A 72,089-nucleotide genomic window follows, 5' to 3' on the forward strand; every position below is an offset into this window, starting at 1 on the left:
CGTGGCCTTTCCACAGCATTATTCCTAGCCAAGCTGCATTCCAGACTGGTCAGTTGGAGGTCTGGTCAGCTGGTGAGGTGTATGCTATTCCTGTGCTCTGCCAATAAACCTACTGCTTACCCTTGAAGAGGCTCCAGCATCATTCATCATTTAGCTTACATCAATTTAGCGACGATTTGAGAAGCTGACTGGACCACATATACTGAGCCTCTAGCAGAGCAGTCTGTTATGATCTTAGTTTCCATGATGTAGTAGGTCAGAATTAGAATGGTTGTGGGGTTCTGGGTTCAGGAGACAGGTTCGGGAGTACGGCAGTTAAGCTGAAGCTCTGGACCTGAAGGCTGTGATTTCTTATGCTGCGTGCTCTTACCAATAAAGCAAACCACAAGTCTACTCTCAACTTACCTACGTGTGGAGTATTATTTTGAAGACATAACAAGATTTGACGACGATCCGGATGGTTTTTAAGCACCTTGGCAGCATCGATTTTTATTGGATTTGAAGACGAAGTGCTGTGCTTACAGGAGACGCTTTATTTATTTGAAACGCTTGCTGGCAGGTTGTATGGATTTTCTTATATTTGGGAAGCTATCTGCTAAAATTTTTATCCCCGCTTTTCAAATTACCAACTGCTTTTGCCTTAAGCGTCAGCACGGGCTCCTGTGTGGAACTTTCACTCACCTCGCTCTCTTTGCGAACTCCTCTCTCCGGCATTTCTCAGCGCTCCTTGACGTTCAGGGTCACGCATACGTGACCTGATGTGCGGCCATTCTGGAAAAGGCTTTACTTTGCTTCAACTTTAGCGCGGTGATGCGCACACCTTCAAATGGATTGCTTAATTGATTGTACACTTTTAATTTAGCGCGGTGACGCGCACACCATTTACTTTCACTTGTTATTTATTTTTCGGCATTTTGAACATCTTTGTGTATTTCTCGGTGATGTGCACACCATATCAAGGTATCTAAAGTCTTCAATTCTCACTCATACTATTCTGGTAAAGACTATTTTTATACCTAGTAATATTTCAACATGCAAAACGTTACGTGCCCACCGCATTTTTTTCTTGAACCTGGTATTTCTAAAACAAAATGAAAACAAGGGTTTAAAGGTTTTGTAAGCTATATTATAGCTTTAGATGGAGCTACATTTGAACCAGTTAGGAAATGGGCCTTATTGTATAACAGTTTAGGTGCAGAAGGTCAACGTATTTTTGACCATTTACCTGTTTTATCTGCCCGAGTGATTCTGAATGGGATGTATATAAAGAAGCAGTCTCAAGACTCTCAAATTATTTTAAAGATGACACAAGTGTTGTGGAGGAAAGAAAAACATTTCACACTAGGCGTCAATTTGAATTTGAGTCAATTGATACATTTTAACAGAATTGAGAGTATTGATCGCTACCTGTGAATTTGATGGTAACATTGATTCTTATTTAAGGGATCAATTAGTTGTAAATTGCTTTAACAAAAAGGTACAAGAAAGGCTCCTTTGTTGCAGAAACCCTTCTTTGGAAGAAACTTTAGAGTTAGCAAGAGGAATTGAAAGATCAGCTCTTGCACAGAAAGAGTTGAACAGGAATAGAGTTGAAACTCCAGTTGAACATGTTAATGCTATGTATACTAAACCTAAATGTCAAGCACATAAACCTCAGGAGATTAAGAAGCAATATGCCAGCTTCAGGTGTGGTTCCTTAACACATTTGGCAAATGCTAAAAATTGTCCAGCCTTGGGGAAATTATGCACTAACTGCAACAAAGTTGGACATTTTTCACGTATGTGTAAGGTTCCTCGTAAAGTGTCTACTATTGAACATGTTGAAAATGTTCCTGAGGTTAATGTGGGTATTGTTAAAGGTGAAAAAAAATGGTACTTGCTATTGATTCGGATTTTGATGATGGTGGACCTTTGGGTGATGTCACCATTGGTGAGATTAAGTTACAGGTGACTGTAGATTCAGGTTCACCTGTGACTTTCATCACTGATGAATTATATTACAAGTATTGGCAACATGTTCCTCTTGAGCAACCTGACATAAGAACTATTGCGTTTGGGGGACACACTATTGAGTGATTGTTTTTTTCAATAGTGATGTAAAATTTGAGGATAGACCAATCTATACCAAAATATATGTAGCAAAGAAAGGTTACAATATTTTAGGATGGAGAGACCAAGGGAAATTTGGCATGGTCTTAAGACCTGGCACTGCTTGTCCTATTTCTTTAGTTGACATTCCCAGTTTTAACCCTGATCTCTAAAAACTTTTATTGAATCAGCACAAGCTCTTTGAAGAAAGACATAAAATCATTCTGAAAAAAGATGCTACACCAGTAATTCATAAAGTAAGGAACGTTCCTTTATCTATAAGAGATCAATTGAAGCAACATTTGGAGAATTTGTGTAAAGAGAAGGTGATTGAACCTATAAATTCATCTGAATGGATTTCGCCAATTGTCGTAGCCAAGAAAAAAGATACAGGTGACATTAAGCTTTGCATTGACCTGAGATCCCTTAACAAGAACATTTTAATTGACTGTTTTCCCCTTCCTAAAATTCAGGAGATGCTAGCTCGTTTAGGTGGTGCCAATTTTTTTCCGTGTATAGACTTGAGATCAGCTTACCATCAAGTGGAACTCAACATAGATTCTTGCCCACTTACGGCATTCAATACACCTTTTGGTGCTTTTCAATTTCTAAGGATGCCTTTCGGCTTGGCTTCAGCTGCTTCAGTCTTTCAAAAGTTGATGTATGAACTATTTGGCAACTTTAAAAATGTGTTTGCATATCAAGATGATATCTTGGTATTTTCTAACAGTACCGAAGAACATTTGAAAATTCTGACTGATGAGTTAAATGTCCTTGAAATTCAAGGTTTTACTGTTAAAAAAGAAAATTTTTAAATTTTTCTCAACAGTATTGATTATTTAGGGCATCAAATCTCAGGGTCTGGTATAAAACCTAAGTCTGACCTAGTCAAAGCTTTTATTGATAGTCCTGCGCCTGCTAACAAAGACCAGCTCAGGTCTTTTCTTGGGTTGTGCGAATATTATTCGCGGTTCATTGATAGCTTCTCTTTACAAGCTGAACCATTGAGAAAATTACTTAGAAAATGTGAAGCTTTCACATGGGAGGAAGTTCAATCAGTTGCTTTTTAAAATTTAAAAGATCTCATTTTAAAAGCTCCAGCTTTACGTTCCTTTAGGGAGGATGTTCAATCTATAGTTACTGTTGATGCCAGTGGAGTTGGTTTGGGGGCTGTCCTTACACAATTGGGGAAGGCACTGAACATACCATAGCTTTTGCTTCTGGATCACTTTCTCAAACTGAAAGAAACTATAGTACAATAGAAAGAGAGGCTTTAGCCTGTGCCTGGGCTAGCAAACATTTTGAGACCTTTCTCTGGGGAAGTAAGTTTATTTTGGTCACTGATCACAAACCCCTTGTATTTTTATTATCCAAGAGTGATCACGATAAAGTAAGCCCAAGACTTGTGAGGCTCTTATCCAAAATGTTTGAGTTCAATTTTACCATCAGGCACATTCCTGGAGGCAAAAATGCACGAGCTGATTATTTGTCTAGATGTCATTTATCTACCGAGAACAGTGAATCTATAATTGATGATACTGAGTGTATGGTATGTTTGGTTGATGGTTTAGTGGTTTTGGAAAGAGTCATTACTTATTCTGAATGGATCAAATTTTCTCTGGAAGATAAGCTACAAGGCACCATTAAGGAACACATAGCTAAAGGTTGGCCTGAGGAAAGGAATTTGAATGATGTTTTAAATGTTTATTGTAAAATTAAAGATGAACTTACCATGGAAGGCGACATTGTTCTTTGGGGCAAATTCTTAGTTCCTCCTAGTAAACTTAGATTGAGGCTCATTAATTTTGCTCCCCAGGGTCATCTTGGTATGACTGGTACAAAAAAACGTCTTAGATTTTTTTACTGGTGGCCTGGAATGGATGTGGAGGTTGAGAATGTTGTTGCTCGTTGTATGAGCTGTTCCATGTCTGACAAATCTTTGAAGGTGCGCAATACACTAAGCATGAGCGAATTTTGCGGATCTCGCGTTCGCGAATTTTGCGGATTTGCGGATTCGCAATCCGCAAAATCCGCGAATTCCCGCGAATTTGCGGATTTTTTTTTTTGTGTGTTCGCAATTGTTCCTGCCAGTTCGCGAGGATTTGGTACTAGTTCGCAATTGCGAACTTACTTGTCGGCTCGCAACGGTCGCGACTATGTTGTTTCTACGTCTGGTTCATCATCACAGCCTCCCAGCACCCTCTGTTTCACCACTGGCACCCTCTCTTTGACCCATGCCACCCTCTGTTACATCAATGCCACCCTCTGGTTCATCATCACTGTAGAAGATGGGGGGGAAAAGCAAGCCCACCTGCCCTGCTTGAACTGACATGAATTAATTTGGGGTTAGTTTATTAACAACACCTGCCCTGCCCCAACTGACAATAATGAATTAGGGGCTAATTAATGTGTCACTGAAAGAATTTAAAGTTCCAGCCTGGCACCTGCTTGTCTGCTCCTTTAGCTGTAAATCAGGACCTTTGTGGCATACAGTTAAGGTCAGAGCAGGGTCACACAAAATAGTTGCAAGCAGGCAACCGAATTCTGGAGGGCCCCCTCAGGAAGCACTACAAAGAATCGTTAGAAATCATGAGGTTGACCTTTTGCACCTGCTCATTGCTTTTGCTTTTGCTGAAATCGTTTTTCGGTTTTTTTCGTGCGAAACCGACCGCGGAAGCCGCCAATTCGTGCGAATGAGCATTTTATTTTTTTTGCGGCTTGTTGTTTCGCGAGTTTTTTTGCAGTATTCGCGAGCCGCTTGCAGCGCAACACGCGAATTTACCCCAAGGTCGAGTACGGGCGCGGCCATTTTGTTTCCGTGACGTATTTCCGTTTCCGCCCGCTATGTATAATCTCGCGCAGTAAGCGCATTGCGAGTAGAGGTTCGCACAAGATCGCGCGGGAAATCTACAGGTTCGCACGAGATCGCGAGGAAAATCTCGCGCGAACTTTCTTTCGCGCTCGTGAACGGGCGCCGGCCATCTTGTTTTTCATTCATTTCCTGTGTCTGGGCATGGTGTTTAATCCTCTTGGTATCTTTGCCATCCTTTGCTTGTTTTCAGTTTTTTTTTTACGATTTTGCTTCTTATCTATCCCTCTCTTTTCCTAGCTGTATATTTTTGTCTTTTCTGCTATTTTTCTTTACTTTTAAACTACTTTTTTAAACTCTTTTCTTTTCTTCTTCCCTATCCTATTCTTTCTTAATTTTCTACTTCTTCCTACCTTACCTGCCCAGACCATGGTCAAGCCAGGCGCCGTGAAGCTGCCCAGGCACTTGAGGGCCGCAGCGGCGGCGGGGAGTAGTGCTGGACCCAGTGGCAGGACAGCATGCGGGAGATTGAGGGGGGAGCAGGTGACGCGACGGGAGATATTCAGCCCGGAGGAAGTGGGCGCGCTGGTCTACTTCGTCCAGCGCCGCCTGCCCAGGACCATCGCGGGAGGCGGCAGGATCACGGCCGGCGGCTACAACATGCGGGAGCGCCGGAAGCGGTGGGAGAAGGTGTGCTGGGCCATATCCCACCTCTACGGGGTCCAGCGCACCTACAGCCAGGTCACCCATCGCTGGACGGACCTCCTGGACCGCGAGCGCGACCTGCTGGACCAGCTCGGCTTGGAGATCCCCGGGCTTGGTGAGTAGTAGTAGCCATTTAATCACTCACTACTATGATGTTTTCTCCTGCTCTGTGTTGTTGTATTGCAAATATTTGTTTTTTACATGGAGCAAGCCAATAATGCCGCTGATGACGATTACATTGTAGTTAAATTATATTTCAAAATCTTCTGTGCATTTCAGGTGCACTGCTCTCCTTCTCAGTGGCGTTGCTACTATGCTTATTTGTTTTCTATTTCGTGGTCTCATTGGCCTGAGTAACTATTATGTATGAGTGTACTTTACAGAACTGCGTAATGCTAGACACTAGGGGGCAGATTACATTTACAAGCCCCTTGCGCCACGTTTACGTTGCCTTGCGTGACGCAACAGCGGCGTAAACGTGCCGCATCCCTGCGAGTCATTTACAGCATGACGCATCTAGGGAGATGCGTCACGTTATAAAGCCATGGGCCTGCACCACAATGGGTGCGTTCCTAGTACGCAGGGTGGGCGGTCCAGCGGCTGTGCGCCTCGCAAAATTGCCTGCGTGAAATGTACAAGATTTAACGCAGGCACTTCTGCGACGCTGCTACGTCAATTCAATTCCTTATGTCTGCTCGAAGCAGGCGAAAGGACTGACACAGCATGTTAAGTATTGGGTGGCCCTGAGCATTACTGGAGTTGCATTGCGTTGGCGACGTGACTCCAGCGATGCGCCGCTCTTACGTGACGAGATGCGTCACGCAAGTGCCTACCCTTGCGCCAGGGCGCGCCGCATTGTAAATGAGGCACATCTGCCGTGTCGCAAGGGTAGTTTTGCTTGACGCATTTGATCTGGCGCATATCTGGAGATGCGCCAGAACGCGTAAGTAAGTATGCCCCTAAGGGGCAGAATTGCAATTACCGTCGCATCCCTGCAAAGTAGCAGGGATGCGCCATTAATTGTGCGGCCCGCTACCACCACCAAACATGGTGCGCCGTATTTGCAATGCGGCGCACCATGGGCCCAAAACGTCACCGAAGCTTTACTGCTGGAGTTGCGTCGCAACGATGGCGCAGCTCCATCAATGCTCTGGGGTACCCTATCTCCCCAATGCTGGGTCAAGCCGTACGTCTGCTTCAAGCAGGTGCAGGGTTTGTGTGACGCATCATTGTCCTAAAGGTGACTGATTGATATTTTGTAGATTTCCCTCAGCCACTATTAGGATGTGTTCCAGCGCAGGAATGCCCTCCCTTGCGCCGGAACGCCCCCTGATGGCGCAGGGCTTTATAACGGGATGCATCTCCCAAATGCGTCACGTTGTTATAATATTATACACCGCACCATGGCGCCCTTTTTTGTTTAGCTGCTGCGTCACAAAAGTCACGCAAGAACGGCGCAAAAGAGCCGCAAGGGCTTAAATCTGCCCCTTCCTTTGTAACCCTGACAATAAGAAAAATAGTGGCGGTGGATTGATAGTTTGACTATTTAAATGACTGGTAATGTAGCAGGCAACTGTTAGTGTTGTCACTGATCTGACTGAAATCACAATGGAGTTTGTCTGTCACTTTGCGTCTTGCCTGCGGACTGCTGCCTGCCAGTCCTAGGTGAACGTTTCAGTACTTTGTTTAGTGAGTTACGTGACTTTCGAAGTCACAGGTCCGCAAATAAATGAAAAGTAACCATAATCAATATAATTTCGCGGAAATATTTTGTTATTGTTCTTTTGAAATGTTTGATTTGGTTGACATTGACAAGCAACAATCATCCATGTTTTCTGTTCTTTCTTTCATGTTGTACGTCAGCTCCCCCCAGGGGCGAGAGGAGGACACAGGAGCAGCAGGCGGCGGATGCTGTTCAACAGGGCCAGGATCGGGCAGGCGAGGGCTCCTCTGCTGGCCCCAGTAAGTTTTCATTTTAGACTAGTACCTATTTTTCCTAGCGTTCCTCATTTGACTTTTTTCAAAATTGTCTTTGCTCTTCTTGTAGACTGTATCTAAATTCTTATCCTGCCTCTACTATGACTCCCTGTGGTATTACTAGATTATTCTTATTAGTCTGTCTGTGTAGCTAACTAAGATTGCACGGTTGGCGAAACTCCCATGATTCTAGTCAGCAATAGCTCTATCAACTTAGTGCAGTCCTCTGGGATTGTCCATAATGTCTTTTGAAGTGTTCTATCTGGACTCATGCTTGCAAAAATTGCAAAACCTTTCGCTCAGTCACTCTAGTCTGGACCAAAAAACACAAATTGTATTTAAGTTTAAAAGCTTTATTAAAAGTAAACACATTTATTAAAATGAAGTCATAATAAAACTAAACGTTTAACTGATAATGGAAAAGTGGTTAGTGCTGACGATTAATTGAAGACATTTCTTGTGGTCGAGCCGAGCTCTCACCTGGTTTCAACTTGATCTTGTTGTTAGAAGTCCATCTTCTGTCTGTGTGGAGAAAAATGGTGCGTGTTAAAAAAACAGCCTTCATCAGTTGTGCCAAAAAGTGCAGCAAGACAACCTTCCCTGGAAAAAGGGACATTTTTTTTAACTTTAACGTAGACAGTCACAAATTACATTGTTTTCACATGTCTTCATTCCTAGACCAAATACTAGTGACTAGTGAGTGCTTTATTCTAACATTCTTAAATGTACTTTGTAGGTGGAACATCTGGTGGCGGGGCCAGTGTGGAGGTGGTGGTGCTCGACACGGAGGCGGAGGGCGATTCTTCAGGGGAGGAGGCGGCGGCGGCGGCTGTGAGAGTTGAGACGGTGGTGGTGGCGGCCAGAGGTAAGCTCTTATATATTCCTTACTTATTGAGATTGAAGACTAGCTGGGAAGGCAAGAATATGAGATGCATGGCTGGGTGAATGATGAAGCAATGATGGGTGGAAGGACAACAGCCTGGGTGGGTGACACAGAAACTGTATGTGTCCATATACCTGGATCATGCTACTATCTGACTCTTAGATAGCATATGTGTATCTAGAGCAGGGGTACTCCTAGTACGGCCCGCGGGCCGGTGGTGGCCCGGCAAGCCTTCCTTGGCGGTGCGCAGACCTTGCAGACAATCACTGCTCCCCCGGCCCCCACAGAGCAGAGGCTTTTTTGTATTTCACCTGTTAGCGCCCCTGCATCTCCACTCTGACAATCACTGCTCCCCCGGCCCCCACAGAGCAGAGTGGAGATGCAAGGCCACAAAGAGGTGAAATAGAACAAAGCCTTTGCTCTGTGGGGCCGGGCAAGCAGTGATTGTCAGGGTGGAGAAGCAGGGGCGCTAAAACAAACAAAGCCTCAATAATATGTTAATGGTCTTTTAAAGACCTGTTAAGTACTTTGGTGTTGTTGTCTGTGTGTGCGCGTTGAGGAAGCGGTCTCAACCCGGGCTGAAGGCTGACACAGATAGACACACACACAGTGAGATGACAGAGGGGGAGGGAGAGGGAGGGCAGGAGGGAGAGAGAGATGGAGGGAGGGCAGGAGGGAGAGCAGGAGGGAGAGAGATGTATATAAATGCTGGGTCTGGTGGCTCAGTGGATGAGGGCATCTGCTGCAGGGACCTGTGTGCAACCTCATGGTCACAAGTTATCGTTTTGCTTTAGCCCCGCCCCCTCTGACTCCGCCCCCACCAGTGCAGCCCTCGGCCCCAAACTACACTGTAAATGTAGCCCCTGAGAGAAAGTTTGTGAGTACCCATGATCTAGAGAGAGTAGACGGTCAGTGGATGAACTAAGTGTAACTTTGAAGAGCATGTAACACTGCACCCGCACGTCCGTTCCAGTGTAGGAAAGGCAAGGAAAAGAACTTTTAATTTTGTCCAAATACTACCATAAATAGTAGCAGTAGTTTGTATTGCAAGCACTGCATAGATCCGGTTATTATGGTGGCCACTCCCTACCTCTCTTAATAAGTTTAGTAGTACTCAGTCATTCATGTGTGGATGTATCAGTGGTCACTCAATAAAAAGCAAAGCACCTAAAGTCATCCCATATATAAGCAAAAACATCCCATGTGAAGTGATAGATAATCAGATTATTTATCTTCTTCAATTTTCCATTTCCAGTACTCATTTCCACTGTAGGGTGAAAGTTAAATTAATTAAGCAGTAGCCCTTGAGTTGTAACAGAGTATTCTCAGTGCCACCCGTAATAGAAAAGTAAGAGCTTCACCACCTGCATGTACTGGACGGGTACAGTAACGCAACGGCAACGCAAGTCTAGGTCACTCCTCATGGCGTGCGTCTCTTTTCCTCGGGTGCAAGTTTACTGCGCTGGCATTATGCCGGCATGCAGAAAATAACGTACCAATTTTCCAAAACAAGAGATAAGAAGAAGAATAAGACTGGTGTACTTTCATAGTCGACTCCAATGGAAGTCCACAGTGCTCGTAGAATTTGTTCCTTAAACTCCCACTAATGTTAGAGCAAGGATGAAGAAGTGTGAGGTTAGATAGATACTGGCCTCAATAGTTATGTAATGCGCTTGCAAGTTGCTAGTTGTACTGCAACACAAATTTCTGCTGAATGATTGAGTTAATCTTAAAGAGCATTGGTTACAGACTATGTCTTTCTTTCTTCATATAGGTTCTCCTTCCAAACGAACAAGGAGGAAGGAGCTGGCTAGAGCGGCCCGGCAACGGAGGATCGAGGCCACTGTTGCGGAATATCGGCGGCTGGTGGCCCTGGAGGACGTGGAAAGTGTGCAGTCGACAACTACAACAACATCGTCTGCATCGGCCTCCGTGGCCCCACGGGCTGCCACCCAGCACAGTGGTCCACCCAGACTGAGCCGGGCTGCCAAAGGCAAACGCCACCGCCGAGCAGCAAGGCCAACAGCTGCCTCTCACAGGCATTGCACCTGCAAGGCAGTGAAGGCACGCCTGCGCCGCACTACCCTGATGGTGTCCCGCCTTCAGCAGGAGCTCGCCTTGCTCCGCGAGGAGCATGATGCCCTGGCCCAAAAAGTTAACAGCATCCACCCATAGTGTCCCTTGCCCCTTTTTTAGAGACTTTTGGGGGGTGGGAATTGGGAGTTGGGTTTTTGGGGACTTTTGAAGGACAATCGTTGGGGTTAGGGAGGGTCTTGCGGGAGATTATTTTGTTAGGGATATAAATATACTTTTTCAAACTTTATCTGAGCATACCTGTTTTTTACTGCTTGCCTGGTGGGTGGGGGTTTAACGTTGACTGTTTTCCTGAAAGTTTAGTTCCATTTTCTTCCTTTAAGTGTAAATGCCCAAATGTTTTCAACACTAAGTGCCTCTCACAGACTAAGTGAAGTGAATCCAAGAGTCCTAGGACTTTAGTAGTACTACCTTCAGTCTCTCGTCTCTCGTACTAATAATCCATTATACCCCCAAACCACCAAACGCTTATCTTACCTGTAATTTGTGTTTGAAAGTAGGGCTAGACCCAGGGCTGGCTCCACGGGAAACACCGAATAACGTTGGCAATATTGGTCGGATAAAATTTCCTCATAGCGGTGGTACTAGTGGTGTGACACAGTGGCAGTTGCATGCCTATGAAAAAAAAGAAAATGAAATCTGGTTTGTCCTCCTGAGCAATTCAACGGTACAACTGAGAATATAGCAGGTGACAGAAGTACAGTAGAGCAGTGCCACATTGTAGCCTAACAAATGGTAAAGTATAACTACTAATTCGGTTGAAGTTCTTTCACATTAGCAATGGTTCTTTGTCAAGCAGAGTAAGAATATATCCTCGGATTTCTTCACCAGCCTGTTGCTATCACCTTATCCTCCCCACCCAGCAAGTGTGTGGATTTATTGCTGTAATAATAATTTAGTCACACATCAATCAAAACCACACAGCCCGGGGGAAGAGGGTTAGGGTTTGAAAAATGGATGGGTACGGGGGTTTTTGGGAAAGGTTTTGGGAGACAAGAAAAAATAGCACAGCATAGACAAACTATTGTGAACATAAACAAATCTTTGGGTACAAACCTATCCATCAATCTTTGAAAGTGCATGCACTACTGCATGCATGTCAGTGAAAAGTAAGTAGTACATTCGACAACTGTGGAAAGAAAGAATGCGACAGTACAGGGCCTGTGTGGAATTATTGATAACGATATTCAACATAAGGTCTCTGTAGCCAGATACCCGAGAGCCTTGCTGGTCACTATAAATCCATTCACAACAACACTCAATGGGGTTGGTCTGGAAGGTGTCAGGTTTACTCCCCGTGATCCAGTCGATGCAAATATGGTTCCACCTCCAAATGTCACCAACACCCAGAAGTGTAAACACAGGGTGTTCGAGCCATTAGGCGGGGGAGAAAAATAACAAACTAAAATAAAAAATGTGGGATGGGTAAAGGTAGGGTCAGCAGGGAAAGGATACCTGTAACAGAAGACAAGACAGGCATCAGTGAAGTGCTGTCCTAACATACAAGGGTACTCTCATATAGTCTCACTAAATAACCAAGGAAGTAGACAAGTACCTGAGCACCAAGAAAACATGACCTTGGATAGGAAATACTATAGCCCTTCTGCCACAATCTGTGAGGAAGGCCTAAGAAACACATAAACATATAGTTAACGAACACACTCCTGTCGCACCAAACACACTCGCGTTATACTAAGACATCAAACCCACTACTCACAACATACCACAAACTTGGTAGAGGACTCAATGTACAAAGGGGGTTCCAAATAGTCAAAGCAAAGATGTATGGTCCAACAAAAAGGAAGAGGGAAACGGTAGTGTGTAGGAAGCAAGAACTACAACACTGCGCTCTCTAAGTAATGACCCAGTAGAGAATCTTTGGTGAAGGTCAAACAGAAAACCGTAGTTGCGACCACCACTGAATTCTGCCAACAACACACCCCACGGTGCACTACACAAAGAGAACTGGGGTAGCCTGTAGTTACCTCACTACATGCCCAGTTATGGAGGTCCTTTGAAATACACAGTTATACAACGGAGACGCGTAGTTGTCCTTACTACTGCGCTCCGTTTTAATAGTACAAAAACGATCCCCGATGTGAACGCTAACACGTGGTATAGACCGCCACTGTGCTCCGCCACACACAATTCAACCAAACAGGAATTCATCAAAGGTAGAATTCTGTTAGAAAACAGTCACAGAACCTCCCTTAACAATCCGTTCAGGCAGTAATCAGCTGACCGCACGGGCGGCCGAAGAGTTTAGAGCGGCTTTACCTGAAGACGCGTGAAGTCCGTCTACCGCCAAGGACAGAACACGGAAGCGCTCCCCACTGAGCCTCAGGGGGGGGGGGGGGGGAGGTGATAGTCCACAGGAGACACGATAGAAAAGCATGCAGAGCGTCCGCTCTCATGCCGGTGCAGAACAGAAACCAGAATAACGCGCAACAGGAAGCGCGTCTGTTCCCCAGATAAACTTCCTGCAAGTCTCCCGCCTACTCATGGGAAATGTAGTTTCATAGTACGGTAGGCGCTTAGGGGCTGCGTAACCTGACAGAAGGTATAGTAGATAGAAAAGGAGAAATTGCTTTTTTTCTAGGTGTCCCCTCACTCACCAGGGTTGCCCATTGGTGACATGCTTCATCATTGGGGCCATACCAGTCCTCTACGGCCTGGGGCGTGCTGCGACTTGCGAATTACGTAGGAGTACTTACAAATGACTATGTGTGGTGCAGATGTGATAGTGGAGTGGACTAAGTGATGTGTTAAGGGATCAATTTAGAAGCCTAGAGAGAGCCAAGAAATGCAGTCACAGTCAGAGAAAAAGGCAAGGGATACTGTATCTATGTGGTTGTAGTGGTCCTGTTGGAAGTGGTAAGTAAGTTGCCTGCAGAAAAAAAATCCTCCTATTAGCGGCACTCCTCCATTGCAGCCGACGCTTCGTCCATCGATGTTGGTCACCAGAAGACACCCTGTAAAAAAAAGCACAGCATAGACAAACAATTGAACATAAACAATTCTTTGGGTACAAACCTATCCATCAATCTTTGAAAGTGCATGCACTACTGCATGCATGTCAGTGAAAAGTAAGTAGTACATTCGACAACTGTGGAAGAAAGAATGCAACAGTAAAGGGCCTATGTGTAAATTATTGATAACGATATTCAACATAAGGTCTCTGTAGCCAGATACCCGAGAACCTTGCTGGTCACTATAAATCCATTCACAACAACACTCAGTGGGGTTGGTCTGGAAGGTATAGTAGATAGAAAAGGAGAAATTGCTTTTTTTCTAGGTGTCCCCTCACTCACCAGGGTTGCCCCTTGGTTACATGCTTCATCATTGGGGCCATCCCAGTCCTCTACGGCCTGGGGCGTGCTGCGACTTGCGAATTACGTAGGAGCACTTACAAATGACTATGTGTGGTGCAGATGTGATAGTGGAGTGGACTAAGTGATGTGTTAAGGGATCAATGTAGAAGCCGAGAGAGAGCCAAGAAATGCAGTCACAGTCAGAGAAAAAGGCAAGGGATACTGTATCTATGTGGTTGTAGTGGTCCTGTTGGAAGTGGTAAGTAAGTTGCCTGCAGAAAAAAAATCCTCCTATTAGCGGCACTCCTCCATTGCAGCCGACGCTTCGTCCATCGATGTTGGTCACCAGAAGACACCCTGTCCACTGCCTGCCTGATGCTGAATTGTGGCTCGCTACTGTGAAGCCTGACTCCATCCTTTTTTCCCCATTGCAGAGACTGAAACCCGGCCTGTAATTATTCAACGAAAAACAGGAAGTGATATAATATTACAACACCACTGATAAATAAATATAAGGTATGTAGGCTGTGGAGTGCAAAAAGTCACAATTTGTTTTTCCTAGTAGACAGTACAATATTTTTGAAAGTGCGTACTCTGAGTCACCTTTTGAAGGATAAATAAGTATGGGCAAATTAATGTAGCGGATCTTGCCCCTCAAGCTAGGTGTACTGTAAACTGTGTTTTAGAACAAAATTAGATCTTCCTAGCAGTGCTCCCACCCAGACCCTTACTAAAGCCAGTCGCAAAAATGTAGAAGACCCCCAATCAAATCTCAAAAAACGAGGCCTAGCAGAAAACTGGTGACAAAACTTACTTTGAAAGTAAAAGTAGGCCGAAGTACCCCCTTCCTAATTACCCATTACCCACCGTGGATTGCATTCAAACCACTTGCAAGCAACCAAGCAAAAGTAGCCATAGCCAGCATCGCTCCAAGACTCGAAATCCCCCCCACTCAAACACATGCAATAGAAATACTGCTAACCCTAACGAACCCTAAGTTAAGAATAGTGGCAAAGGCTTTCTTTAACTATGCCAAATCCCCCCTTTCCCACCATGGATTTTCTTCAAATGACTTGCAACCAAAATTACACATTCTCACGAGTGCTCTAAGACCCCAGATCTCAGTTGGAAAAATCTAGAACACCCCGAAACACATGCAATCCTGCTGCTAGGGCTAACCCTAACGAACCCTAAGTTACAAAAAGTGCCAAAACTAAAGGCTTTTCCGCGCGGATTTTGTCCCAACCACTTCTACCCGGTATTAGACCTTCCCAGGAATGCCCCAAGACCCGGCAACCCACCCGCCAAGAAGCGTAACACCCCCAAACAGGCCAAAAGCAAAATCTCATACTTGCAATATTTCTGGGCCTTCGGTCCAAACGCGCTGCGTAGCTAGGCCATAAGTCGGGGTTGGCACGACGGATTTCCTGAAAAGCAAATGCAATCAAGATTAGAGTGTCCCAGCAGTGCTCCCAGACCACGAAACTCACCCACAAACACCAGGAAGCCCCCCAAACAGGCCCCCGAAAACGCTACATAGAGCAAAATGTCAGTAATAGCCAAAAAAAAATTGGCCTGGATTTTGTCCCAACCACTTCTACCCGGTATTAGACCTTCCCAGGAATGCCCCAAGACCCGTCAACCCACCCGCCAAGAAGCATAACACCCCCAAACAGGCCAAAAGCAAAATCTCATACTTGCAATATTTCTGGGCCTTCGGTCCAAACGCGCTGCGTAGCTAGGCCATAAGTCGGGGTTGGCACGACGGATTTCCTGAAAAGCAAATGCAATCAAGATTAGAGTGTCCCAGCAATGCTCCCAGACCACGAAACTCACCCACAAACAGACGGAACCCCCCCTAAGAGCACCTCAAAGGCAAGCAAGTCATCAAAAACACAAAAAATTTTCCGCCTCGGATTTGGTCCAAACCACTTTTAGTGCTTCCCAGCAATGGCCCCAGACCCGTCAACTCACCTGCAAAGAGGTAGAACAACACCCCCACAAGTGCTGAGTCTTTCTTCATTGGGCGTAAACCAGCCCTCTGCTTTGATGGAAATAGGAGTCTGGAGGAGAAGGATAGAGGAGCATGTTCTTCTGAACTTGTGAACCTGAGGAATGCAGACTGCGGCACCTTCAAATAAATTAGCAAACAAGTGAAGACAGTTCTGCTGATGGGCTTGTTTTTGTGATTATCTGATTAAAGTTTGAATTATATTAACTGTGCACAACAAAGAAAGACAGACACACAGGAATAAAAGTGAATAAGGATGAAAAAGAAAGTTATTGATTCGTTGTCTCATTTTCAGGGCTCGAAGTCGGTATCACGGTCCAGGAATAAGAATAAGGCTTCGTCATCATACTCTGCGAATTCAGACAGGGAGAGCTCAGTGTCACCTGACAGAGTAGAAATTCCCTCATCTATGTTGCTGGCCACCTCCTCTTCATCCGGCACGCTCTCTCGTACTCTGAAATCTGGTGGTATGAGGTGCTGATTCATCTTGATCATTGTTAACCTCTCCACATTTTTGGGCGAGAGGCGGCTCCGTTTGGGAGTTACAATCCCACCAGCCGCACTGAAAACCCGTTCAGAAGACAAGCTTGCGAGTGGGCAAGACAAGTAGTTTAAAGCCAGGTTGGTGAGCTGTGGCCACAATTCTTTTTTCCCATGCCAATACGCCAATGGGTCAGAATTAACATAGACCTCTGTTGAGTCATTCAGATAGTCCTTCACCATCGACTCAAGGTCCTCATCCAAGGTTCCTCCACTTTGCTTAGCTCTTGCTGTGCCTCTGACCTTTTGAGAACCAAACCCACGCAGAGCTAGCCAATCCTCTTCAGCCTCCAATGTTTCTGTTGTCTTTCGTGCAGATGATCCGGTTGCCGGTGTCTTTAACGGCTGAGAGGTCACTTGTGCCACAGCCACAGGTGCAGAAGTGGATTGTTTTGACTGGGGATGGCCTGCTGATGTACTGCCATTTCCTTCAATTTCCAGCCGTTCTGTTTCAAACTTCTTGGCTGACAAGGCTAGCCAACGTTTGTACTTTAGAACATGTTCATCATCAAAAGGAAAGAATGCTTGGTCTGCCAGCGCCTTTTTGTAGCGTGGATCCAGAATAGTAGCACAAATGTAATGCTGTTCTGAGTGGATCTTTTTAAGACGTTCATCACCTTGTAGGAGCTCTAATAATTGCTCGGCCAGAAGCAAAGAGTCTTGGTTTTTATCTTTTCTAAACACAGAACACACCTCCTTCAGTTGGTCCTCCAGCATGTACAACAATGGGATAGCTTTTCCCAAATTAGAGTCCTCCTTGCTGACTGCACGCGTGAAGAACTCAAAAGGACGAAGCATGCGTGTCAGGCTTTCAACTATGTTCCATTGCGGCCCACCCATCCTCAGCTCCTCTGCACCCTCTTTAAAGAAATATTGATCGAGTTCCGTATACTGCTCATACAGACGCTCAAGCATGTAGAAGGTTGAGTTCCAACGTGTTACCACCTCCTGGATGAGTGCTTTCACTGGCATTTGATGTTGATATAGCAGGCTCCTCAGCTGCTTCCGGGCCTTAAAAGAATGGCTGAAATGCTTGCACATTTTTCGGCAGGTGTCCAATACACCGTACGCTGCACTGCCTTTATTACCCAAGAATTTTTGGACAACCAGGTTTATACAGTGCGCCAAACACGGCACTCTGAAATAGTAACCGTCCCTCATGGCCTTAACTATATTGGAGCCATTGTCCGTGGAAACATAACCAACCTTGCGTTTTAGTGGGGACAGACAGTTAAGGACCTTTGTGTTAAAGACATCCAAAATGTTTTCTGCTGTGTGACGTTTCTCCAAACCAAACATGGCTAGTGTTGCATGTTTCCGAGCACCTTTAAAAACAATGTTAGTGTCAACACCTGAGTTTAGCTTTGCTTTAGCTCCTGAAAAAGAGACCCAGTGTGCAGTGATGCACATGTAATCAGCGCCTGCGCCACTGGTCCACATGTCTGTTGTCAGATGTATAGTGTGAACAGCACTCTTCTGCAAAGCTGCCCCAATCACCTTCAGAACATCTTCATGTAGTGCTGGAACCGCAACTCGTGCAAAATAGAACCGGCTAGGAACCTTCCATTTAGGGCAGAGCGCTGTCACTAATTCTAGAAAACCAACCCCTTCTACAAAAGAAAAAGGGAGAAGGTCCAGAGCTAGCATTTTAGCCAGCTTAGTGTTATACAGACGGGTCATTGGGTGGTTGGGTTCATATTGTGCTTCTGTAAACAACATCTTTTTAATGTTGCCCTGGACCAATGATTTACGGGATGATGATGATCTCTTCGACCCAGTTACGCTCGCTGATGAACTTTTCCGCATTGATGTCTCACTCTCTCCCACACTCTTAGTGTGGCTCCCATGGGGTGTGCTGCTGACATGGGAACTGGGTGTAAGTGAAGTGTTTGAATCGTCTTCTTCTACCTCATCGTCATCAGCAGATGAAAAATCAACGTTTTCATTACGTGCAATTCCGGCTTTCTTGACCGCCTCTAGGTGCGGAAACCATTGGACAGGGTGCCTTCTCTCAAGATGACCTCTCTGGCCTCCGGTACCATAGTTAGAACCAAGCTTACCACGACTAACTCGAAGCTTACAAAGGCTACAAATGGCTACGTTTTCCTTTTTTGGGCAAACACTAAAGAAGTCCCAAACTGGAGACTTGAAATGTCTTTGGGGCCGGAGGAGGCGGCGATACTGGTGGTGGTGGTCCTGCTGCTAATGCCAGATGAAGTGGAGGATGTGGATTGCCGAACTTCAGTACGTTTTGCACTTTCACCACCACGAATTGAGGTTGAGGACGAGGTGGGTACCTTCTTGCGAAGAAATATGGAAGCGGTAGGTTTTGGTGTACTACTTAACTCCAAATCTAATGATTCCATTTCCATTGCCTCCTCGCCGACATCATCATCACGCTCAGCAGCTTCTCGGGATAGGGTCAAAATGTCTCTTTGCTGCATGCCCGGTGGGGCTGCAGTGACCTTTGTGATGACTGGCTCGTCGTCATCGTGAGAGGCTTCATCACCAGCAGTATCTGTCACTTCTTGTTGAGCCTCATCACACTCCATAGGTTTGAGTTTTTGGACGACCTTCCTTTTACGCTTAGGTACCGGTGTCAGATCATGGTGTGCCTCACTGTCAGACCGCAGTTGTGGTTCCCAAGACGGATCACTTGCATCAGAAGGAGGTGGGCTTGAAGAAGATGTAGACACCCCCCTTGATCTTTTCCTTGCTAGGGATGTGGAAGACAATGAATGATCATCAGGAGGAGTGGCTTCCAATGATACCTCGGCTTCATTGTCGATTTCCTGATGTGCCCCTACTTCGGGAGGAACAACTATTGTGGGCACTTGTGAACCTCCATGCACCTTTGCTTGCGCATCTCCTTTTGCTGCCTCTCCTTCCACATGTACTTGGGCGTGTACTTGCACATGGTGTTGTTGTTGCGGCTGTGGTTGTTCAACACTTGTCAGATGAGTTACAACAACCTGTGTTGATTCAGGGACATTGCTGCTACTTTCTTGCGATGAGCCAACATCACTGGTCGATGGTGATTGGAGAAGTACACTGACTGCCTCTGAAGCACTCAAGGGCTTTGACTTAAGTTGGCGTGGTGGTGGAGGCACTGAACCCAATGGAGCAGGGGTGCTGCTCCCAGCTTGGTCCCCAGCAGATCCTGCTGCTGCAGGCGTACTTTTTTTTTTGCTCCCAAAAAAAGTGGCGGGTGGCACACCAGCCTCCTTGGTAACTTGCTTCTTCTGCTCCTTACTAGCAACTTTCTTGCTAGAGGAGCTACGGAGAACTTTCTTTGGGGGCGGGGCCATCTTCTTCAGAGCAGGTCAGACAGCAGGCCGCAGTTGCACGAATTGTAGAGTTGTCTGAGGCCAGACGTGACGTCGCGTGACGTTATGCTGCACACACACACCGCTGCAGGACTTCTTCCAGGCACTGGTGGTTCTCTTGAGTCTTGTGCACCTAAAAGAAATGGAAGACAGAGGAACATCAGTTCAGTTATAGAGCACAAAAAAATCGAAAAACACTGCAAAATCAGCACAATCCCAATCCATCCATGCCCTCCATAATGTTTAAATTCAAGACAACCCACAGAAAGACTAGGCCCATGCAAGACTCACTACCCCTGGGCATAAATAAAGGTTGAAAAGTAGGCAAAATGGTTGGAGGCCTAACAACAAAGCCTGCATTTAAAATGGCCACTTGACTGCCAGCACATGGCCAGTGCCTGTAGCTGCACTCAAAATGGCCACCAGCCACATGGCATGTCCCTCCCCATGAACACCCCCAAAAATCGAAAAACACTGCAAAATCAGCACAATCCCATTCAATCCATGGCCTCCATGATGTTTAAATTCAAGACAACCCACAGAAATACTAGGCCCATGCAAGACTCACTACCCCTGGGCATAAATAAAGGTTGAAAAGTAGGCAAAATGGTTGGAGGCCTAACAACAAAGCCTGCATTCAAAATGGCCACTTGCCTGCCAGCACATGGCCAGTCCTGTAGCTGCACTCAAAATGGCCACCAGCCACATGGCATGTCCCTCCCCATGAACACCCCCAAAAATCGAAAAACACTGCAAAATCAGCACAATCCCATTCCATCCATGGCCTCCATGATGTTTAAATTCAAGACAGCCCACAGAAAGACTAGGCCCATGCTAGACTCAAATACCCCTGGTGAAAAGGCCACAAGTACAGGCCCAAAAAACGAAAATCACTGAAAAATCTGCACAATCCCATTCCATCCATGGCCTCCATGATGTTTAAATTCAAGACAACCCACAGAAAGACTAGGCCCATGCAAGACTCACTACCCCTGGGCATAAATAAAGGTTGAAAAGTAGGCAAAATGGTTGGAGGCCTAACAACAAAGCCTGCATTTAAAATGGCCACTTGCCTGCCAGCACATGGCCAGTGCCTGTAGCTGCACTCAAAATGGCCACCAGCCACATGGCATGTCCCTCCCCATGAACACCCCCAAAAATCGAAAAACACTGCAAAATCAGCACAATCCCATTCAATCCATGGCCTGCATGATGTTTAAATTCAAGACAACCCACAGAAATACTAGGCCCATGCAAGACTCACTACCCCTGGGCATAAATAAAGGTTGAAAAGTAGGCAAAATGGTTGGAGGCCTAACAACAAAGCCTGCATTCAAAATGGCCACTTGCCTGCCAGCACATGGCCAGTGCCTGTAGCTGCACTCAAAATGGCCACCAGCCACATGGCATGTCCCTCCCCATGAACACCCCCAAAAATCGAAAAACACTGCAAAATCAGCACAATCCCATTCAATCCATGGCCTCCATGATGTTTAAATTCAAGACAACCCACAGAAATACTAGGCCCATGCAAGACTCACTACCCCTGGGCATAAATAAAGGTTGAAAAGTAGGCAAAATGGTTGGAGGCCTAACAACAAAGCCTGCATTCAAAATGGCCACTTGCCTGCCAGCACATGGCCAGTGCCTGTAGCTGCACTCAAAATGGCCACCAGCCACATGGCATGTCCCTCCCCATGAACACCCCCAAAAATCGAAAAACACTGCAAAATCAGCACAATCCCATTCCATCCATGCCCTCCATGATGTTTAAATTCAAGACAGCCCACAGAAAGACTAGGCCCATGCTAGACTCAAATACCCCTGGTGAAAAGGCCACAAGTACAGGCCCAAAAAACGAAAATCACTGAAAAATCTGCACAATCCCATTCCATCCATGCCCTCCATGATGTTTAAATTCAAGACAGCCCACAGAAAGACTAGGCCCATGCAAGACTCACTGCCCCTGGGCATAAATAAAGGTTGAAAAGTCGGCAAAATGGTTGGAGGCCTAACAACAAAGCCTGCATTCAAAATGGCCACTTGCCTGCCAGCACATGGCCAGTGCCTGTAGCTGCACTCAAAATGGCCACCAGCCACATGGCATGTCCCTCCCCATGAACACCCCCAAAAATCGAAAAACACTGCAAAATCAGCACAATCCCATTCCATCCATGCCCTCCATGATGTTTAAATTCAAGACAGCCCACAGAAAGACTAGGCCCATGCTAGACTCAAATACCCCTGGTGAAAAGGCCACAAGTACAGGCCCAAAAAACGAAAATCACTGAAAAATCTGCACAATCCCATTCCATCCATGCCCTCCATGATGTTTAAATTCAAGACAGCCCACAGAAAGACTAGGCCCATGCTAGACTCAAATACCCCTGGTGAAAAGGCCACAAGTACAGGCCCAAAAAACGAAAATCACTGAAAAATCTGTACAATCCCATTCCATCCATGCCCTCCATGATGTTTAAATTCAAGACAGCCCACAGAAAGACTAGGCCCATGCAAGACTCACTGCCCCTGGGCATAAATAAAGGTTGAAAAGTAGGCAAAATGGTTGGAGGCCTAACAACAAAGCCTGCATTCAAAATGGCCACTTGCCTGCCAGCACATGGCCAGTGCCTGTAGCTGCACTCAAAATGGCCACCAGCCACATGGCATGTCCCTCCCCATGAACACCCCCAAAAATCGAAAAACACTGCAAAATCAGCACAATCCCATTCCATCCATGCCCTCCATGATGTTTAAATTCAAGACAGCCCACAGAAAGACTAGGCCCATGCTAGACTCAAATACCCCTGGTGAAAAGGCCACAAGTACAGGCCCAAAAAACGAAAATCACTGAAAAATCTGCACAATCCCATTCCATCCATGCCCTCCATGATGTTTAAATTCAAGACAGCCCACAGAAAGACTAGGCCCATGCACCACTCACTACCCCTGGTCAAGGCCCCAACAACAGGTCAAAAATCGAAAAACACAGAAAAATCAGCACAATCCCAATTCATCTATGGCCTCCATGATGTTTAAGTTCAAGACAACCCACAGAAAGAATCAGTCCACCCACCACTGAGTACCCCTGGGCAAAAGGCCCCAAAACAGCCCAAAAATCGAAAATTCCAAAATTTTAGTTGCAGCAACTGTAATGCCCCAAACAAACTTACTTGTAAAATTTCTAATCCAACAGTGATCCAAAGAAAGTCAAAAAGGCCTCAAATCCAAAGATCCAGCAGCATCCACAAAAAGTAATCCTTCCAGCTCCAGATCCTAATGAAAAGTGACCAGGAGATGGACAAAGCACTGGGAGGAGCCTGCTGAACAGGAACAGGAAGTTGAAGACTGTGGGGCACTTCCTTCCTCCCACCCCCCTGCCCCCCTCCCCAAAATGGACTCCTCGCTAAAAAAGTGCAGGCAAATGTCAAACTAAGGAGTTATTCACATAAAAATCATCATTTCTAGAAGGTTTATGCTGCTTGCTGGTGGATTTCTTGTGCAGAATTGCAAATTTATATTTTCGCTCGCCGCATCTCAAATCTCGCAATTGCGAAGTACCGCGAGACGTGATCTCGCTGTACTCGCGTTGACAAACTATCGCTGGCAAGCCGCGATGACGTAATCGTGCTCGCCAATTCCCGCGGGATCACACAGCAAGATCCAAAATGGCGCAGCACTCGCAAACTATCGAAAAAAACAACTCGGCAAACGATGATAAACGCCGCGCGCCGCAAAAATTGTATCACCAACGCCGCGCGCCGCCAAAAAAATCCGCTGCGTGCGAATTTGCGGATTTTGCGGGAAATCCGCAAATCTCGCGGATTGCGGATTTCCCGAAAATCCGCAAAATCCGCGAGCGTAACGGATTTTCCGCCCATGCTTACAATACACCTCTTAATCCTGTTAGCTTTCATAATGGTCCTTGGGAGAAATTAGGTGTAGATTTCATTGGTCCTATGTATAATCTTCATTATAATTTCAGGTATGCATTGGTAGTAGTTGATTACTTCTCCAAGTGGATTGAGTGCAAATTTATTTCAGAACCTTCCACAGCTATTGTAGTGCAAATGCTTTGTGATCTTTTCAGGCGTGAAGGTATACCCAAAACATTAGTCTCCCGCAACGGAGTTCAATTTAAATCTTATTGTATCGAAACATTCTTACAAAACATGGGTGTAAAACATTTAACTGTTGCACTTTATAGTCCTCAGGGAAATGGTATGATAGAAAGGGTTAACAAAATTATTAAAGAGACTATTCAACAAGCTTCTTTACAGGGTGAATTAATTCAAGAAGCAGTTCAAAAGAAATTGGGGAGTTATCATAATAATAATAATAATAATAATAATAATAATAATACATTTTATAGAGCGCATGGTTACACTGGGAGCAGTGTGTCCCGGCGCTGGCCCTAACCAACAGACAAATCATCCCCACCCAGTTCTCTCCTACTAACCTCCTCATTCTCTAACCAGAGGAAAGAGGTAGGTTTTAAGTTGTTTCCGGAAGGTGCATTCCAAAGTCTCTGATCTCATTTCATGTGGGAGTTTATTCCAGTGTTGGGCAGCTTGTACTCGGAAGAAGCGTCCGCCCATCCGAGCTCTTCTGAACCTAGGAACCTTCACCAGCCCTTTCCCGGACGATCTCAAGTCACGGCCCGGGATATAAGGGTTCAATAGATCCAACAGATAGGATGGCCCCTTTCCCTGTATGATACGATGGCTGAGCAGTAAGGTCTTATAGAGCACCGGTTCTTTGATCGGAACCCAGTGGAGGGATTCCAGGGCTTTCTTAGATGATGCTTTTCTGGGTAGTTTCAAGATCATGCGGGCCGCCATATTCTGTATCCCCTGAAGCCTAGGGATACATCTGTTATTGGCTCCTAAATACAGGACGTTCCCATAGTCCAATCTCGAAGTAACAAGAGCATGGACTATGGTATTTCTGGCTGTTGTGGGGAGTAGGTCCAATGTTTTCCGCATATTTCTCAAAATGCCGAAACATTGTCCGGCCACCCGAGTGGTGTGTTGCTCAAAGGAGATCTTGTTGTCTATCCAAATACCCAGGTTCTTCACTTGTTCACTAATACTCCTCATTCTGTTACAGGTGTTCCACCTTTTATGTTACTTAAAGGACGTCATGGTTATGTTATGTTATGTTATACCTTCTTGTATAGCCCTCGACTCACCAAAGCTTAGTCCTATTTGGGTTCTTGAACATACTGATGCTGTCAATGACATTCCTAATTTAAGTCAGATACGGTCTTCTGTTGAAAATGCACAAAGGAAGATGAAATCATATTATGACTCTAAAAAAAAAGTAAAGGACATTTCATTGTCTGTCAAAGATTTAGTCAAAATTAAGAGACCAGTTGGCAAAAAAGGGCTAAGATCTAAATTTTTTCCACATACACGCATTGTCAAGGTTTCTAAATATTCTGTGTTAGTAGAGAATGGGAAGTGGTGGAACAAAAGAAATGTGGTTTTAATAAAAAATAAGGACTTTACTAATGCCATTCATGAAAATTCAGGTAATTAAGGGTTTTCAACTAATCTAAACTTGTCATTCCCTGATCAATCTCTTTCAACTACTCACAATAGTTGTGATGTTTCCAGTACACATGATATTATTAACAATGAATCTTTTGATATTTCTATCCCTTTGGAAGGAGGAGGAGGTTTGGATCTTTGTGATAATGTTGGGTCCGGAACAAGTGATAATTCTGTTATAATACCCAGAGCAAGCAGTAGAATTTCTCGTACTCCACATTTTCTCAAAGATTATGTTTTACAGTAATGACACCATTTCTTTTATTGTGTCTCTCACATTGTAGTTTTTCTATATATTGTTTTATTTTTATTTCTGTTTGTTTTAAGAGGGAAGATGTGTTATGATCTTAGTTTCCATGATGTAGTAGGTTAGAATTAGAATGGTTGTGGGGTTCTTGGTTCAGGAGACAGGTTCGGGAGTACGGCAGTTAAGCTGAATCTCCGGACCTGAAGGCTGTGATTTCTTATGCTGCGTGCTTTTACCATTAACCCCTTCGACGCTCATGACGAGCTCAGTTCGTCATTAGGTGCACCTCTCGTACACTCATAAATGTGGGTTTTTGCAATCTGCAGCGCACCGCGAAAATCTGCACCGCACGCAAGGCGTTAAAGCAGACCACAAGTCTGCTCTCAACTTACCTAAGTGTGGAGTATTATTTTAAAGACATAACACAGTCTCCTACCGTCAGCAGGTTAGCGACACCTCTCTGACAGCAACTCACATCCTGCAACGCGACAGGGGATGTCCTGAGGTGATCACTTTCTTTTTTCCTAAAAACAAGGGAGAAATGTTGAAGTCCCAGAGTGGCCCTGATGTCATCTTCCAAACCGTGAGTCAGGCTTGCATGGGTCCGCGCTCTGGTACAAGCGCCACCTCTACATGCGCTATGTGCTGCTAGGCAGCAACCTCCCTTAGGGACAGTGCATCCCAGCGGCATTGCGCAGCTACAGTGCAGTCCAGCTCTATCGTTCCGTCGAACCTTCGTCCATTTCCACGCATCCATGCGACGTGCTGATGTAGTCGCGCAACGTGAAGCAGACATTTTGTACTTTTATTGAAATGCTTTGCAATCAGCTGAGTTGCCAAGGTTACCGTCAGTAACGAACGTAACCTCTACACGGTGATATGCTCACCAACCCTGTCACTACCCGTGCCTCTTATCCTTTGGTTGCTGCTATAGTCTTTGCTATACCCTATATACCCTCAGCGCTGCACCAAGGCTCTGTTGCCACAACTCACGTGCTTGCCACTCTGTGATGCGCACACCACCCTACTGCTGCAGCCACAGTGCATGTCACAAGGTAATGTGCACACCACTCAGCACTAAGTGAAGTGAAATTAAGTACACACAGCGCACCACTTTAGCTGCCAACGACATAGCAGCGGAAGGGCAGACTGAAAATTGAGTGAAGCTGAAAATCTAGTAAAATGGTAGAATGAGGAGTATACCCTTACTGAACAATTTAGAATGCAGCTGTCTGAAATCAACATCCTTTTAGATTTGCAAAAGCAACATGCGATTGAAGTAACTTATAAATTGCTAAAGCTCATAAAAAAAATAAGTCTCCTTAGTACGCGATTGCTTCGACATTTAACATCAACGAAGAAGGACTTTAAAAATAAGATAGAAAAATAATGTCTCTGCAATCCCTGTTTTTAAAGGTCTGAACGAGTTAGTTGCCTCTGGAAATATCCCCGGAACCAGAGTAGTCGTGTTAAAGTTAAAGTATACATTGCCAAACGGTACATTGAAAAGTGTACAGGAGTCTTAGATTCAACTGATGAAACTATATATTGCTGAACTGGAAAAGCAACTTAGAGTACTCAGAAAGGCAGATCAGTTCCCCGAAGCTGCAGATTCCGAGGCCTCACATATGAGAATGCCGCTCCTGCAGTACAGCAACGATCTCGATGAGATTGAAGAACGAGAACTCCAATTGGTGTTCTGGATGGCCTCTTTACAGGCAGAGAAGAACTGGTTCCAAGCTGAATTGCAGAGAATACTCAAAACTGTGGAAGTGGAAAAGAAAAGTAAGATTTTGACACAAACCTGCGTACTGACTAAAGAAAATACCCAGAGAAAAATGGAAATTAAGGTACTAAAGAAAGATGTAGTTCTCAAGCAGAAGCAGATTCAGAAAGGGGAGCAGGTCATCCAGAAGTGCCGTGTTCAAGAGGAAGTTATAAAAATTGAAGTGGTGCAGCTTCAAAATACTCCCGTTCAGCTCCCGAAGTTGATGGAGAAGTTTAACCACAAAATTATAGACACGGAGAAGAGAAAATCGGGCTTTGGAGAGCAATGCAATGAGTTGGTTAACGACATCAGACTGACAGAGACAATGAAGGAAGTAGTGCAAAAGAGAGTGTTCCTTGAAAGCAAGGAACAAAAATGAAATCAGCTAACCAAATTATCAGAAATTGCCAAAGAAATTGAAGCAGTGTCCTTGGGGAACAGAGCATCTATAGATCGTAATATTCCTCACGATGTTATGAAGAAACATATACAACATGAGTCCCTCACTCGAAGACAACGTGAGAAGGAAAGGGAATTGCAAAGTTTGAAGAAGCTAGAATTTTGATTAAAGTTTGCCCAGGAAGTCCTACCGCATACACAAGTTTTCTTTCAGAAACTAAAACTTGGACTGGACACATTCCCCACCCAGGTTGGAGCAGCAGCAGAACAGAAGAAGGAACTCCGGAAAGGAGTGGAAAGGTCAAGCCTAAAGTGTCCCATCGACACACCCTCATAGAGATAGAAATCCGCATGGTGGAACAGTGTTTTGCAGAAGTGGAAAAGTTTGTCAAGTAGCAAGGTGATTGTCTGGCAGAGGTGGTTAATCTGACACACCTAGCTCAGATCAAAGCTATCGATAGGGAACAGAAGTCAAAAGAGAACAAGAAAGCGCAGCTGAGTAGTGTCGAAGTGAGGCAAGCGATAAAAGCAAAAGATGCTACCCTAGCAGAAAATCAAAGGAAAAACCTAGAGCTTCAAAAAAAAAAAAGTTGAAACAATTTGCCAAAATGTATAACCTTATGCACAGTGAACGAAATAAATATGTTGGTTTTATTCAAACTACTAGTCAAAGAGCATCTAAAACACAAGAGGAAATAACAATTTTTGGAAATAAGATTTAAATCAAGACAACCATAACATTAAACAAAGAGAGACAGGTTCCGAAAAATAAGTTGAAAAAATCAAACTACAATATGATTCGTGGCAGTTTTCTAAGGGTTCTTGCTAAAGTTGCCCTGACTCTTCAGATTATGAGGCAAAAGAAAGTACAACAGAAACTGGTAATTGGCAAATTCATCAATATGCTCAATCTGACTGAAGACATCATGATGCAACTCCGCAAAATATGTAATTGCAGTCATCTCGACTCGAGCACCAAGAGAGAGCCCTGGTAGGGACCTGTATCGACATTCTGTTTACGAGCTGCTCCCAATTGAGAACAAAAGTAAAGGTTCACGTAAGGCTAAACACATAGAAAAGCTGTCCTATGCCTCCAATAGTTGTAAAGCAGCCAAAACCCAACTGCTCAAGCACAGAGATTCTTAAACATCCTGACAAACAGTCTACAGACATCCAAGCTTGAAACCAGGTGCAGAAATTACCTGACCGAGGCGATGCCATGGAAAGGTTTTCTGAGAGTACCATTTTCTGTTCGCAAAGAGTCCTGGAGTTCTGTGGTAGAAGTGGCAGCAAGGAGGATTGAAAGCTACAGAGAACTGCAGCAAGATGGGGCAGTCTGTCACCAGAAGAAGAGGAAGATTTAGAAAAATCGTGGCTCAGAAGTAAACAGAAAACTTCCAAGAAGTTACGGGGAGCGGCCGTCGACAAAGGTTCCAGACCCCGGACCGGGAGGGGACAGTGGGACCGGGAGATGACAAAGGAAGTCCCAGGACCAGCAGGGGACAAAAGTCCCAGAACCAGGAGAGGACAAAAGAAGTCCTAGGACCGGGAACCAGAGAGGGCAAAGAAGGTACCAGGAGTGGAAACAGGTCCCAGAACAAGAGGAGGACAAAGGTCCCAGAACCAGTACCGGGAGAGGACAAAGGAGGTCCCAGGACCGGAAGGGGAGAAAAGTCCCAGAACCAGGAACCGGGACAAAGATCCCAGAACCAGTACCGGGAGAGGTTCCAGAACTAGGAACCGGGACAAAGATCTCAGAACAAGTACCAGGAGAGGATAAAGGAGGTCCCAAGACCGGGAGGGGACAAAGGCCTCAGAACCAGGAGAGGATAAAGGTCCCAGAACCAGTACCGGGAGAGGACAGAGGAGGTCCCAGGACCGGAAGAGGACAAAGAGAACCAGTACCGGGAGAGGACAAAGGAGGTCCCAGGAGCGGGAGGGAACAAAGGGTCTCAGAACCAGAAGAGGACTATGGTCCCAGAACCTGGAACCAGCAGCAGGAGAGGACAAAGGAGGTCCCAGGACCAGGAGTGGACAAAGGAGGTCTCAGGACTAGGAGTGGACAAAGGTCTCAGAACCAGAAGGGGACTATGGTCCCAGAAGCTGGAACCAGCACCAGGAGAGGACAAAGAAGGTCCCAGTACAGGGAACCAGAGAGGGCAAAGGAGGTCCTAGGACCAGGAGTGGACAAAGGTCCCAAAACCAGAGGAGGACAAAGGCCCCAGAACCAGTACCGGGAGAGGACAAAGGAGGTCCAAGGACCGGAAGGGGACTGAAGTACCAGAACCAAGAACCGAGACAAAGATCCCAGAGGTCCCAGAATCTGGAACCAGCACCGGAGTGGACTAAGGAAGTCCCAGGAATGGGAGGGGACAAAAATCCCGCAACTGGTACTTAAAAAGCCATCCTGTCCCCCTTTCTGGTAAAGACTGGGTGAGGGAGTCCACAGAATAGAGAGTCAAAGTTCCCAGGAAGAAAAATAAATAAACAGTTTCAAAATACTCCCGTTCAGCTCACGAAGTTGATGGAGAAGTTTAACCACAAAATTATAGACACGGAGAAGAGAAAATCGGGCTTTGGAGAGCAATGCAATGAGTTGGTTAACGACATCAGACTGACAGAGACAATGAAGGAAGTAGTGCAAAAGAGAGTGTTCCTTGAAAGCAAAGAACAAAAATGTAATCAGCTAACCAAATTATCAGAAATAGCCAAAGAAATTGAAGCAGTGTCTTTGGGGGACAGAGCATCTATAGATCGTAATATTCCTCACAATGTTATGAAGAAACATATACAACATGAGTCCCTCACTCGAAGACAACGTGAGAAGGAAAGGGAATTGCGAAGTGTGAAGAAGCTAGAATTTTGGTTAAAGTTTGCCCAGGAAGTCCTACCGCATACACAAGTTTTCTTTCAGAAACTAAAACTTGGACTGGACACATTCCCCACCCAGGTTGGAGCAGTAGCAGAACAGAAGAAGGAACTCCGGAATGGAGTGGAAAGGTCAAGCCTAAAGTGTCCCATCGACAGTACAGGATGGGAGAAAGAGGTCCAGTACTGGAGAAAGAGCCTGAGAACCAGAGTCAGAGAACCAGAGCCGGAACAGCTAGCCCCAGTACTAGGACTGAGATAGAATTTCCAGTATCCTCTGGTTCAACTACTCAGGTCACCCTAATGTCCCTGCCCACAAGCTTTACATGCCATCTACCCCAGTAGAACCAGTTTCTTTTCCAGCATTGGCTGGTCATAGGGAGGACGGTAGTGGTGGTGGTGATGCTTATGATCTCACGAGTTTTCCCGATTCTTCTATTCACAGTGATGTTTCTCAAGATGCCTCAGCATATACGGAAGCCAAAGGTTCGAGGCTTCACAGACTTCCCGCATATTTTAGTGATTATATATGTTAATGTTCTACAGTAAGTTTCTTCACAATAGTGTTTTCTTTTCATTCCAAAGAGAGAAGATGTTTTGTAATTTGTTACTTCTCTCAATATTGGTCCTTAAAACCAGCCCTTCCTTTGTGTCCTTTTCTTTCCTTCCTTCCAGAATACCTGTCATGTTCTAGGTGCATTGTTCCTAGCCTAGCTGCATTCCAGACTGGTCAGTTGGAGGTCTGGCCAGCTGGTGAGGTATATGCTATTTCTGTGCTCTGCCAATAAACCTACTGCTTACCCTTGAAGCGGCTCCAGTGTCATTCATCATTTAGCTTACATCAGAATGCTACTTCACATTCATCTACCTCAAAATGATCACAATCTTCTACTGGCAAAGGCAATCTAGACATGAAATCTGCATGTACATTGTTCTTGCCAGCAACATATTGCAATTTTTCCTGGAAATTCTGCTAATTAGAAGCCAATCTAGCTGACCTAGCAGATGTGGTACATCCTCCACCTGGTGCTAACCTGTGCACAAGAGGCCTATGATCAGTTTTGATTGTAAACACTTAGGGGTCTATTAGGATGTAGGGCAGATCGCCACCGCCCGCATGGCGGTGGCTATCCGCCCTACATCCTACCCTTCCCGCCACCCATTTCCTCGCCATATTAGTATGGAGAGGGAGACCCTGGCAGACAGAAAGACCATCTACCGCTTTTCCGCCAGTCTACCAGTCGACCAGGCGGAAAAGGGGCCAGTCACAATGCTGGGAATGGGAATGCCACCGCCACGGTGCCAGTGGCATCCTAATTGCCAGTGCGGGACCGCTGCACCACTGGTGGCCAGTCCCAACACCGCTAGGGTGGCAGGCAGACGAATGTCCGCCCGCCATCCTAATAGGCCCCATAGTTCCCTACAGAAAAGAACTAAAATGGTTAGCACCCCACCCACAAGCTAATAACTCTCTTTTAATCACAGAATAATGTTTCTCCACATTCCGCACAGCTCTCGACGCATATACCATGATTGATTCCTGACCATGTTCTTCTTGCATTTAAACATCACCAAAACCACAATTACTATTAACCACCATTACAATGCAATGTTTACCAACCACAAAAGGTTTGAAACACACTGAATTCACAATTAGGTTTTTGAAGGTAACAAAAGCAGTAGACATGACTTTAGTCCATTCAAATTACACATTTTTTAGTAAACACCGAAAAGGATCAACCATAGCTGCATAGTTGGGTCTAACGTTTGCAAATAATTCTGTTAACCCAGGAAAAGCTACCAATTTTTTATTACATGTAGGTAGTGGTGCCTTGCTGATGTTCTACACGTGATTCCTCCTAGGTTTAATGCCAGTTCCACCAATATGATGTCCAAAGTACTGAACTTTGTGTTTCCTAAATCTACATTTGTCTGAGTGTAAAGTCACACCCTCAGCTGATAGAGCAGCCAAAAAAATACTTTAAATTGTGCTCATGTTCCTTTACATCTTTTCTAAATACCAATATTATCTTGGAAAGTGACTACCCCAGTGAGATCATCTAAGGTTTCCTTCATTAATCTCTGTAATACTGAAGCAACGCTTGCCAAACCCAATGGCATTCTACAAAATTTAAACAAGCCCTCAGGAGTGCTTAACACAGTCAGATTCTTCTTGCAACAATACTTGATGGTATGCACTAGCTAAATCAAGACACAAGAACACGTATACTCCTGCTAAGGTGGATACCATCTCATGGAGATTCGGAAGTGAATGGGCATCCACCCAAATATCCTTATTAAGGCTGCATAGATCAATACAGAGGTGCAGTTCCCCTGATCACTACCGGAGAAACCCAGAGGGAAGACTTAACTGGCTCAATTATTTTCTTTCACACATATATATCATGTAGCCTTTCTTTCAATTTACATCTGTAAGACAGAGGTGCATTTCTCACTCTATGATGCGCCAGTGTAGCACCCTTCTGCAACCACATGCGATGTGTAATCCCTTTATACATTCCCAGTTTATTGGCGAAAAGCTCAGGAAGCTTATGTTTCAAATACTGCATACAGTCAAAATCATTCCCAGAATTCATACTACATATGACCTCATTGGGAATCCGAATAGAATATACAGAAGGATCTGCTCTTGGGTCTAGTCTGATACTCAATTCATCCTGATGCTGCTAACCTGATAAGGATTGTCCATTCTTAGCAACATACATTTTTACAAACATATGGCACCCAGCAAACTCTCTATCGGCCCAAAAATAATCAACCAACTGAATTTTATAGCCTGTGTATCCATCCTCCTGGAGTAATTTTTGGAGGCAATAAAACATTGTTAGGCCATTTCACTCTGACTAAATCGTGGGATATTATTGTATACCTAGCATATGAGTCCACCAAAACTCGTGTACTCACACCATCTATATTGACATCGCAAGATGTAAATTTTGTTACACTTTTGCCATCACTAATGTTCAACACTGTGTTGTTATCCTGGCCACAATATTTCAAAGCAGACACCCATTCATCGTGGTTTTGTATCACATTCACTCTCCTAGAAGCTTATCTACAAACTTTTGCAAAATGTCCTCTTTTGTTGCATCTGGAACATATTTTATCAATAGAAGGACATATTTTACCACATCTAAAACATGAAACAATAAGATTTTTTTCCTTCAGATGTTTGCCATCTTGTCTGCAAATGCGGTCTTTGTGCTATCTCTTTTTTTCTGACCTATGAATTTCTTTGGTTTTTCTTCATCTTTTGCTACAATGTGCACCTCGCTCTTCTCATTTCCCCTTACTTCTTGTGCAAACTTTTCTGAATGTCCAATAGCTTTGGCTGTCTGTATGGCAGAATTTAGTGATATGCCTGACGTGGCCCCTAATCTCTCCTGAATTTTCTTATTGTTGGTTCTCATACGTATTTGGATCCTTAAAACCTGCTCATGTGTGATATGCTCAAAATCACATGTTATTGCTAATGACCTGAGAGTAGACACATAACTGTCTATAGACTCGTCTGGCTGCTGTTTCCTAGAATAAAATATAAATCTTTATAAGTCTACATTTGTTTCCTTACCATAACGTAGAGATAGCTGGTTAGGAGCACATTGGTAAGGATCAGTAGTCCCTGGGTTTCCCAACACATGTACATTCCTGAATTCTTTTAATCCAATTCCTCCCAGACAATGTTTCAACTGTGATAATTTCCTCTCTGGTTCACAATCATCCCCTTCCAAAACCTCCACACAGCTAAGAATACTGCCTCCCATGTTTCCCAGTCCATGGATGGTTCTCCAGGAGTTGAAAGAAAAGAAGTTGGAGGCACAATTCCTGACATAGCTAGATTCTGACCCAGTTAAATACTATAACATATGGGGGAAAAGAAAGAAAGGAAAAAAAATTAAAGGCGTCACTGTCGTCTCACAAGCAGAAATGAAAACACACTGTTAGTTGGAGAGTCACAGTGAATTAGAAAACAAGGAGCTTCACGGTGCCAAATATCCGCAAAATTGCGATGTTGCAGATAACTCTAAAATCTGTGTTAAGAAGGTATCATTGACACCAATAAAATGCGTAAAAACGTCTTCCTGGCCGATCGTACATGACACAGAAAACAAATAGGCGGTCCGCCCACGGGTATTTCAATCAAAACCTCAAGATTTTCATACAATGACAACAGCCAGTGTCGGGCCTGTACCAGTTTTTGCCAATGAGGATCCATAAGTTTCCTTCCAATATTGAACCCAATAATTCAAGCGAAAACCAATATTCGCATTCCAATATATTTACTCATAGATCCATGCACTGGGGGGACACCAAGAATGACAAACTTCAGGAAGTATAAAGTCAATATTTTATTCCGACATAAATTGACAGAAGTAAGTCCAGGTTGCAAATGCCACAACCATCATACCCCACTACATATATACATTTCCCCAGATTGAAATGATGCTTCTTACACCCCACGTTTCCACCAACCACCCAAGCATCATATGAACATAGACATAAGTGGCCATATGTTATCTTGTGGAGCCAAGCACATGGAGAAACTGAGATTCTGTCCTTGAACTATAGGACGCCACCATTTGGAGTGGATATTGTGGATGAGGAAACCCTTCACATCATCCTAAATTATGGCTTTGTAATATACATCCATGTGGATGCTCCTCTAATTAAGAGGTTACAAAAACTGATGAATTACACAACTTAAATCAGAGGGACTAACAGAGCTATGCCTTCTAGCCGAACTAAGAAGAATTTGATTGAGAGCCCTGAAGAAGTCTGAGAGGACAAAACGCGTTGGCTACGGGTCTTAAACTGATTATGGAGAAGAAGATAAAAACATGTAATATGTCTTTATCGATGTTTTGTATTATGAAATAACATTTGAAAGTGTTTTGCTGAACTCTTGCTTGATATAAAAATTACTAGATTCACACGATGTTGGGTGCTGAACCACTGTGCATACAACAATATGGTTACACAAAAATGAAAAGAAATCCATGCTATTGCATCTGAATGATTACTTTTTTGGCATAAACAAACGAACATTATGAGGGGGCTCCTATCAGTCAGACAAAATATTCAACAAAATGAGAAAAGAGTACTTGAGGAGATAAAATCTTAGTGACTTTCAGAAGACTGCCCGGTGATGCAGAGGACAATTCATGGTGGATGTTTATTAGTTACTCAATGATGCTTCCTACTTGAGGGTTTAGTTCAGACAGAGATTTCTGGAGTTTGTCTCATGTTGCCAGTTACAAATATGTATAATGGAGTGCTTTCTGAGCCAATGTTTGCTGGGTAATTGCTCTCAGAAGTATGTGGCAAAAGATAAAGTTGACATGCTGGTCAGACAGGTATGGCTCCACTTTGTCTTGAACTACTGGTGATTTTGTATACCTCGACAGAAGGTCTTCTGAGTTGCTCACTCCCAATCTACATACTATCTGGTAATTATGATACTGTTCCTGGAACATCCATCACTTTTTCAGTGCTGGTCAGCAGAGGATGTAGCATTGAAGATAAGGGCAAGAGACAGTTTGATTTAATGACATAAATATACTATGGCAGGTGCTTCTCTTTCATCCTGAGCAAACTCCGCTTCTCTGTCTGTGTTAAGACCCTGCTTGCATAAGCAGTCATTGCTTTTTGTCCAGCATCTGAGGCTTATGTGAGAATGGCTTCTATCTCAACTGGGCTGGCATCATCTAAGAGCTGAATCTGTATTCCAGAGAAAGTCTTCTGGATGAGCTGTGAGCTTAATTGCATTCTGCTTCTTAATGTTGTCTGTCAATTGCTAATGTACCTTGGCTTTTTTTAAGTAACAACATGATTTCAGTGTAGTCAATGAACCTGCTACAGCTGCTGACTAGATCTAAAACTGTGTTAGGGAGGGACTTTTGGGTTCAAGGGTTTTAAAACCTGGGATCTGGGTGGTTCTGAAACACCCCCAGATACACTGTTAGGTATTCAAAGAAAAATGAGCAATAAAGAGGGTGTTCAAGCGTTTTCCTGTAGCAGCATTTGATGTTTGTACAAAGTCGCAAATGAAAAGTATGGCAATGTTCTATGTTCAGCAAGCAACACTCTTACTAGGGTAGAGGAGAAAAGAGAAGGAAATATTATCAAAGATGTCCTAACATACATATAAATCTATAAATTGCTTCTCAGTTGTGAAATTTAAAGGAACACACATTTTAGTGGATTCTCAACAAACCAAGGCACATTCATTTTCCATTTAATGATACACACAATGTTGAAACAACTCCAATAATATTTCTTCCCTTTTTAGTGTGTCCCTTTTCATTTCAAGTTTGCAGATTGAATTTTTTTAGCATTGGGGAAAAAGATTTTTTTATTCGATTAAGGACACGGAGATGAGGATTATGCATTTTCTTTCCTGAGTTATTGAAAAAGCAAAAATATTCAAGAATAGTAAAACACTGTAAGAACTACAACACCCATAGTTCATTTGACAAAAAACTACAAGACCCAGATAATGCAGTAGTGTCCAGTCACAAGTCTCCAACTAATATAAACGCTCATAAATACTGAAACTCCTCCTCTCTGTTGCTGAGAAGGTATCATGTTGAGGTCCCTCCAGAGCTTTATACCTGTTTCTGGTCTGCAGCTGACGGAGGAAAAAAATTCAATCACTGACCATATTCAATTAATGTGATGTCAGGGTGGGTATTGGACCAATCATAATGAATGCAGTAAACAAATATGACATTAAATGTAAACTTTCATTGGTTGAGATAATCATCACCTGTGTGTCCTTAATAGAACTGAACAATTCTTGATCACACATGCTAGAAGGTTTTTGATTCTATGTCAGTACTGTAGGTTTTGGATTATACAAGTTCAAAGTGGATTCATAAGAGTCAAAAAGAGATCACTTACTGATTTATAAGGAATGCTTTGGAGGCAGGTTCTGATGACCAGTTGAAAAATGGTCTTTGTGATTCATGAGATTTTAAACATTTTTTGTGAATTATTGACATCTGGGACATATACTTATAATACAAGTCCCAATATCTGGAGTGAAATGCTTGCCTGCTATATCCAATCCTCTGATATCAGAGACTCTCTGACACAATGCCAACTGAAACAGCATAGTAATATAGAAACATGTCATCAGGGCAATTAAAAAAAATGCATATAGATACATCCCAATGGAGTATTTCGATGTAGGAGGTGGCACAAATCTGATGCCTATGATGAGTTTAGAGACCAAAGGATGTTCACCTATTAGAAGGTCTGCCACTGAATTCTGTCCGGCTGAGATGACTGATCAATAAGAATTGATTATTCTGTAGACCGGCCCCTCTGCTGCATGGATAGCCAAAAAGCTGACTACAAAAGTTACATCTGCCCTTGTGGTATCAAACCCCAATTGAGAGAACTAGTATGACCATCTTGATCATTCTGAGTTATAAGACTTGTGTGTGAAATCTGGCCAGGCTTTGTGGATGAAGAAGAAAGCTTGGCTCAAAAGACCTGTCACTTGCAAATTGTTTCTGAAAGGTTCCAAACTATCGGATATAGTTGGTTAAGGAGAACTAGAGGGTGAGGCTGGTCCTGACGGTTCAGGAGTAAGCTTAGCGGGAATGTAAGGGGAATGGGAGGCTGGCACGAAAGCTTCAAGTGGAACAGGAACCATGGCTGTGTCTGCCACAGCTGTGTTATCAGGATGATGTATGCTGCTAGTCTCCTGATTTGCCAAGTTACTTTGGAGATGATAGCGAAGGGGGAAAAGCATAGTTGCATCTCGTCCATTCTTGGAGAAAAGCATATGTGGCTAATGTCAGAGGATCTGGTCTCCAACTTTAAATCATGGAATCCAAAAAGTGAATCTGGAGAGAAATACGTCTATCCGTTTATCCATCAATGTGGAGAACAGAGGAGGATGTAGGTTCTATTTGCTGGAGTCCCAAAGGAAACTAGAATTCAAATCCACAATCTGGTTTTCTATGCCAGGAAGGTGCTATGCCACAACTGAGATAATGTTGTTTAGGCTTTATTGACAAAGCCCCAGTGAAATATTTGCTGGGGTTCAAAATGTACTTTCCCCGAAGCAATTGATGTTCATAACAGCTGAAACATTGTCCATACGGAGTAGGATGCAAAAAGGTGAGCTTTTGGGAGTAAAAGAGTCGATTGCAAATGATCTAGCTAGAAGCTCCAGACAAATTGTGTGTAGTACTTCTCCTCCTGAGAACATCTGTCTTCCATGGAGATCTTGCTGCATCTTGCCTCCCCACCTAGGTTGCCATCATCTGTTTGAATATCAGATCCGAGACTAACCAAAGATTGTCCAGCAGTTCCATGCCTCCAATTGTTCCAACCACCATTGAAGTTCTTGCCTTACCTTCAAAGAGACTCCAACTGTTTGGCAATTAGTCAAGTCTTGTCGTGTAGTTTCCACTGATCAGTAAAAACTGCACATTCGTAGATTACATAAACTTTGGGATGGTGCCGGACTGATTCTGTGCACCCCCTTAGGATTAGTATGAATATACCAGGTAGCTCACAGTGCCACCATAAGCCCCCCCCCAACCTAGACAGGGAGCGAACAGTTCTGGCAACCACTGAACATGACAACCCAGTTCCCTCAGGAACCGGGTTGACAGATCTAGGACATTTCTCTCATACACTCGTGCTCTCTTTTGCTCAGGGAAATATACAAAGAACACACAGAGGGACTTTTTCAATTTTTATTGTACCGGACTGATTTTTGTCAAGAATATATGTGCAGCAATGATTAATAGACAGAAGCAGATTAAAGTTATAAGAAGTGTCAGGACAGTGAACAGACCAAAACGTTCCACCATTGTGCTGAAAAAGTGTGTATATGCAAGCATATAAAACAATATACCAATCTGGCATACTCCTACTTTGTTGACTGTAACCTACATATCTAGAGTGTATGTGTATGTTTTGCCAAGAATCCCCTTAGTGGATGATCCTATCCTATTAGCTGGTGGGTAAAAATGTAGGGCCTCATCTTGGTCATGAGCTTGACACCCCTCATGGAGATGTCATTCAACAACTGGGTGAAAGCTTCTGCTGAGAGACCTCTCGAAGCCTGCAGAAGTGTCTCCTCTGACTACACCTGGAAACAGATGTTTATTTATGGAAAATGCACTCTTGCCTTGGACCGAGATTGTGATCTGGCTGCCATTGTTTGTATGTTACAGATAGCTGTGTCACCAAACGGATGTAAAGAACAAACACATTGTACAACGTACATGTAGGCCTTGTACATAATGCCGAGACAATATGATAGTGTTCCTTTGAGGGTGATTTATGTAAGCAAGGTTGGTGTTTCTAGGAAACTAACCTAGAATGTCAAGAATGCACATGTGTGTCAAAAGTTGTTGTAAAAAACGAAGGCAATTTTAGGAAAGATCTGTATTCATTCAAAAATGGTGACTTTTCTTTCCAGGCATAACTGAGACACATGACACCCACTCCTAGGACTTAAGTTGATTAAGAAGCTATCTAAAGGTAAACATCTTACTACAAAAAAATGCAACAGCTTATCTAAAGGAAATTACTAAAAATGAAATGTTAAAATAATTTTAAAAGGCGCCGAAGAACAGGCACTCATGCTATTAGGAGACCCAAAGCATACATAAAGCCAATGTGTTTTAAAAATATATAATCTATTAAAAGAGGGCAATTTAAAATAAATTTAGAATATTAAAACTAAGCCAAAAAAAAGGTCCCAATAAGCGGAAAAGTCAGATGTTTAGGTGTTCCAAAGGTAGAGGAAGCATTTCTGTTTTTGGCATCTGCAGGTGGTGATCCCAGAGGTAAACCTTGGAGCAAGGTGATAGAGCAAGTGTGTTCCCATCCAGCCCATGCAGCAGCCGCTGCAGGAGCAAAAACAGCCAATTTGTTTTCCTTTGAGACAGAGCCAAGATCCAAACCGCAGAGGCAGAAGCAACCCAGTAGAATGTGGCCAGGAGCAATGGAATCTGTAGGGGAAAGCTATACAAATGGGCCTTTCTGTCATTACATCGGTACGTGTATGTCCGAAGTCTCAACCAATTGGGACCCCAAGGATACGTCCAGGGCACACTCATAAGTGCACAGGAGACAGCTGAACAGGTGCTGCACGCAATAAAGCCATACAGGCCAAAATGATAAGAACCCATGCTTTTCCAGTTCTTGAAGAAAAGATGTGTCAAAGCAATGCACCATGATTTCACAGCACACCAGGACATGAGGCAGTGCCAGCTCTATTTGATCTCGATATGGGGTATCCTTTTCAGAGCAAAAATAGCAAAGGCAATATCCCTGTAATTAGTAGCAGGACCAGTGGAAGACTTCCAAATATGCTTCAGATGATGGAATGGATAAAAGATTGAATAACTCCATCTCCATCCTCTCCCCTAATTTAGGGAAGAGGATGTAGACTTAAGGCTAGAGCGGTCGACCTCAAAGCTGGGGAACCATGTTCGAGTCTCGGCAACAACGCTCAACATCCTGTGATCCTGGGCAAATCACTTAATCTTCCTGTGCCTAGCAAAAAGTAAAGGTATCCTTTTGTAACAAAGTTGGTGCTCACGTAAAGCGCTCTGATACCCGATGTTTCAGTTCTAGTCCACGCTATATAAAACTCCCCCCAAAAAAATAACTCTAAACACCATCTGGAAGGTGCTGACCAATCTCGAGCCTATACTTTTTAAAAACTCTGCTATTTTAGTTGTACTGGACAGGTTAAAAGTATGATGTACCAGCTCTCCAAAATGTTGTGGTAACTTTGTGTGGACTAGCTCCTGCATCTCTGAAGAGGACTGCGCCACCTGAAGATCAAATATCTCCTTGGCCGAAGTTGAAGCCACATCTTATTTAAATAATAAGGCTTTCAGTTTGCTTGAGGCATCAAAACGCTTGTTGGTAAGATGAATTGAAGGCCATAGCGTATCCTCCTTAACTGTACTGGCATGTGGAAACAGGACTTGTGTACAACAAGTAACAATGACATGGTTACTATATAGGCAATCACTGGTTTCATCCCACAACATCTGTGACTGTTCAACAGCAGTTAGCTCCCATTAGTGAGCAATCTGTAAGTCGGATGTATCACAGCCATCGAGGAGCCTTTCAAGTAGCAAAACAAGTGCACCACAGAGGCATTACATGCTCTGTGCAACCAAACATTTTTGCATACTAGGGACCTACTCAAGTTATTCTCGCAGTCAGAACTGCTGAGAAAAACCTCATTATCCTTATTCCAACACCGGAATTTGAATGAAAGCTCCCAATGTTCATATATGAACCCTTCACCTAATGCTTCATATCTGCCCACTTGATGGGGTTGTAGGCAGTACTGAAAGCGGAAAGTCGAGATTGGTAGCATAATGTTAAGGGGACTAAAAGAAATGTGCACATATCCCCAGTCCTAAAATTCCTCTTAGTGGTTGGCCTATGAAGCACAAATTCTGCTAAAGACTGCCTGCCTGTCTTACAAAGCCCTCCATTTCAAAACCCCAAGTTATCAAGTGCAAAAGCTAGAACTATCAGGAGGTGGTAGACCCTCAAGAAGTGCCAACTCATTCCTCCTGAAACCACAGATCTTTCGCAAAAAGAGAACATGTCACTGTGCATTCTCCGGCTCTGCCCTGAAGATATTGAACTCTCTTCCACCAGAAGTATGCAGAATCCCCTCCACGGTTGCTTTCAAATTGGAAGCTAAAATATTCCTTATGAAAAAGTTCTTTACCTTAAATGGCTTTGGCTCATCTGCTCTAAGTCAGTGGACTTACAATCTTACAACCTGCACTTGGTGCTACTCTTCTTTAACCTATCATTTGCTCCCCTCTTGTTCGCTATGTACCAGTTGTTGTATTACTTTCCATTGACCCCTTTTGTTTTGTAACTATTATGTTGGTTATTCTTATTGATGCTGGTACTGCAATTTATTACCCTCCTTACCTCCTATTGTAAAGCGCTCTGATATCCTTAGAGGTGAATGTGTGCGCTATATAAAACTTCATAAATAAATAAATGTATCCATAAATTATCCAATCCGATGAAGCTCTCTCAGTAACTGTAAAAGGTAATTTCTCCAGTCTTTAAATATGTAACATAGTGCAATTTGCATTATTCCATGCCATAGCTCTGTTGTTCTGAAAGGTGGTATGGTGAAAACAGATGTGTGATGTTAGTGTGTTGCTACGGCATGTGGCCAGAACAAAGGGGGTGATTATAATGGCGGATGGTCTTTTGCTCAATTACAAGAACGATATACCCTACCCGATTCCTGCTTACAACAATGCAACCAATTTCTACCTGTGCTTCAATCTTTTCTACCAACCAATAATTTTTCCCCTCAATCTACCCCACTTACCCCACTGACACCACTATACAATCTTATTCAAGCCCTAAACATCCCTTGTATACAAATTTCTTTCTTCTCCTATCCCTATGAGAACTAAGGGGCTCATTACAATGGTGTAATGATCGACACCGCCGATCCGGTGGTGGGCACCGTTATGCCATCGTAACCTGAAATACCCCCACCAGCTGGGAGGTGCTGGGACAGTAACATGGTGGCAATGCCGCCATGGAAAGGCTGGCAGGATTGGTTTGGTGGCCCATTGTGGGCCCCCGGGGTGGGCACTTAGGGGGTACCCATGGTAACCGCCTGCAGTTCCCTGCACCAGGTTGCAGGCACTGCATGGTGCCTGCCACGTGATGCACCGAAATGCCAGGCATACGTTTTTGACATTGCGTCGGGTGTTGCTGTAAGCAGCACCCGCCGCAATGTTAAAATGCAGAGTGTGACCACCTGGGTGGCAGTCACATCCTAATTCACGGTGCGCGACCACCGCATGTCTGGCGGCCAGGCCCAACATCGCGAGGATGGCGGGCGGACTCATGTCCGCCCGCCATCCTAAAAGGCCCCAATATCTCCTATTGAACTATTATGGGAAACACACCTTTTTAAATCATTATCAACCCATCCATGGGATCAGTTATGGTGCAAAGTCTTTAGTTCCTCTAAATATTACTCAGACTTTATTCTTTGTATATAATAGAGCTGTTGTTACTGCCCCCCTCATTCATAACTTTTATCCCTCTACCTCTCCCTTATGTTGGTCATTTCTTTCTTCTGAAGGTACTTTGACACATCTATTATTCTATTGTCCTAAAGTGATTGCATTTTGGAAATCTATTTGATCAAAATGCTAACTGATATTTTCATGTAATGTTCCATTATCTATTCAAAATGATTTTCTTGGGACTCTATCTGCTGATTTTAATATTCTTCCTTCAAAAACTAAACTATTAGGAGCTTAGCGCATTTTTTTTATCGCTGCCTATCGCCGGATAATATCGCAGAGATAACATGCTATTAGCAACGTTTATCTCCAATGCGATAAAATATCCAGCGATAGCGGCTCAATGCGAGAATATCGATGGAAACCCAGCGATATTCTCGCATTAACGCCAATGGGGGCTTAATCTGATAATCCACCCCCATTGACTATACAGGTAAGTCAACTTTTTAGCAGGCGTTAGATTCTAGTAATATTCGCGCTTAGCGCGATTTTTTTTATCGCTTTGGCTGCCATGCTAATAGGCAATAACTGTGTTAGCGACTGTTTTCAGTCGCTAACAGTTTGGGTACGCCCACTTTACATGTCATTAGCGATAAATATCGCTGACATGCAAAGCGGGCCCCAAACCTGAAGCTATCGCCTAAAATCTGTCGCTAACTGCTGTTAGCGACAGCTTGTTAATAGGGCGATAAAATTATCGCTGCTTTAGCAGGAAAAAGTCCTGCATAAGCCGCAATAATGCCCTTGCTAATATGCCCCTATGATCTTTGTATTGCACTTGCTTTTAAAGTTGTACTTACTTTTTGAAAAGATAATTCTAAAATATGTACACTAGCTTGGTGGAATCTTATTTGTGATGAACATAGACTACCTACTGTCTCATCCTCTTTGATATCGTAAAACAATAAATCTGACTTATTCTGCTACCTTTCACTACTTTTTTTGTCTTCACATTGATCTTCTTCTTAAACTTTATAGATTATTTCTCTATCTCTTATCTTTCTCTTCTCTTCTCTCTCTATTCCTTCTTTCTGTCTCTCTTTCTTTTTCCCCAAAAATATATCAAATATAGATAGACATAACTGGTTCATTTTGTTATTTCCCATTATTTGATTTGTATTTTATAACTCCTTGACTCTTTAATGAGATTTCTTCACTAAATAAGTTTGCCAATTTTGAAATGTCTCTCATCACCATTTTTTGTTTCACACTTGTATTGTTCTCTACTTTTAATCTTTAATAAAAAATGATTTAACTAAAAACAAAACTTTAAAAACATCTTCATTTTTACAAGTATCTCACAGCAAAAGTGTAAAATGAAACCATTCTCTGCAAAATTCAAAAAGTGTATTTAATTAGCATGCAGACCCTTTTCACCTTAGTACAATTGATTATATCAGTGCAATGAGAAGTATTCATTTAAAGTGATAGTTTTCAAACATGAATTTAGAAACGTCTTCCTCCAACCCTAACAACAACGCCAATAGTGAACTAAAGAGGCATGTCCATTCTTATGTGCACTTTCTGGGTGGCTTGGGTTTCTATTATACATGAGCAACATTATAGTTTATTTAATCAAATACAGGAGCAAGTTTTGTACAGCACTTACCTAAAATCATGTAATTTGCTGTCCTTTTATTTGTGATAAGGATGACAAAAATAGGGAGTGTGAAATTAAACATTGCCAAGGATAACACAATTTTGAAAAGTCGGGAAGCCAGGATTAATTCCACGTTTTCTGTTTTTACATTGTCCAATTCAGCCACTAGAAGTATATCCTTTGCACACCCTACACCTACACCTATACCTACACCTACCTTCCCGCCAACCCCCCAACTCCCTCACCAAACTGCCATCCCGCTGGCATCAATGCGGCCCTTGGGTGCATAACAAGCCAAACATTTTGGCCTCTGGGATTATGTTTTTGCAATCCGCAAAATCTGTGAATTCTCGCGAATTTGCGGATTTTTTTTTTGTGTTCGCAAGGGTTTCTGCCAGTTCGCGAGGGTTTGGTACTAGTTCGCAATTGCGAACTTACTTGTCGGCTCGCAACGGTCGCGACTATGTTGTTTCTACGTCTGGTTCATCATCACAGGTTCCCAGCACCCTCTGTTTCACCACTGCCACCCTCTGTTACATCTATGCCACCCTCTGGTTCATCATCACTGTAGATTATGGGGGGGGAAGCAAGCACACCTGCCCTGCTTCAACTGACATGAATTAATTTGGGGTTAGTTTAATAATGTGTCACTGTTTTAAAATTCCAGGTCTAGCACCTGCTTCCTTATCAGTAATTTGCATCTGTTGCAGTGCAATTTTTTTTTCCAGGACCTTTGTGGCCTACTTGTAGCCATTCTATGAGCCTGCTGTGAGGTTCAGAGCAGGGTCATACAATTGTTGCAACTAGCAACTGAACTCTGGAGGGGCCCCAGTCAGGAAGCACTACAGGGAATGGTTACTAATGATGAGTTTGAACTCTTGCACCTGCCGAGTGCTTTCAGTTTTGCAAAACTCGTTTTTCTGCAATTTCGCGGGATTCGCGGGGCGCGAACACGCGCGAGATCGGATTCGGAAGCCGCGAATTCGTGCGAATATGCGATTTCTTTTTTTGCGGCGTGTTAGTTCGCAAGGTTTTGTGCGTTTTCGCGAGCCGCTTGTAGCGCAAGGCGCAAAGTTACCCTCGCGGTCGTTCAAGGGCACGGCCATCTTGTTTGCATGACGTATTTCCGTTTCCGGGCGCGAAGTGTAATCTCGCAAAGTGTGCGGCTCGCCAGTACAATTTTGCGAGAGTTCGCGAGGAACATCTCGCGCGAACTTACCCGCGCGGTCGTGAACGGGCGCGGCCATCTTGTTTCTCATTCATTGCTATGGTTCTGGGCATGCTTTTTGTATCCTCTCTAAATCTCTGCCATCCTTTGCTTGTTTGAAGTTTTTTTTAATCTATTTTACTTATTATCTATCCCTCTATTTTTCTAGCCCTATATTTTTGTGTTTACTGCTACTTTTGGTTACTTTTAAACTACTTTTTTAAACTCTTTTCTTTTCTTCTCTTCCCCATTCTATTTTCTTTATTCCTTTCCGCCCAGACCATGGTGAAGGGAGCCGGGAAGCATCCCGAGAAGGGGAAGGGTCCCGCACCCCGTGCCCGGCTCCCGTGCGGGTGTTTGAGGGGGGAGCTAGTGATGCCACGGGAGATCTTTAGCACGGAGGAGGTGGCCGCACTAGTGTTCTATGTACAGCGCCACCTCCCCAGGACCATCATGGCAGGCGGCAAGATCGGAGGCGGGTACGGGATGCGGGAGCACCGGAAGCGGTGGGAGAAGGTGTGCCGAGCCATATACCACCACTCTCGGGTCCGGCGCACCTACAACCAGGCCACCCACCGCTGGACGGATGTCCTGACCCGTGAACGAGATCTGCTCGACCTGCTTGGGCTCGAGATCCCCGGGCTTGGTGAGTAGTAGTAGCTATTTCTTTACTACTCTGTTTTCTCCTGCTGTGTTATTATATTGCAAATTTTTGTTTTTTACCAAGAGCAATAATGCTGCTCATTACATTGTAGGTAAATTATATTTCAAAATCTTCTGTGCATTTCAGGTGCACTGCTCTCCTTCTCAGTAGTGTTGCTACTATGCTTATTTGTTTTCGATTTTGTGTTCATTTCATTGGCCTGTGAAATTATGTATGAGTGTAGTTTAAAGAACTGCGTAATGCTACACACTAAGGTTCAGATTTTTCATTACCGGCGCATCCCTGCAAAGTAGCAGGGATGCGCCAGTAATTGTGCGCCACGCCACTATCACCTATGGTGCGCCGTATTTACAATGCGGCGCACCATGGGCCCAAAACGTCACCAAAGCGTTACGCATCTGTGCGGTAAGGGTGGCGCATTGCTGGAGTTGCGTCGCAACGATGGTGCAGCTCCATCAATGCTCTGGGGTGCCCTATCTACCCAATGCTGCGTCAAGCCGTACGTCTGCTTCAAGCAGGCGCAGGGTTTGAGTCACGCATCATTGTCGTTAAAGTGAGTGATTGAAGTCTTGTAGATTTCCCTCAGCCACTTTTAGGATGCGTTCCTGCACAGGAACGCTCTCCCTTGTGCCGGAACGCCCCCTGATGTCGCAGGGCTTTACAACGTGATGCATCTCCCATTTGAGTCACGTTGTTAATATACGCCTCACCATTGCGCCTCTTTTGTGCTGCCGCTGCGTCACAAAAGTCACGCAACAATGGAGGAAAAGAGCCGCAAGGGGCTTCTAAATCAGCCCCTACAGACTCAAGTCCAGTCCTTCCTTTGTACACATGGCGATAAGAAGAAATAGTGGTGGTGGATTGATAGTTTGAGTATTTTAATGACTGGTTAATGTAGTAGGAAACTTTAGTGTTGTCGCAGATCTGCAATCTCGATGGACTTTGGCTGTCACTTCCCGTGCTGCGGACTGCTGCCTGCCAATCCTAGGCAAACCTTTTTAGTACTTTGTTTAGTGAGTTACATAAGAAGTTTCCAATTCGACGGTCCGCAAATCAAGCAATACTAATAACGTAGTAGACCACATGAGATTGTTCAATAATATATCCCGTGGAATAGTTGTCTATTTGCTATTTCGTCAAAATATTTTGTTAGTTCTTTTGAAATGTTTGATTTGGTTGACAAATATCATCCATGTTTTCTGTTTTTCTTTCTTTCAGGTTGTACATCAGCTTTCCCCAGGGGCAAGAGGAGGACACAGGAGGAAGAGGAGGAGGAGGGTGCTGTTCAGGATGCAGGCCAGGATCGGGCATGCGAGGGCTCCTTTGCTGGCCCCAGTAAGTTTTAATTTTAATATAGAGTACTTATTTTTTCCCAGCGTTCCTCATTCGATTTTTTCTAAATCATCTTTGATATTCTTGTAGACTGGATCTAAATTCTTATCCTGCCTCAACTATGACTCCGTGTGGTATTACTAGATTATTCTTATTAGTCTGTCTGTGTAGCTAACTAAGATTGCACATTTGGCAATTCCATTGGACTCCCATTCTAGTCAGCAATAGCTCTATGCACTGAGTGCAGTCCTCTGGGATTGTCCATAATGTCTTTTCAAGTCTTCTAAATGTTTATGCTTTGACAATTGCCAACAATAAAAAGGTGAATGACCACCAAAAAAGAATAAGATACTACTTTACTTTTGGTTTGGATAGGAGGACAATCCATTCTACTACTGTTGCAGGACAAAATCTGCACAAACAGAACTATGGACACTAAAAAATGCATTGCTTAGCTTATCAATTATAATAGGTGCTGTTAGACTTTCCACATACCTCAGTGATAACAGACTTTGTAGTTGAACCCCCAATCTCCTTACTGACTAGATAGTGTGGCAGAGTCATTTAGCTCCCAAAGTCACCGATGATTATTCCCCAATGATGTCAGAGGCACGGACTCATAATTGCAAAAATTACAAAACCTTTAGCTCATCCACTCTAGTCTGGAGGACCAAAAACCACAGAGTCTATTTAAGTTTAAAAGCTGTATTAAAAGTAAACACATTTATTAAAATCAAGTTTGTCATAAAAGTAAACGTTTAACTGAAAATGGAAAAGTGCTTAGTGCTGACGATTAATTGGACACATTTCTTGTGGTCGAGCCGAGCTCTCACCTGGTTTGAACTTGATCCTGCTCGTGTTCTTAGAAGTCAAGCTTCTGTCTGTTAGGAGAAAAAGTGGTGCGTGTTAAAAGTAAAAAGCAAGCATTCATCAGTTGTGCCAAAAAGTGCAGCAAGACAACAGCCTTCCCTGGAAAAAGGGACATTTTTACTTTAGAGTAGACAGTCACAAATGATTAAATTGTATACTGTTTTTTTCACATTTCTTTCTTCCTCCCAGACCCAATATTATATAGTAGTGAGTGGTGTATTCTAACATTATTAAATGTACTTTGTAGGTGGAACATCTGGAGGAGGGGCCAGCGCGGAGGTGGTGGTGGCATTGGACGAGGAGAACTCTGGGGAGGAGGCGGTGGAAGTGCCGGACAATTCTGTGGGGGATGACACGGTGGTGGCGGGCAGAGGTAAGCTTTATATTCCTTACTTATTGAGATTGAAGACTGCAGAGTGTGCTTTTTGCACGGGTGTATTATAAATAAACCAGGTAGTAGCCTCCTCTAAATGTACTTCGACTTAGCTGTGAAGTTTTTGGCGAGAAGAATCCCAATCAGATCTGAGATGAACTTGATGGATGGGATGAACGAAAAGCGAAAGAAGGGTGTAAGTAAGTGTGGAAGGACGAGAAATGTAATGATGACTGGCAAAGAAGAATGATATGTGTTTGCTTGGTCCCCGAGGTGGCTGGGAAGGAAAGAATATGGTATGGTGCATGGCTGGGTGAATGATGAAGCAAGGATGGGTGGAAGGAGAACAGACTGGGTGGGTGAAACAGAAACTGTATGTGTGCATATACTTTGAATGGATGGATGCCTGGATCATTCATGGTACTATCTGACTCTTAGATAGCATATGTGTATCTAGAGAGAGTAGACGGTCACTGGATGAACTAAGTGTTACTTTGAAGAGCATGTAACACCGCACCCGCACGTCCGTTCCAGTGTAGGAAAGGCAAGGAAAAGAAGTTGTAATTTTGCCCAAATACTACCATGAATAGTAGCAGTAGTTTGTATTGCAACTGCAAGCACAGCATATATCCGGTTATTACGGTAGACACTCCCTACCTCTCTTAATAACTTTAGTTTAGTAGTAGTACGTCATTCATGTGTGGGTGTATCACTGTTCACTCAATAATAAGCAAAGCACCTAAAGTCATCCCATATGTCATCAAATACATCCCATGTGAAGTGATAGATAATCAGATTATTTAGCTTCTTCATTTTCCTTTTCTAATACTCATTTGCACTGTAGGGTGAAAGCTAAAATAATTAAGCAGTAGCCCTTTAAACAGAGTATTCTCAGTGCCACCCGTAATAGAAAAGTAAGAGCTTCACCACCTGCATGTACTGGACCGGTACAGTAACGCAAGTCTGTCTCACTCACCATGGTGTGCGTCTGTTTTTCTCGGGTGCAAGTTCACTGCGCTGGCCTTATGCCGGCTTGCATAAGATAACGTACCAATTTTCCTAAACAAGAGAGAAGAAGAAGAATAAGACTGGTGTACTGTCATAGTCGACTGTAATGGAAGTCCATAGTGCTCGTAGAATTTGTTCCTTAAACTCCCACTAATGTTAGAGCAAGGATGAAGAAGTCGGAGGTTACATAGATACTGTCCTCAATAGTTATGTACTGTGCTTTCAATTTGCTACTTGTACTGTGACACAACTTTCTGCTCAATCATTTTGTGTTTATCTTAAGGAGCATTGGTTACAGACTATGTCTTTCTTTCTTCATATAGTTGCTCCTTCCAAATCCAAGAGACCATCAAGGAGGAGGGAGCTGGCTCGAATGGCCCGGCAACGGAGGCTGGATGCCACTGTCGCTGAATATCGGCGGCTGGTGGCCCTGGAGGAGGAGGAGACGCAGTCTGGTACTACAACAACGTCCACTGGGACAGCTGCATCCTCCTCCGTGCGGGCTGCCAGCCAGCGCAGTGCTCCAGCGGTACGGAGCCGGGCTACCAAAGCCAAACGCCACCGCCGAGCAGCAAAGACAGCAGCTGCCCCCCACAGGATTTGCAAGGCACGCCAGCGCCGCTTATCCCTCAGACTGTCCTACCTGGAGCAGGAGGTCCTAAACTATAAGAACTTGGTGGAGGGCCTCCGCTTCGAACATGCCACCCTCCGTAAGGAGCATGATGCCCTGGCTGCTAAAGTCAACCGCACCCTGCCGTAGTGTCCCTTGCCCCTTTTTTAGAGACTTTTGGGGGGTGGGAATTGGGAGTTGGGTTTTTTGGGGACTTTTGAAGGACAATCGTTGGGGTTAAGGAGGGTCTTGTGGGAGATTATTTTGTTAGGGCTATAAAAATATACTTTTTGAAACTTTATCTGACCATACCTGTTTTTTACTGCTTTTGAGTCTGGTGGGTGGGGGTTTAACAGTAAGTTTGTTTTCCTGAATAGTCCTAGGACTTTAGTAGTACTACCGTCAATCTCTTGTCTCTCCTAATACTCCATTATACTACCTCCAACCAAACGCTTATCTTACCTGTAATTTCTGTTTGAAAGTAGGGCTAGGCCCAGGGCTGGCTCCACGGGAAATGGCGATTAAGGTTGCAATCCAGGGCGGCTGAAATTTCCTTCTCATTGCGGTGGTACTAGTGGTGTGACACAGTGGCAGTTGCATGGCTATGGAAAAAAAGAAAATGAAACCTGGTTTGTCCTTACTGTAGCATTACAACGGTACGATAGAGAATATAGCAGGTGACAGTACACTAGACTACAACAGTGCCACAATGTAGCCTAACAAATGGTAAAGTATTGATAGTATAACTTGTACTTGTGTAGGATTTCTTTGACATTGGCTACTACTACAAGAAATAGTACTGAAGCTGAGTAAGTCTAGAATATATCCTCGTATTCCTTCACCAGCCTGTTGCTATGACCTTATCCTCCCCAGCAAGTGTGTGGAATTATTGATGTCATTTAGTCACATATCAAGCAAAACCACACAACCCGGAGGAAGAGGGTTAGGGTTTGTAAAATGGATGGGAATGGGGGTTTCTTTTTGGGTAAGTTTTGTTGAGAGAAAAAAAAAAGCACAGCATGGACAAACAATAATTGAACATAAAGAAATTTTTGGGTACAAAGCTAACCATAAATCTTTTACGTGACATAAAGGAAGTGCATGCACTACTGAATGCATTGTTACAGAAAAGTAAGTAGTACTTTCGACAACCGTGAATGACAGAATGCAACAGTACAGGGCTACGTTAAATTAGGTTTAAAAAAAAGCCGAAGTAAAACCTATAGAATGGCTGTAGGGATCAATTTAGAAGCAGAGAGAGATCCAAGAAATGCAGTCACACACACTCATTGAAGAAAAGAATGGATAATGTATCTGTATTGTTGTAGTTGTCCTGTTGAATTTGGTAAGTAAGTTGCATGCAGCAAACAATTCCTCTTATTAGTGGCACTCCTCCATTCCAGCTGACGCTTCGTCCATCAATGTTGGTGACCAGAAGACACCCTGTCCACTGCCTGCCTGGCGGATGCTGAATTGCGGCTCGCTAATGTGAAGCCTGACTCCATCCTTTTTTCTGCTCTGTAGAGGCCTAGTGCACACTAGGTCTGCCTGGGAGCTCACCCTATGTCCCTAGGGTTTCAAATCTTTAACTCATTTATCAATAGTAAAAAGAACAGAGGTTATGCCATATTAATCAATTCACAATACTATTCGTAGGTATAATGTTTTTTTAGTGATACTGTATTCATTTGTATACATTTAAATCATAAATAGTGTCATGAAAAAAAGTAACAACTCAGGTTTTCAAAGAATAATCGAAGAATAATCAAATTAGAACAATTACACAGTATTACTTGAAAAAATGAAACATATATCATAACATTTCCCAATGCATTTCGGGTGTACTACGACCCTTCTTCAGGGGAGTACAATTACAAATAACTAATCCAATCTTGATATATATTGACCACATAAATCATCACATCAGTTCCGTGTTCGGGCACTGATGGTGGTAGTATTCAACTCTTTGCGTGTCTAAGACGGATTGGGTAAACCGGGGTAAACGTGGTCGGCCTCCGAGATGTAGTATTTGTGTCTCAGATCTACCAGACGATAAAACTATCCTGTGCCGGTACCGGAAACACTTGTGAGGTCAGAGGTGACAGTACGCCAGTGCATCGAGTTGCAGCGGCAGTTACAAACGCACAGGATAGTTTTATCGTCTGGTAGATCTGAGACACGAATACTACATACTTCCGCCTCCGATTTGGTCCAAACCACTTTTATCCGGTATTGGAGCTTCCCAGCAATGGCCCCAGAGCCGTCAACTCACCGCAAAGAAGTAGAACACCCCCACAAGTGCTGAGTCTTTCTTCATTGGGCGTAATCCAGCCCTCTGCTTTGATGGAAATAGGAGTCTGGAGGAGGAGGATAGAGGAGCATGTTCTTCTGAACTTGTGAACCTGAGGAATGCAGACTGCGGCACCTTCAAATCAATAAGCAAACAAGTGAAGACAGTTCTGCTGATGGGCTTGTTTTTGTGATTAGGTGATTAAAGTTTGAATTATATTAACTGTGCACAACAAAGAAAGACAGACACACAGGAATAAAAGTGAATAAGGACGAAAAAGAAAGTTATTGATTCATTGTCTCATTCATTTTCAGGGCTCGGTGTCAGGGAATAAGAATAAGAGTTTGTCATCATACTCTGCGAATTCAGGCAGGGTGAGGTCAGTGTCACCGAACAGAGAACAAATTCCCCCATCTACGTTGCTGTCCTCCTCGTCTTCATGCGGCGTGCTTTCTCGTACTTTGTAATCTGGTGGTATGAGGTGCTGATTCATCTTGATTATTGTTAACCTCTCCACATTTTTGGGCGAGAGGGGGCTCCGTTTGGGAGTTACAATGCCACCAGCAGCACTGAAAACACGTTCAGAAGACACACTTGCAAGTGGGAAAGACAAGTAGTTTAAAGCCAGGTTGGAGAGCTGTGGCCACAATTTTTTTTTCCCATGCCAATACGCCAATGGTTCAGCATTAACATAGACCTCTGTTGAGTCATTCAGATAGTCCTGCGCCATCGACTCAAGGTCCTCCAAGGTTCCTCCACTTTGCTTAGCTTTTGCTGTGACCTTTTGAGAACCAAACCCAAGCCGATTTAGCCAATCCTCTTCAGCATCCAATGTTACTGTTGTGTCTGGTGCAGATGATCCGGTTGCCGGTGTCTTTAACGGCTGAGAGGTCACTTGTGCCACAGCCACAGGTGCAGAAGTGGATTGTTTTGACTGTGGATGGCCTGCTGATGCTGATGCTGATGTACTGCCTTTTCCATCAATTTTCTGCCGTTCTCTTTCAAACCTCTTGGCTGACAAGGCTAGCCAACGTTTGTATTTTGTAACATCTTCATCAGCAAAAGGAAAGAATGCTCGGCCTGCCAGCGCCTTTTTGTAGCGTGGATCCAGAATAGTAGCACAAATGTCATGCTGGTGTGAGTGGATCATTTGAAGACGTTCATCACCTTGTAGGCGCTCTAATAATTTCTCCGCCAAAACAAAAGGGTCTTTGTTTTTTTCATGTTTTTGAAACACAGAAAACACCTCCTTCAGTTGGTGCTCCAGGATGTACAACAATGGGATAGCTTTTGGCAAATTACAGTCCTCCTTGCTGACTGCACGCGTGAAGACCTCAAAAGGACGAAGCATGCGTGTCCCATTGCGCCGCACCCATCCTCAGGTCCTTCTGAGCTGTACCCTGTTTTAAGAAATAGTGATCGAGTACCGTATACTGCTCATACAGACGCTCAAGCAGGTAGAAGGTTGAGTTCCAACGTGTTGCCACCTCCTGGATGAGTGCTTTCACTGGCATTCGACATTTATGTAGCAGGCTCCTCAGATGCTTCCGGGCCTTAAAAGAATGGCTGAAATGGTTGCACATTTTTCGGCAGGTGTCCACTACCTCGTACGCTGGACTGTCTTTCTCACTCAAGAATTTTTTGACAACCAGGTTTATACAGTGCGCCAAACACGGCACTCTGAAATATTTACCCAGCTCCATGGCCTTAACTACATTGGAGCCATTATCTGTGGAAACATAACCAATCTGGCGTTTTTTGGGGACAGCCAGTCAAGGACCTTTGTGTTAAACTCATCCAAAATTTTTGTGCTGTGTGACGTTTCTCCAAACCAAACATGGCTAGTGTTGCATGTTTCCGAGCAGCTTTAAAAACTTGGTCCGGGTCAACACCTGTGTTTAGCTTTGCTTTAACCCCTGAAAAAGAGACCCAGTGTGCATTGATGCACATGTAATCAGCGCCTGCGCCACTGGTCCACATGTCTGTTGTCAGATGTATAGTGTGAACAGCACTCTTCTGCAAAGCTGCCCCAATCACCTCCAGCACATCTTCATGTAGTGCTGGAACCGCAACTCTGGCAAAATAGAACCGGCTAGGAACCTTCCATTTAGGTTAGGGCAGAGCGCTGCCACTAATTCTAGAAAACCAACACCTTCTACAAAAGAAAAAGGGAGAAGGTCCAGAGATAGCATTTTAGCCAGCTTAGTGTTATACAGACGCGTCAGTTGGTTGGTTGCGTTCATATTGCGCTTCTGTAAACAGCATCTTTTTAATGTTGCCCTGGACCAAGCATTTACGGGATGATGATGATGATGATATCTTCGACCCAGTTATGCTCGCTGATGAACTTTTTCGCATTGGTGTCTCACTCTCTCCCACACTCTTAGTGTGGCTCACATGGGGTGTGCTGCTGACAGGGGTACTGGGTGTAAGTGAAGTGTTTGACACGTCTTCTTCCTCCTCGTCATCATCAGATGAAACAGCATTACGTGCAATTCGGGCTTCCTTGATCGCCTGTAGGTGCGCAAACCATTTGACAGCGTGCTTTCTTTCAAGATGACCTCTCTGGCCTCCGGTACCATAGTTGGAACCAAACTTACCACGACTATCTGCCAACTTACAAATGCTACAAATGGCAAAGTTTTCCTTTTTTGGGCAACACTAAAGAAGTCCCAAACTGCGGACTTGAAATGTCTTTGGGGGCCGGAGGAGGAGGCGATACTGGTGGTGGTGGTCCCGCTGCTAATGCCAGATGAAGTGGAGGATGTGGATTGCCGAACTTCAGTACGTTTTGCACTTTCACCACCACTAATTGAGGTTGAGGTGAATGGAGGTCCCTTCTGGCGACTAAGAAATATGGAAGCGGTAGGTGTTGGTGTACTAGTTAACTCCAATGATTGTGGTGTTTCTTCCATTGCCTCCTCGTCGACAATATCATCACGCTCAGCAGCTTCTCGGGCTAGGGTCAAAATGTCTTTTTGCTGCATGCCCGCTGGGGCTGCAGTGACCTTTATGATGACTGCGTCGTCGTCGTGAGAGTCTTCATCAGCAGGAGTATCCGCCACTTCTTGTTGAGCCTCATCACACTCCATAACTATGAGTCTTTCGACGACCTTCCTTTTACGCTTAAGTACCTTTGTCAGATCATGGTGTGCCTCACTCTCAGACGGCCGTGGTGGTTCCCAATTTTCATCCAGTTCATCAGAAGGAGGTGGTCTTGAAGAAGATGTAGACACCCCCCTTGATCTTTTCCTTGCTAGGGATGTGGAAGACAATGAATGATCATCAGGATGAGTGGCTCCCTCAAATGATACCTCGGCTTGATTGTCGATTTCCTGATGTGCCCCTACTTCGGGAGGAACAACTATTGTGGGCACTTGTGACCCTCCATGCACCTCTGCTTGCGCATCTCCTTGCGCTGCCTCTCCTTCCACATGTACTTGGGCTTGTACTTGCACATGTAGTTGTTGTTGCGGCTGTGGTTGTTCAACAATTGTCAGATGAGTTACAACAACCTGTGTTGATTCGGGGACATGCTGCTACTTTCTTGCGATGAGCCAACATCACTGGTCGATGGTGATTGAAGAAGTACACTGACTGCCTCTGCAGCACTCAAGGGCTTGGACTTAAGTTGGCGTGGTGGTGGTGGTGGAGGCACTGAGCCCAATGGAGCGGGGGTGCTGCTCCCAGCTTGGTCCCCAGCAGATCCCGCTGCTGCTGCAGGCGTACTTTTTTTTTTACTCCCAAAATACGCAGCGGCCGGCACACCAGCCTCCTTGGTAACTTGCTTCTTCTGCTCCTTACTGGCAACTTTCTTGCTAGAGGAGCTACGGAGAACTTTTTTATGGGGCCATCTTCTTCAGAGCAGGTCAGAACAGCAGGCCGCAGTTGCACGAGTTGCAGAGTTGTCTGTGGCCAGACGTGACGTCGCATGACGTTATGCTGCACAGACACACCGCTGCAGGACTTCTTCCTGGCACTGGTGGTTCTCTTGAGTCTTGTGCACCTAAAAGCAATGGAAGACAGAGGAACATCAGTTCAGTTATACACCCCCAAAAAATCGGAAAAAAACAGAAAAATCAGCACAATCCCATGCCCTCCATGATATTTAAATTCAAGACACCCCACAGAAAGACTAGGCCCATGCAACACTCACTAGTCACTACCCCTTGTGAAAAGGACACAACAGGCCAAAAAAACGAAAATCACAGAAAAATCAGCACAATCCCAAGCCATCCAGCCCCTCCATGATGTTTAAATTCAAGACAACCCACAGAAAGACTAGGCCCATGCAACACTCATTACCCCTGGGCATAAAGGTTGAAAACTAGGAAAAATGGTTGCAGGCCTAACAACACTGACTGCATTCAAAATGGCCCCCTCCCTCCGAGCACATGGCCAGGGCCTGTAGCAGCACTCAAAATGGCCCCCACCCACATGGCCTGTTCCCATGAACACCCCAAAAATCGAAAAACACAGAAAAATCAGCACAATCCCAAACCATCCAGACCCTCCATGATGTTTAAATTCAAGACACCCCAGAGAAAGACTAGGCCCATGCAACACTCACTACCCCTGGTGAAAAGGCCACAACAACAGGCCAAAAAAACGAAAATCACAGAAAAATCAGCACAATCCCAAGCCATCCAGCCCCTCCATGATGTTTAAATTCAAGACACCACACAGAAAGACTAGGCCCATGCAACACGCACTACCCCTGGCGAAAAGGCGACAACAACAGGCCAAAAAACCGGAAATCACAGAAAAATCAGCACAATCCCAAGCCATCCAGCCCCTCCATGATGTTTAAATTCAAAACACCCCACAGAAAGACTCAGTGCACCCACCACTGAGTACCCCTGGGCAAAAGGCCCCAAAACAGCCCAAAAATCGAACATTCCAAAATTGTAGTTGCAGCAACTGTAATGCCCCAAACAAACTTACTTGTGAAATTTCTAATCCAAAAGTGATCCAAAGAAAGTCAAAAAGGCCTCAAATCCAAATATCCAGCAGCATCCACAAAAAGTAATCCTTCCAGCTCCAGATCCAAATGAAAAGTGACCAGGAGATGGACAAAGCACTGGGAGGAGCCTGCTGGACAGAAACAGGAAGTTGAAGACTGTGGGGCACTTCCTTCCTCCCACCCCCCCCCTCCCCAAAATGGACTCCTCGCAAAAAAAGTGCAGGCAAATGTCAACCTGAGGAGTTATTCAGATAAAAATCATCATTTTCAGAAGGTTTATGCTGCTTGCTGGTGGATTTCTTGTGCAGAATTGCAAATTTTGTATTTTCGCGAGTGCAAGATTGTTGCTGCTCGCCGCATCTACAAGCTCGCAATTGCGAAGTCCCGCGATACGTGATCAAGGCGTACTCGCGTTGGCAAACTCTCGCTGTGCAAGTTGGCAAGCCGCGATGACGCAATCGCGCTCGCCAAATTCCCGCTGGATCCCGCAGCAAGATCCAAAATGGCGCAGCACTCGCAAAATATCGAGAAAAACAACTCGGCAAACGCTGAATGACGGTAAGTAAACACCGCGCGCCGCAAAATTGTATCACCAAGAAAAAAAATCCGCTGCGTGCGAATTTGCGGATTTTCGGTAAATTTGCGAGCGTTCGCGGATTGCAAATTTACCGAAAATCCGCAAAATCCGCGAGCGTAACGGATTTTCCGCCCATGCTTAGACCAGACACATCAAATAATACCTTGTTCCATCCAGACCTGGAACAGCTGAAAATGTTCACCAGTGACAAGTCTCTTTGTTCACAGTGTGATGATGCATGTGGTTTCAGGACCAAGTTTAACATTTGTACTGCAGAGTGTTCTGGGATGAAATATCCATTCAGAAGCAGAAAGAACACTGTTACAAAATCTATCCAAAGGGCCAGAAATAGTAATGCAATTGTAACCCAAATTTGTAACCATGGAGACACAAAGTATGTTATTTTCCACCAAAGATAGAAGACACGCTCCTTCAGTTCAAAAGGCAGTGGAGGTGGTGGAGGAAGAAGTTGCACCGATATGTTGGGAGAGAAGTTATCAAAGTCTATGAAGTAGCCAGAAGCAATCTGGTCTATCCTTGGCAGCTCAGCAGGTTGTGTTAAACTTTATGTATACTCGATCTGTGGTTCGTTGACGTAGACTTTGTTCTCTTCAGGATTTTTAATTGAAATTTGTGTTCTGCACTGGTTGACTGTGCAGTTGTCATAGTTTTTGAAACAGGTACAAGACATACTTTGTTGTTGTTTAGTGTTGTCTGTCATTGGACAGAGCTTGCTTCATTCATAATTAAAGCTTCCATCCGAACCTTCTGTATGGTAGCAATAGAAGACTGGTAGCCATCCAGGAGTTCATCATCATCATCAAAACTTTATTTCGGTTTTTGTTTAAAAACCACAAAAGTACAATATACAGCATCCAGAAGACAATAGTACCAAAATTAGCAGCAGTTTACATTAATACATGTTATAATAGGATAACTAAATACAGAATTTTGTTTGATAAAGTTCATTAGCAGTCCAGGCATTTTCTCTATTTTAAAATTGATTTAAAAAATTCCAACACAAAAAGAATACTGTCACTATGCAAAAGTTGAAGATACATCATGGCAGGTCTAATCTGGTAAAAATTAAGGGGCATATTACCAAGCAATAGCGATAAATATTGCTATTGCTTGGTTAGAGATAAAAAATTACCGTTGAGCTGTGGCGATTTTTATCGCAAATAAACCTCGGTATTAACAAGGTTTATCGCAAATGCGATAAAAATCGGCCGCAATGCATGAATATCACTGAAAAGTCAGCGATATTCATGCATTACCGAGCTAATGCTCTTAGCCATGTTATCCACCTCCCATTGTGAGGAAATATACATTTTATGGTCAAGAAATGTTCCCTAACGTGTACCCCACCGTCTCCATGTACAAGCCTAAAGTGCATGTAACTTCCCTCCTGTGTCAGCTATGAAGACGCAAATACATTTGCGTCCAACGTTAACATGTCCTCTTTCAGATCCACCCTGAACGGGTTGAATACTCCGTTCCTAAGTATGCCGTGCCAACGTCTTTATGTAGTGTACTTTACACGTTTTCCAGCCCAGGCGAAGTAGGCCCTGAATTCTGCCATCGAGCCTTTCCTGCCTTCTGACTCTGAATGCCTCGGCCTAGGCTGCCTCTGTACCCGTGACCTCTACCTTACTCCCTGTGCGGCTCACGGCGCTTAGCTCAGCCTGCTGCCTGCCAAGACTGTATTCAACCTTCGAATTATCTGCTCCGCTCCTCAAACATACATTCCTGCCTACTAGTTCAAGTAAACATCCTTCCAACTGCAGAGCAAAGGGCCCGGCCTCACTGTCTCCGTGCAAGTAATTCATAGCTTCCGTTACCATGGTAGGCCCATGCCCCCTCGCATCTCATGCAGACACGTAGACACTTATACACGCACTCACAGTCAGTATAGAATAGCCTCTGCCCAAGAGACCTTTCCCTCTAGATAATATGGTTCCCAAACATCAGATATCAGATATGATATAGGTACGAGTTGATCTGACATGCCAGACTTCTGTCTCTTTCCGCTAGTGTAAATGTCAAATCCCCTGCACCCTCCAGCTCCACGTCAATCACACGTCATGCAGCTGCGCGCGCATCCAGACCTCAGATTTCTGCTGACATTGCAAGATTCTGCTATGTACCCACCTACTTGTGACACTTACATGTGACGTTTCTAGCACACACCTCTATGTTCACGCCTAGTTCACGCCTTCTGATTACGTATTGCTAACACGTGTGTGTTTTTATCTTGTTTCTCTCAGCTGTTACGCCTACTGTATTGGTATCCATCATATGATTTAAGTATAAAAGTTATGTCTTGTCAATAAAGTATGCTCTATCCCTTCCTGAACCCCAGTGGTGTCAGGAACATGATATCCGGTTCAAGAACCATTCCTTTTTTAAGGAATAAAACCCCTAAGAACTCTAACACCACGGACTCTGCGTCTTTCTTTCCGATTGAGTTATTCTAATTTTAGTACTTACCTGCATAGAAATTAAGACGGTAATTAAATATTTACCACATTATTTTGGCGCCCGAATAGGGACCCCTCCCCCACCTCACGCGCCGGTTGGTGCGTTGCAACCTTTGCCCCCTGCCATAAGTCAAGACGGACAATTAAGCGTACCCGCAGGATTTCCTGTATCTCCCTCAGGCCTACGGAGGTGACGGAGACTGCGATCAGCACCCAGACGAGGCGGTGAGGAGTGCGGAGGATCCCGACCAGAGCCTAGCCGAAAGAAGCAAGGTCCGAGGTGTCAAGAGGCCCACCAGTTTCCGAAGTATTCACGTGTCGAGTCGAGTCCAGTCCGGTCCAGTCCAGTCGAGTTTTCCGAGGCCTTCTGTTCCGTGCTTCCCGGTGAGTACCATTGCTGGGGACGCATCTAGACGGGTGCATTATTATGTATCCGGTAAAGACGGGTTTGGGTACACAAACACGGTCTGCACTGTTTTAGACAGTGTATCTGTGCTGTTTAGCAGTACATCAGTTATTCAAGTTCTTGCACTGTTCTCCAACAGTGTATCTGTGCTGTTTAGCAGTACATCTAGTATCGTGGGTAGTCATATGTGTTCAAAATGTTTTCATGTAATTAATGTCGTGGTATGAGTGATTGTTTGATGTACATTATTGTGTTTTTGTGTAACTAGCTGTGTTCAGAGTAAGTAACAAGTATCGAGTATCCAGTACTAAGTAACAAGATGCCGTTTTTCAATAAATTAAGACAGATAGGAACTAGGAAAGGGATACTAGAGGAAGAAATTCCTATCCCCCCTAGGGACACTCCTGGAAATTTTATGTACCATAAGCATGGCTTAGATGCCATACTGTATCTAGATTTATGGGCCGATTATACCAAGCACCTAGACGAGAGACACAGATGGCCCGTTACAGGAACGTGGGATGCCGGGTGCATCATGAAGGTAGAAGAAGCGTTATGGAAAAAGAAAGCCAGACAATCTCAGAAAGACGCCATAGAATTTTGGCGTAAAGAATCACATAAACGTGCCGAAAAAGCACTCCGTAAAGAAGACAGACATAGAGAAGAGTCGGACAGAGTCCGAGAAAACGAATTAGTTAATGAAGGGATCCGAGTAAAAGCTGAACAAGTAGACCGTATGCGAAACAATCTTGTAAATGGTATGTACTTAGTGGCCGAGGGTTTGCCTGAAGCCACTTCAGAAATACCGAAAGATCTGCCGCCACCATTGGTTCCGACTAAAGTAAATCACAGAACCACCAAAGACATATTCCTTGCTTCCTATCTAGACGATGTAGCTCCCGCTTACACCAATCCACGTGCCCGCGTACCGCCTACTGACGGTGACGGAGGTGGCAATCTGCTCCAAGACAATGTCCAGTCATCACCGCAACAAAGTTCACCCGTTCGACAGCCTGCTCCGCCTGCTCCTCCACCTCCACCACTTCCCACATCTAAGACTGACACACTAAATCCGTTTGCGCCTGATCCTAGTAGGAGACAAGTTCAGGTACAGATACCGACTCCACAAACATACAATTTTCAAGCCTCCGCTACAGGAGGTGCGACAGGAGGTCTCCAGACCCCGCCAGCAACACACAGATTAAACCTTAGGGACATGTTGAAGCAACGTACACCCCAATCACCCCGTCTCGACATGCTTAAAGAACCCCTTCCATTTTGCAGATATGATCCAGTACCCGGTAAAGACGATAGAATGTTGTTAGCATCACTACGCTTACGAAAAGTTGCAGATTACCTAGTGTTATTTCCAAGAATGACTGAACACCTAGATAGAATATATCATTTTGTCCAGACTGGGGAAGATCCTGAAAGTATTAAAGAGGCCCTGGCTCACCAGAAAGCTGACACTCAAGGTTGTATATTACGTTTCTTCATAAATTGCTTAATAAGAGAACGAGACAGGCCTGGAGTAGACCAGGAAGAGATGGAAGCACTAAACAAGTGGGGTCAAAATATAGCCGAGGGAAACCATGATAAACTGAATTGTATAGCAAGTATGTACAAGAAAATTAGAAAAGCAGTAATAGAAATACACGAAAAAGACAAAGAAAAAGAAAGTGATAAGAATGACTCCTCCGAGGAGGAAGGATCTGAAGAACCAGACACGGCTAAAGAAATGATAGCGTATGTAGGTAAGGGAAATTATCTTAGGAAAGGCATTCGCCCAGAAAGCAAGAGAGTTTTTCTCTCTGGCATATCAAAACCGAGTTCTCCTGAATATCTGTTTCAGGTTACTGATAAAATTCTTCAAGAACCAATGGGGTACCACGTACACAATTCTATGGATGAACAAGAACTAGCCAGGTCAGCAGTGCTATGGGCTGACAACCCTAGCACATACAATGATGATACAGTAGCACAGACATTTCTGAACCTTTCCCCAGACGAGCAAAAATTAGCTGGTGTATACATGATTCAGCATCTCATCACGTTATACAGACAACAACATTCTGATCCAGGTCCCTTACCGGATACATTAGAAGCGCTACTTATGAATAGATGGAGAGGCCTAAGTACCAGATTAATTCAAATAATTCTAGAACAACGCCGCAGATATAACGCTTTCTTAGGCCCACAATATGTTTCAGCTCCGCCCCCAGAAAGAAAAATGTTTCATTTTGACAGGCAGAATCCTTTACGAGAAGTACACCCAGTTATGAATGCCAATAACGCCTTGGAACGTGTGTTTGTGTACACACCTTTAACAAAGTTGGAATTGTTAGAAATGAAGAAACTAGTACCCTGTCATGATAAAGATCCTGCAGGTTTTCACCGAGAACTTAAAGACATGTTACTCATGGGAGATTACACGTATACAGATATTATGAAATTGTTAAAAGTACTGCTGGCCACCGGCATTTACGAGAAACTGAAGGAAAAGGAATGGGAAGTGGGAGATAAAAAGATTATTTGGACTGAAATAGAAGACGAGGAAAAAGGTCGTACTCCAGGGCTAGGCCTTGGGGATAAAGCTAAAGCATTACCAGGTTTAATAGTACAGGTCTTGCCAAGATTATTGACAACTAAAAAGGAAGACTGGGACGCAATCTCAGCCTGTAAACAGAAACACGATGAAGATACTAGTGACTTCTATTCCAGATTCGAGAAATGTTTTATTATTAATAGTGGCCTAAAACCAGGTAGCGAGTCGTACCCACATCTTTTTGTAACAAAATTAGTTGAGAATTCCCTGACACAAGTTAAGAACCGTGTATATAAAGTTGAAAGTACATGGCAAGCAAATACGCCATCCCAGATGTTACAAATGTTACAATACCACCAGAACAGAATTAGAGAAGAACAGGATCATGAACAGAGACGTATGAAAGACACGAAAATGAAAATGTTAGTGGCCCAGTCGGTTCCAGCCGACGGTCAGAGGAAGGGTACGACCCAGACAGGTAATTCGGCAGCTCCCGTTAAAGGGACATGTAACTATTGCAAACAGCCAGGTCACTACGTACATGAATGTCCAGTTCTGAAACACAATATAGCAACAGGTAAAACTAAGGAAAGACCGCATCCGCCTAGACAAGACCAGGTCCAGCAACAGACTTCCCAGAATACACAGCCTATGCATGCTCCACCACATACAGCACAGACCGCAGCGGTATCACAGCCACAGCCCATTGCCGCGACGCAGCAAGTTTCACGACAGATGAACCAGTATGCCCAATCTGATTATCCCGATTATCAGCGATACACATGAAACAGCCTAGAGAGGGAGGTTGGCTTGCCTCTTATTGAGATTCCTGTAGATCAAGAGGGTCCTTATGTACACAGTCAAGTATTGGGAAAAGACAGAAAGTTTTTAATTGACACAGGGGCAAGCCGCACAACGATCAGCCATAATGAAGTCACAGGGGCACCCCTCTCAGGCTCACAGAATGTTTCCCTTGGTTTTTCAGGACAGCCTATTGTAAATGAAGTATCGAAACCGGTCCCCCTAGCTGTAGGGCCATTGTCACGCGTTACAGACTTGTTACTCACGAAATCATGTCCAGAAAACTTGTTAGGTATCAAAACATTGAAGGCTCTAGGAGCTGTGATATGTTGTTCTCCGGAAGGAGTTAGACTTTTCCTGCATGACTTTAAGGGTCACTATGTATTACGAGAGTTTGATGTCAGATTGAAAAATGTACCGAAACACCTGTGGGCACAAGGCCCAACCGATGTAGGTTGCATGCACATTACACCATACCGTGTTACACTCAAACCAGGAGTTGTTTTACCGCGAATTAGACAATACAAGTTACCACCCGATGCTGTAGTGGCTTTACTGGAAATCGTTGAAGAGCTCATTGCCAAAGGAGTGGTCGTAGAAACCGACTCCAATATCTGTAATTCCCCTATCATTCCGATTCTTAAACGTACTGATCCCAATGCACCGCCAGTATATCGGCTGGTGATTGATTTACGAGAACTGAATAAATGCATTGTTCCACAGTATCCTGTGGTGCCCGACATCTCATCCTTATTGACTGCTATTGATTCAGAAGCAACGTTCTTTACTGTAATTGACCTCAAGAACGCCTTCTTCAGTGTCCCCATTGATCCAGAAAGCCAATATCTTTTCGGATTCAGTTTAAATGGATGAAGTTTCAAATTTTCACGCGCACCTCAAGGATTCACAGAAAGCCCCAGCATCTATAGCCAAGCACTAAAAAGACAACTTGATTGCATCCAAATGCCAGTTAACACTGCCTTACTACAGTACGTCGATGATCTGCTGATCACCGCACGAAGTGAACCCGAATGTGAACAAGCATCACTGACAGTTTTACATTTTCTGGCCGACAAGGGACACAAGGTGTCTCCTTCGAAGCTACAATTCTGTGCTCAGCAAGTTGTGTACTTGGGTCACTTGCTGTCCAAAGTGGGGAGACAGCTCACTCCTGATCGCATCCAGTTAATTGTAAACATGCCACAACCCCAGACACAAAAGGAAGTGCGGGCCTTTATAGGCCTCACCTCGTACTGCAGACAATGGATTCCTCAATATGCATTTCTAGCTAAACCACTCATTCAGTTGACAACACAGGAGGCAGCGACTTCGACTGCCCTTCCTTGGACTCAGGAACATACACAGGCCTTGGAGGAATTAAAGAAAGCTTTATGTCAAGCACCAGCTTTAGCGACACCATGTTACAGCAAACCTTTTACACTTTTCGTTACAGAACGTGATGGTACAGCGTTGTCTGTCCTCACTCAAGATCAAGCAGGTTCACATAAGCCTTGTGCTTATTTTTCAAGTACATTGGATTCAGTAGCCCAGGCACTCCCTGCGTGCTTAAAATCAGTTGCAGCGACAGCCCTAGCAATAAGACAGAGTGACTCAATTGTATTAGGACATCCATTGACAGTACAAGTTCCACATTCTGTAGAGGTTCTTTTAAACCGAACCCAGACTCAACACTTGACTATAACACGACTGACAGGTTATGAATTGACGTTATTCCAGCCACACATAGAAATCAGACGCTGTAACATTCTAAATCCTGCAACATTGTTACCTTCAATTACGACAGATTCAGCCCCGCATGATTGTATAGAAATCATTAATGCAGTAACAAAGCCCCGACGAGACTTAACAGATGTTCCACTGACAAATCCAGACCTGACACTTTACGTGGACGGTTCATGTATGAGAACAAACACAGGAGAATTAGTGGCCGCGTATGCAGTGACCACTGAAACTGAAGTTAAAGAAACACATCGTATTGATACACTGTCCGCTCAAGCAGCAGAGCTTATCGCTCTGACCCAAGCCTGTATACTAGCCAAGAACAGAAATGTTAACATATACACAGATTCACGTTATGCCTTCGGAGTCGTACACGACTTCGGAGTGTTATGGCAAGAACGAGGTTTCTTGACCTCTCACGGTGCCAAGATCCAACACGGTCCCCTCATTCAAGCACTGTTAGAAGCAATACATCTGCCTTCAGGCATTTCCATCATGAAGTGTAAAGCACATACTAAAGTTACAGACTCCATTTCCCAGGGTAACGACCTGGCAGACCAAACAGCAAAACATACAGCATTGACCCACACTCAGACAACGGATGTAACACAGATCAAAGTGCCGACACATTGTATGACAGTTAGGGATCCCACACTAGATGTAATCGATATTCAGACACATGCTACTCCAGATGAAATCAAGAAATGGACTGAACTAGGAGGGATCCAGACAGATCAGGGATGGATGACGAAGGGAAAATCTACATGGTTTCTCCCCGACTCTATGGTTCAAGTCATAATAAATACCACACATAGTCCAGCACACCTAGGAGAAAAAGCTATGTTAGACAGTTTACAGAATCTCTGGTACAACAAACATTTACGAGCAGCAGCAAAACAGAAAGTGCGTACTTGCATGATCTGTTGTCAGTTCAATCCAGGTAAAAGCGTCCCTGTAGAGCAAGGTGGATTTCATCCTCCCGATCACCCTTTTGAAGTCCTCCAGATGGATTATATCCAGATGGACAGTTGTCGAGGATTCAAGTATGTCCTCGTAGTTGTTTGTGCACTTTCCCGTTGGACCGAAGCATATCCAGTCCCAGATTACACTGCCCCGACCACTGCCAGGCAGCTGGTTCGTGAATTCTTCCCACGGTACGGCTTGCCTCGTATCGTGTACTCAGATAACGGACAGCCATTCTCGTCCGAGCTCATGAAGCAGGTTTCACTCCTGCTAGGATATCAGTGGAAATTCCATTGCGTCTGACATCCCGAGGCAGCTGGCCTTGTAGAAAGGCATAACCAGACACTGAAAACACGTCTTGCGAAAATATGTAAAGAGAAAGGGGTCGACTGGATAGTCGCCCTGCCAGTTGCACTGTTCTATATGAGAATGGTCCCCCATTCGAGATCAGGACTATCCCCGTATGAGGTGGTCTTTGGCCGACCACCAAATATGTGGGGGACGCCCATGCCTAAGAAAATAACCGATGTTGACTGTAATATGCTGACAGATTACCTTGCCTCCTTGATGTCTGCACTTCAATCATGTCGTTCACAGGTTGCCGCAGCTTTTCCCGACAACACTGATGTGAAGCCACACGATGTCCGTCCTGGTGATACAGTCTTAATACGAAATTTCGACAGGAGGAGTCCGCTGGAGCCCCGCTGGCAGGATCCGAAGCTCGTCCTTCTGACCACGAGGACTGCAATTAAAGTTGAGGGCCGAAAGGGGTGGATCCATACGAGTCACATTAAAAAATGTAATGAACTGTTGCCAGACACTGACTCTTCCACCCCCTCAAAGGACTGCCCCGATTCTAGTGACTTTAAAGTTCCCAGGAGAGAGAAAACTCCACAAGAGGAGTATAAAACAAAATTGCGGTCTAGCCAGTCAGACAGTTTAATTGTTTAAGTCCTCCCCTAGGTGAATCGGTTAAATTAGTTTCTGACATGTATCCCCTAGACCGAGATAGAGAGAGAGAGAGACAATTCAAGAAACGTGCATATTGTAAATCACTTCGTAGTCACTGTATAGTGACATTATTGGTTATGTTTTTTCTAAGCCTTTTGATTATTGCTGCCAGTATATTGCTGCATGTATATTACCCTATCTTCAAGCATACTCAATCTGCTTACAATGTCACTGCCGAACAGTCTTTTAGCGAATTACCCCCTCATGAATTATCTTACAGACTTGCGCTGCGCAACAATACATTCATTAGTATGTTACATCACTCCCATCAGACTAATAATGCTACAAACTGTTGGATATGTGGCCGACTCCCTCCCTATCAGAAATACAAGGGAGTTCTGCCTCTCTTTCCATACCCGTTCACTCACAATGGCTCATGTGGAGCATGGTTTAGAATAATTAATTCTTTAGATTCTGATATTGCTGTTTTCGAAGGAAATTGGGTTTGGGGAAACCTGAACTTAGTTCTGCTTAACGCCTGTTATCCTGACAAGAAGGGACTTCCCACTAGGATAGGAACTGATCTAGAAAATGAAGTGTATGGATTAGGTAATTATACAATTAACCTCATGATTCTTACTGTTGAATCCGAAGCTGCACCAGTTCTCCCTGCTATGTCAGTATTACCAGTCACTGGTGATTTATGTGTCAGAAAGAAGGGTTCAGTACACTTAGGTCATAGTAAATGTACTACTGTGGTCGAATTTAGTGATCAAGGCAAGTCTTCATTTAGAGCTACTCGTCATTCCTACTTTGTTTGTGGCCATACCGCATACATACGCTTACCTCCAGATTGGGATGGTACCTGTTACATTGTATTCCTTCTGCCACCTGTTTTCCTAGCCCCTCCTGATTATCACAGAAATACAAATCTAGTAACCACTAGACTCCGAAGAGATCTCCCGATTGTCGACTATACTGAAACGGCATGGGAGCAATACACAGACTTCAATAAAGGTTTCTTCCCCTACTTAGGTACTGTCTTTAATAGTAAACTGATACGAAAATTAACTAGAACCCTCGAAGCAGTAGTGAATGAAACTACCTCCGCTCTAGGCAACTTAACAGAGGAGCAATCTGCCATGCGGGTTGTTGTTCTTCAAAATCGTCTTGTTATTGACGTCATCCTAGCAGATAGGGGCGGAGCCTGTAAGGTCATCGGGTCAAGTTGCTGTGTTTTCATTCCAGAAAACTCGCCAACAGTATATAAAGCTATCACACGTCTTCATAAAATTGCAAGTTTGATACATCAGAATCCAGGCACCTGGACTTGGTCCGGTTGGTTCTGGACAACGTTGACCGCTTGGGGATGGAAGATCCTATCCTTCCTAGGCATTGCCCTTGTCATAGTATTCAGTTGCTGCCTGTGCCTACAATGTGGGCCAGCGATTTGTGGTCTATGCGCCACATCATGTATTCCGCATTCAAGTTTCCACTCAAAACGCGAAAAGAAGAAAGAAGAGCAAATGATGTTACATGAACAGACTGATCGGTTCATGAGGATTGATATATCATGAAGGGTCCGTAGGGAACAAGGAGGGAATGAGGAAATATAAATTTTATGGTCAAGAAATGTTCCCTAACGTGTACCCCACCGTCTCCATGTACAAGCCTAAAGTGCATGTAACTTCCCTCCTGTGTCAGCTATGAAGACGCAAATACATTTGCGTCCAACGTTAACATGTCCTCTTTCAGATCCACCCTGACCGGGTTGAATACTCCGTTCCTAAGTATGCCGTGCCAACGTCTTTATGTAGTGTACTTTACACGTTTTCCAGCCCAGGCGAAGTAGGCCCTGAATTCTGCCATCGAGCCTTTCCTGCCTTCTGACTCTGAATGCCTCGGCCTAGGCTGCCTCTGTACCCGTGACCTCTACCTTACTCCCTGTGCGGCTCACGGCGCTTAGCTCAGCCTGCTGCCTGCCAAGACTGTATTCAACCTTCGAATTATCTGCTCCGCTCCTCAAACATACATTCCTGCCTACTAGTTCAAGTAAACATCCTTCCAGCTGCAGAGCAAAGGGCCCGGCCTCACTGTCTCCGTGCAAGTAATTCATAGCTTCCGTTACCATGGTAGGCCCATGCCCCCTCGCATCTCATGCAGACACGTAGACGCTTATACACGCACTCACAGTCAGTATAGAATAGCCTCTGCCCAAGAGACCTTTCCCTCTAGATAATATGGTTCCCAAACATCAGATATCAGATATGATATAGGTACGAGTTGATCTGACATGCCAGACTTCTGTCTCTTTCCGCTAGTGTAAATGTCAAGTCCCCTGCACCCTCCAGCTCCACGTCAATCACACGTCATGCAGCTGCGCGCGCATCCAGACCTCAGATTTCTGCTGACATTGCAAGATTCTGCTATGTACCCACCTACTTGTGACACTTACATGTGACGTTTCTAGCACACACCTCTATGTTCACGCCTAGTTCACGCCTTCTGATTACGTATTGCTAACACGTGTGTGTTTTTATCTTTTTTCTCTCAGCTGTTACGCCTACTGTATTGGTATCCATCATATGATTTAAGTATAAAAGTTATGTCTTGTCAATAAAGTATGCTCTATCCCTTCCTGAACCCCAGTGGTGTCAGGAACATGATATCCGGTTCAAGAACCACTCCTTTTTTAAGGAATAAAACCCCTAAGAACTCTAACACCACGGACTCTGCGTCTTTCTTTCCGATTGAGTTATTCTAATTTTAGTACTTACCTGCATAGAAATTAAGACGGTAATTAAATATTTACCACAATTGGATAACATGGCTAAGAACTGCTCAGGGCAAGTGTTAGCTTTTGGAGATATTCGCGCTTAGCGCGAATATCTCCAAAAGTTGGTAATAGGAGATAGCGATGTTAGCGACTGTTTCCAGTCGCTATCATCTTGGCACGCCCACTTTGCATGTCATTAGCGATAAATATCACTGAAATGCAAAGTGGGGCCCAAGATGGTCACTATCTCCTACTAGCTGT

General features: G+C 44.2%; 1 pseudogene; it reads left to right on the forward strand.

Annotated features, from left to right (window-relative positions):
- The first annotated feature begins 1,869 nt into the window (after positions 1-1,869).
- On the forward strand, positions 1,870-28,705 carry LOC147750536 (coiled-coil domain-containing protein 146-like; annotated as a pseudogene).
- Positions 28,706-72,089: the final 43,384 nt, after the last annotated feature.

Source organism: Lissotriton vulgaris, chromosome 1_1 (assembly GCF_964263255.1).
Source record: "Lissotriton vulgaris chromosome 1_1, aLisVul1.2, whole genome shotgun sequence".
NCBI lineage: Eukaryota > Metazoa > Chordata > Amphibia > Caudata > Salamandridae > Lissotriton > Lissotriton vulgaris.